The 72,089-nt window shown below is 46.0% G+C and overlaps 1 protein-coding gene across 1 annotated transcript; it reads left to right on the top strand.

Annotated features, from left to right (window-relative positions):
* Positions 1-24,372: 24,372 nt before the first annotated feature.
* Positions 24,373-64,377, top strand: LOC122930942 (diacylglycerol O-acyltransferase 2-like). The gene is made up of 8 exons (XM_044284690.1): positions 24,373-24,464; positions 49,559-49,687; positions 49,823-49,930; positions 57,552-57,622; positions 58,056-58,260; positions 59,569-59,743; positions 63,393-63,595; positions 63,884-64,377. Exons 1-8 carry the CDS (start codon positions 24,425-24,427, stop codon positions 64,036-64,038), a joined length of 1,086 nt encoding a protein of 361 aa, XP_044140625.1. The 5' UTR covers positions 24,373-24,424; the 3' UTR covers positions 64,039-64,377.
* Positions 64,378-72,089: the final 7,712 nt, after the last annotated feature.

Genomic DNA, 72,089 nt, shown 5'->3' with positions numbered 1-72,089 from the left:
TTTCTGAGGTACTGATATGCCGCATTTCGACATCAATGTGACCCTTATTGCTTATATTACTGCATCCACCTGTACGTCACCCTCTGCATGCATACCTAGGTCTTTTGGTATATCTAACTCCAGCTTGTCAATTAGACCTTGATAGATCTAAAATGTCTATGCACATTGAGTTTGTTTTCTCTTTAACGGCGTATTCATCCAGATACGTTCCATTGACTGATTTCAGCCTTGTAGGTGTTTCTCTTGTCTTATATACATAGGACTATTATATTTAGATATATGTAACATTATGTAAATACTGCTTTTTCACCACTATCATGATGACATATAATGTACTTTTGTATTTTTCTCTATGTTTATCATAGTCTGACGAAGGCCGGATTGTGGCCGAAACGTCATGTATATGATTTACTGCATTTCTGATTAAATGAAACTCATCACATCGCACAAACTGGAGTTTATATTCTTCTTGAACAACGGGGTGGGAACCCGACCTTCAGTAGCGTACCTACAATAGAATGCCACAAAGTTTTTTCTTCAATACAGTTCTCCCTGATCTTGTGGAGCACCTACCGAACAATGACAAGGGGTACTTTATCCTTCCAACCGAATGAAATCACAGAAATTTTATCCCAAGTCAACTTGTCCGGAGATTTCCTAAACACCGCCTTCCGAATTCAAGGCACATGATCTTGAAAGAGATTCTCGACGGTTACTAATTATGAGCTCCATTGTGTAACTCTGGCTGAATATCTGAAAGTGAAAAGCATCCCTCGTGGATTGCGGACCCGCATCAGACCTACCTTTTCAAGGATAACCAAGAATTTTGTGAGAAATTTGAGCAGGTACTCAATAAATACTTTTTTGACCTAATGACGCTGACATTATCATATCTACAAGATGCAATCAGAAAGTCCAAAACAGACATCAAGGCGATCGAGGAACAACTTAGAGCGATCATACCCCTGGAAGAATACGAACTACAAAATCTCGAACTTGATAGCATTACACCGTAATGAAGTGGAAACGGCAGAAGTTTCTTCATGATACAGAAGACTACAGACATAATAAAGTTTACCCCTGGCCAGACCCCACGAACGTCCGCTTCAACTATACCAATAGACGCTTGTCTTCAAGAAAATCTGCACATTCTAGTTCAAGCAACGATACCACTCTCAATACAGATCTGACGAACAACAACAACGAGGAAGAGGCCTCAAGCTAAACCGAGTGTCACCATCCGGGACTATCGCCTACGCAATAAAAGCCATTTTACACCTCCGAAGGACCAACCAGACATAGAAACCTTTATTTCATTGTTACAAAAGGATATGACGCAAGAGCTACGTGTAGGCAAATATAAATTCACACACAATTTTAACACCACAGAGAGGCAAGCTCTTTCAACTATCTTGAAAAGGAAAGATCTTGTCTTCAAACCGCCAGACAAGGGAGGTGCCATTGTGATCATGGACAAACAACAATACGATGACAAAATAAATAATCAACTCAATGATGAAATAGCCTATTTAAAATTACCTAGAGACCCAACAAAACTAATCTCTGAGAAGGTACAGACAATATTGCAACAATATCAGTCCCTTGGTGTGATAGATGACACAATGTCAACTTTTTTGACCAAATCCAATCCCATAACACCAGTCATATACATATTACCAAATGTCCACAAAAATCTCCACAACCCTCCCGGCTGACCAATAGTGGCTTCCACTGATTTAATTCTTTCTCCTCTATCCATCCTTTTAGAGAAAGTTCTAACTCCTTTCATCAAAGACACAAAATTCTTCCTATTGGACACCTCCGCTTTTCTGGCTCTACTCGATGGTTTGACCTCATTGTCCCCTGACACCGTACTTGTCACCTGGGATGTCAACAGTTTATAGACTTCCATCCAACATCAGAAAAGGTTAACGTCAGTCCACAGATTACTTACCTCACATAATCTTGATCCCAACCTGATAAACTTCTACATGGATCTATTAGAACTAGTCTGTCACGGATGTAGTAGGGGAGAACACCAAAAGACAATCAAGAAGGAAGAGAAAAGACACTAGGCCTCACCGCTAGGGAAGGAAAAGGGTCACCACCTATAAAACCCTGCTCCTGGCCCTAACTCCTATCCGTATGGGCCCCTCTCGATGGTAGAGATACCCATACACGGAACCTAGAAAACACTGGGTGACCCTCCGATGCCCTAAAGATATGACAGGGCAGAGACCACCTGTTCCTTCCCTGGTGAAGGAACTAGCGTCTCACTGAGGCCTAGTAAACAACCGGGGGGGGGATACAAAACATGACAAGTGGAACACTTAACTTCAGAGGATGAAGGAGGAACAGGACTTCCACATGAACCACACTCCAGCTCTTCCAAGACAAAATGAAGTGGGGGGGGGAGCGGACTCAGCAAGCCATGGTGTTGGTCGTCTTCACCAGAGCTCCTCACCGCTAACACAGCTATATCAGGGAAACTCTCAGGGATAGAGACAGAGCGTCAGGGACCGCTTTAAAGACAAAAAAGACTCAGGAGATCTACACAAGTTCCTTAATAGAAGATCTACAATGCGCCCTGATGGAGGCAAGATGGCGTGCGAGGCGCGCAATGACTCTGAGCGGGAAGGAGCCGATTCGGATGCTGATGCTTTTGTTTCAAGATTTAGTGGCAAGTACGCTGGCCCGTTAACCACATTGCTGAGGGACAAGAAGTTACCGGTTAGATGGCTGTTCCCTTTTGGCCTTAGCACCGCAATCGGAGGAAGACAGTGCACAGTGCGGCTGCCGGAGGACTTACCGCCTATATGGGAGGCCTTGGGATCAGAAGCCCTGGACATTCAATCATGGCTTCCCTGCAACCCGATAACAGATCTTCCAAGCCTGCCACAGACGGAGGATTGGCGTCTAGCGCAGAAGAAGAGATCCCGAAAAGAGGATTACCTAGCTTACTTCCCACAGAAGATCCTGAGGACTATCTGAACCGGGACTCTGGGTCCACCGCCATTAAGATCGCGGCGGCTTCCGCGTCTCCGTTTTGCAGGATTCAGGTTCTATGTTTCCTGCCAACCTACCCCTTCAGTGTCACCTCTGTATGTTTTATTATTCTGATCTCCTTGTCTTTTATGTTGTCGGTTATATCCTTACTCGCTTCTTCCTCACCTTTCCCCCCCCCCCTCCCCGCCCCACCTTTTTTCTTGCCTCATCTCCTTCTATCTTATCCTACTTTCTGCTTCGTTACCAAATTTCCATAATCCATATAATGCGCACCGCCCGGCCGCTTTCTGCTGGTCGCACACAGGGCCTAGTCTCACTGATTTAGTTTTTTTGTAAAAAATATGAGCTTGTCTCCTATTCACGCTCTTACTCTACATTGCTGTCCATATGTCTACTGTCTGTTTTCCTTGTATTGGGCTTAGTGTGTGGGGCCTGGTTTTTGGGTGTTTTCACACTAATTCCCCCCCTGCCGGGGTCCACGACCCCCTAGGTCCCCCTCTACAGTACTCACCTTTACTACCTTACCAGTTGTAATGTTAATATTTTGTGTTTATGGTTGCCCCGTGTCGCCCTCCATTTAGTCATATAGCCTATTTGCTCAGACTCATGCGTTGCTGACATGTCTGACTTGAAGATTTTGTCCTTCAATGTGAATGGTATGAACACCCCGCAAAAAAGAAGCCAAATTAATCATTTACTCCGAAAGGAATGTGCTGACTTAGTGCTTTTACAGGAGACCCATTTCAGACACCTGCACATCCCCAAAACCATTAGCAAACACTTCCCTGTGTGGCATCATGCATCCTATTCCTCAGCAGCTAGAGGGGTATCCATAGTATTAGGGCAAAACTTTCCATTTACTCTGGCATCTAAACTAGCTGACCCTGATGGCGCTACCTATTTTTGAAAGGGAGAGTAGCAAATGCTATGTTCACACTGGTGAACTTGTATGCTCCAAATAGTGGGCAGATCATCTGGCTGCTCCGCACTCTGGAGGCTCTAAAAACCTTTAAAGGAGGGATACCTCATTATGGGGGGAGACCTTAACCTCACGCTCGATCCTTCCAAAGACTCAACCTCTAAAGGTCGACCCCCTCTAGGAGGCAGTTGAGGAGACTACTTATCACCCTTAGGAACCTAGGGGTCTCGGATGTCTGGCAGTCTTCTCCATCCTGAGGAGAAAGATTCACCTTCCACTCACGGACGCATGATACATATCAGCGCTTGGATTATATTTTTTTCACTAAACACCTATTGTCCTCGGTTACTAAGGCCAGTATTGGGAACATAATCGTTTCTGATCACGCGCCAGTGAGTGTGAAGATGAGGTTCCACGCTTTACCCCCGAGGTCCTGGTCTGGAGGTTGAATGAGACGCTCCTAGAGGAGGAACCGCATAGACAGGCAGTTGAACAGTGCCTTAAAAACTACTTTCAGGAAAATGCTAGGGATCTCGCTAATGGGACATCGCTCTGGGAGGCACATAAGGTTGTGGTCAGGGGGGAGCTTATAAGCCTAGGTTCTAAAGCCAAGAGACATAGACAGAAACAGTTAGATTCCCTCCTTCAACAGATCTCCACACTTGAAACTCTTCATAAGAGGACGACATCAGATGAGGTCATGGAGTCGCTTAGGAGTTTGAGGCATAAGGTGACTGACCTTTTGAATGTCCGAGCTGCTAGAGCACTAAAGACCCTGCGTTTTAAACAATACCTACACGGGAATAGGGGCTCCAAACTAGTCTCTAATCTCATCAAGGGCCAAAGGAACAAGTCCTTTATTCAAGCCATCAAATCGCCTTGGGCCCCCGACTTGTGAACACCCAGCGATAGCTCAGGAGTTCTGCTCCTTTTATTCAACCTTATATAACCTTCCGGTACCCCTTACTAGACAGCAAATCGATGAGCGTACGTCAGAGTTTCTCAGTTCCATCTCCATACCGAAGCTATCTGCGGATGATATGCGCACGCTGGTACACCGTTCACAATAGAAGAGGTAGATCAGGGTTCTGACCTCTATTCCATCGGGTAAGAGTCCTGGGCCGGATGGATTCCCAATCTCCTATTATAAAAAATTAAAGGACATTCTAACCCCCCATTTTGTTGATGTCTGCAATCTCCTTCTCAAGGGTGGTTCTTTGACCCCACAAGCGCAGGAGGCACACATATCGATTATCCACAAAGAAGGGAAGGATAAGGAGGCCTGTGGAAGTTACAGACAAATTTCGCTGCTGAATACTGATCGGAAACGGTGGGCCAAATTGCTTAATAGCAGGATCTCGAGGTTGCTTCCTGGGCTGGTGGGTGAAGAGCAGGTAGGTTTTGTTGCAGGCAGAGAAGGCAGACATAACATTAGCAGAATGATACATGCGATCACCCACGCCATCAAAGCCAAGTCCCCCCTTGTGCTTTTAGGCACAGACGCTGAGAAGGCATTCGATAGGGTCAGTTGGGCTTACATGAGAAAAGTACTAAATGCCTTTGGTTTTCCTGAGGACTTTATAAGAGCAATTTACACTTTGTATTCAGCACCATCTGCGAGAGTACTGGTCAACGGCACCCTATCGGACACCTTCCAAATTAATAATGGTACCCGTCAGGGTTGCCCATTATCCCCCACCTTATTTGTCCTCATCCTAGAGACGCTCCTACTAAAGTTTTGCCAGTCTCCCATGATCAAAGGGGTGAAGTTGGGAAACTTCACCCATAAGATGGCCGCTTTTGCGGATGATTTATTGCTCCTGATGACAAACCCTGAAGAGGCACTACCGGAGGTTATGCAGGTATTTGAATCTTTTGGGATGATTTCAAATTTCAAAATAAATTTTGACAAGTCGGAGGCCCTGGGCAGTTCCCTGTCGGCTGCCCTACGTGTTAAGGCCCTCACGCTATTTAAATGGCCTACACAGGCAATAAAATATCTGGGTGTCTTGATTCCGGTGGGTCCCAAGCTACTTTTTAGTCTTAATTTCCCCCCGCTACTCTCCAAAGTCACCTCCATCCTCTCAAAATGCTGCTCGCCTTTCCTCAACTGGCTAGGCAGGAAAAATGTCCTTACCACCTACATTTTACCTTTAGTAATGTATACCTTAAGAGCCCTTCCCATTTTAATTCCAAGTACCTTCATAAATAAACTACAAATCATCATGAGCAATTATCTGTGGGATAAGGGTCGCCCTAGAGTGTCCTTTCGTCTTCTCTCCCGTAGGAAGAAACAAGTGGGTATTTCCCTCCCGGACCTATCGACCTATAGCCAGGCCATTAGTTTAGAATGGTGGCTTAGGCTGACCAGACAAGAGATTCACTGTATGCATGTAGACTTAGAATTGGCCCTACTAGGCAAAGACTCGTTTCACAGGCTGTGGACTCCTGGAAGGGCGGGAGAAGGGACTAAAATGGATAGCGAACTCACCAGAGGGATGCTTCATGTCTGCCACAAGTCAGGAGAACAGACCTCTAATCAGGCCAAGATTTCTCCTTTGGCTCCTATCTCAGTTATACCCATCCTCATGTTCCCACAAATTAAATCTCCATCAGACATTTGGCTCTCACTGTCCTGTCACAGATTAGGGGATTTAAAAGGGTTGCAGGTTTCAACCGGCTTTTGCACTGCCCTCTCGGGTGATTCAGAACCTGGGAAAGACTTAATTCAAAGGAATGATTTTGAGAACACTTGTAGGCAGTTCATGACCTCTAAGTTCATCCCATTATCTGACCCGACGTGGTTAGAGAATTTATTTTACTGCCAAGTCTACCCATAAATGCACTACCCTCATTTATAGGCAAATCCTTAGTGCGAGAGACTCAAATTCGCAGCCGTGGGTCGCTGAGTGGGAAAGAGAGCTTCACCTTGAGTTAGATGACACTACCAAAAATCCTCGCATGGTTTCTCTAAGTGCAAAAAAATACAAGAAAATTTTGTTAAGGTAGCATTAAGATGGTACAGGACCCCTGAGTACCTATATAAAATAAAGCTGCTCCCCACTGATCTCTGTTGGAGATGCAATTCCGCTACTGGTTCCATATCACACATTTGGTGGTTCTGCCCGGCCATTCGACCCTTCTGGGCGGATGTTGAATGCGCAATGAACAAGATCTGTGCCATGTCCCTGAGACTGACAGCTCCGCTGGTACTGCTCTGGTTGCCCATTTCAGATTTCCGCCCGGGGAAAAACTATTTGGCCACGCACTTGCTTATGGCGGCAAAGCTCTTGATTCCTGTAAAATGGAGATCGGTTGATCCACCCACGTTTGATATGTGGCGGGACAGGGTCCACCAGGTGTGTCAAATGGAGGAGTTGATAGGTTGAACGTATCACAGCAGAGACAGATTTTTGAAGCTCTGGCAACCTTGGTTAAACTTTAGATCAGGCCTTCTCGACCCTCAGCAATCAGGAACTAATTAGACATGTAAGAGGGTAGTCACTTCCTCCAACAACTTTGTAGACCCCTCCTTCCCCCTTTCACCCCCTCCCCCTCTTTAGCCGCTTCTAGCAGTTTCTTAGTCAAGGATTGCTCATACCATGTATTAGATGATATACATAGTCTTAACATCACTGATATTCCTGAGCGGATTGCTGATTGTATCTTGGGTCGACACAATGTTGGAGCCATTAGTTTTTTTTGTGTATGTAACTAATGTTCTTTACATTTGTTTTGTAAGATCATTCACCTAAGGGGCCTCTTAGCCCTAGATGAGTGATTGTCTCGTCCAAGCCTGTATTGTTAGGCTGTGCCTTCGATGATTTATGACCTGCTATAACTGTGATGTGACATACTTAACATTGCATTTTTTGTGCTAACTGATGATCTTTGTACGTCCAATAAAAAGCGATTTAAAGAATAGGGCGATGTAAAGGTCACATGATCCACACCTGAACAGGAGGTGTGGACATACCAGCAACACAGACAAAGTGAAACCAAAAGAGGCTGTCATATCACTAATGCATAGATAATCTTTCAGACCTTCTGGGACCTGTCACAGATGTGACATAGTTTTGACGAACCATTTCTTTCTCTTTCAGGATCACTTTTATTATCAGACAGGTGACCGCAAAAAGATCCAAAGTGGCGCCCCCTTACACAAATTGTTATATGGCAGATTTCGAAGATACATACATATATATATATATATATATATATATATATATATCCGCATGCAGATTTCCACAAGGCACTGATATGGAAAAGTTACATAGATGACATTTTTTGCGTATGGGGCGGCACGTTGGATTCTCTCTTGTTGTTCCACACGTTCCTGAACTCTGTATACCCTGAGCTACAATTCACAATGCACTACCACAATTCGTTTTCTTGACACCATGGTCACCAAACAATCCACGGTTCACTGACGACAGATTTATACCGTAAACCCACAGGAACAATTTGCTAAATTTTTCCAGTTTCCATTCCTCCAATACAAAGAAGTCACTTCCACACTTCCACCAATTTGAACGTGTACGCCGAATAGTCAAAACTGATCCTCTATGTCAAATTAGATTGATGGAAATCAAAGAACATTTCATTGAGCGGGAATACTCACCACGTCTCCTTCACAATTCAGACAAACCAAGAACATGTACATGTAAAGAGACCACCGAGACCACAAAGAGATTACCTTTTGTCCACACGTTTCACCCTAGTGTTAAAAAACAGTATAAGAAACCACTGGTCCATTGTCACGGATGAAGTTGCAGATAGCTGGAACTTATAAATAAACGACTGACTGGCTTGATCCCAAACTAAGGAGCATATAGGTGAGCCCTATAAAACCCTAAGAGCTCTCCCTGACTGCTATGCACATGCAAGGGTCTCAATGGTAGACGATTGCATGCCCACGTACCTAAGACTATGACACCTGAAAACCCTATAAAAGTGAGGGGACACGAACACCGGCTCCATGTACTTAATACGGACGGAGTCAGGGTCACCTAAAATCAAGCCAGCAAGGAAACACAATAAAGTAAAAGACTTATCTGAGCAAACAGCAGCAGCAGCCTCCAGCAGTGAACACTTCATCCAGGAAGTAGTATAAACCGCAAAGTGAGGCAGTATGGGAGGGAATATAAAGGAAGACGATTAGTCTAAATAAGTGACACCTGGCAGAAGGAAAGGGGATGACAAAGTGAAGCCAAAACAAAGAAAATCATACAAGAGGTAGAGAAGAATGTCTGCCAGACCTTCTCACAGAACTGGCGGTTACATCCATCCTCAAGAGGTCATACCCACAGGTTGAGGAATTTAACAATCCTATACTATACTGTACACATCGCCCTAGAAATTTGAGGGACCTATTGGTAAAAGCCGACTTAAGCCCATCTACATCCATACTGAGACAGACTTTCCTTCACAGACAAAAGCTAGGAACATTCCCTTGTGTTCACTGCCTACAGTGTTCCAATGTACTAAAAAGGAGCATACTTCCACCATCCTCTATCTGGTAAAAGCTTCCCAGTCCGAGGATACTTCACAAGTGACTCCTCCTATGTGGTATACCTTCTCCTGTGGGAAGGTGTACATAGGAGAGACAACCCAGAAGATTCGGGATAGAGTGTGTCAGCACAAATCCACTATAAGACGTAAGAACCTACTACTCCCGATACCGGCACATTTCGAATCCGTGGGACACAATCTTGCACAGCTAAAATATCAAGTTATTGAACATGTCAAACCACTTAGCAGAGGAGGTGACTGTCACGGATGAAGTTTGCAGATAGCTGGAACTTATAAATAAACGAGCGACTAGCTTGATCCCAAACTAAGGAGCTTATAGGTGAACCCTATAAAACCCTTAGAGCTCTCCCTGACTGCTATGCTCATGCAAGGGTCTCGATGGTAGACAATTGCATGCCCACGTACCTAAGTCTGTGTGACACCTGAAAACCCTATAATAGTGAGGGGACACGACCTGCGGCTCCCTGCTCTTAATACGGATGGAGTCAGGGTCACCTAGAATCAAGCCAGCAATGAAACACAATAAAGTAAAGGACTTATCTGAGAAAACAGCAGACGCAGTCTCAAGCAAAAAAAAACTTCATCCAGGAAATAGTATAAACCGGAAAGTGAGTCAGTATGGGAGGGAATATAAAGGAAGAGGATTAGTCTAAATAAGTGGCACCTGGCAGAAGGAAAGGAGATGAGAAAGTGAAACCAAAACAAAGAACATCATACAAGAGGTAGAGAAGAACGTCTGCCAGACCTCACAGAACTGGCGGTGACAGTGACAGAGCGAGATTACTCAAAACGAGGGCAGCTTACTGGATCCATACACTTGACAACCTTGAACCTAAAGGTCTCAACAGAGAATATGAGATTTAGGGCCTCTTGTGACTTAATCCATGGGAATTCAACAATGTTTTAATTTTTGCTAATATTTAATTTGAAAGAATGCATACATACTTTATGCTAAAAGGAACTTTAGTCTTTTACCAGATTTTGATTGAAAATATATATTACATTTGAGTCCTTAGATACAATTTACTGGTTCTAAACATAAGTTTTTTTTTTTTATTAAACTTTTTCTTTATTAATTTTCTCAAAAATCAACACAATATACAATTCAATACAAAAAGGAAAGGGGGACGTAGTACATATTCAAATTTATCTCAAAATGTATAATCTTGTTAATGTACATAATAATGAAATTCTGGCCGGCCACATTGACCTGTAAATCAATATCAGCCTATAAAAAGGGCCCAGGCTGACTACTCATCTCCCTCCTTCCATAAATAAATACAAACCGGATTCCCAAAAAGTTGGGACACAATACAAATTGTGAATAAAAACTGAATGCAATGATGTGGAGGTGCCAACTTCTAATATTTTATTCAGAATAGAACATAAATCACGGAACAAAAGTTTAAACTGAGAAAATGTACCATTTTAAGGGAAAAATATGTTAAAAACTGAATTTCATGGTGTCAACAAATCCCAAAAAAGTTGGCACAAGGACATTTTCACCACTGTGTGCCATTTTCCCCTTCTTCTTACAACACTCAACAGACGTCTGGGGACCGAGGAGACCAGTTTCTCAAGTTTAGAAATAGGAATGCTCTCCCATTCTTGTCTAATACAGGCCTCTAACTGTTCAGTCGTCTTGGGCCTTCTTTGTTGCACCTTCCTCTTTATGATGCGCCAAATGTTCTCTATAGGTGAAAGATCTGGACTGCAGACTGGCCATTTCAGTACCCGGATCCTTCTCCTACGCAGCCATGATGTTGTGATTGATGCAGAATGTGGTCTGGCATTATCTTGTTGAAAAAAGCGGGGTCTTCCCTGAAAGAGATGACGTCTGGATGGGAGCATATGTTGTTCTAGAACCTGAATATATTTTTCTGCATTGATGGTGCCTTTCCAGACATGCAAGCTGCCCATGCCACACGCACTCATGCAACCCCATACCATCAGAGATGCAGGCTTCTGAACTGAGCGTTGATAACAACTTGGGTTGTCCTTGTCCTCTTTGGTCCGGATGACACGGCATTTCAGATTTCCAAAAAGAACTTTGAATCGTGACTCGTCTGACCACAGAAGTCTTCTATTTTGCCACACTCCATTTTGAATGATCCATGGCCCAGTGAAAACGCCTGAGCTTGTGGATCTTGCTTAGAAATGGCTTCTTCTTTGCACTGTAGAGTTTCAGCTGGCAACGGCGGATGGCACGGTGGATTGTGCTCACTGACAATGGTTTCTGGAAGTATTCCTGAGCCCATTCTGGGATTTCCTTTACAGTAGCATTCCTGTTTGTGGTGCAGTGTCGCTTAAGGGCCCGGAGATCACAGGCATCCAGTATGGTTTTACGGCCTTGACCCTTACGCACAGAGATTGTTCCAGATTCTCTGAATCTTCGGATGATGTTATGCACAGTTGATGATGATAGATGCAAAGTCTTTGCAATTTTTCGCTGGGTAACACCTTTCTGATATTGCTCCACTATCTTTCTGCGCAACATTGTGGGAATTGGTGATCCTCTACCCATCTTGGCTTCTGAGAGACACTGCCGCTCTGAGAAGCTCTTTTTATACCCAATCATGTTGCCAATTGACCTAATTAGTGTTAACTGGTCTTCCAGCTCTTTGTTATGCTCAAATTTACTTTTTCCAGCCTCTTATTGCTACTTGTCCCAACTTTTTGGGGATTTGTTGACACCGTGAAAATTTGAATCAACGTATTTTTCCTTTAAAATGATACATTACTCGGATTAAACGTTTGATCTGTCATCTACGTTCTATTACAAATAAAATATTGACATTTGCCATCTCCACATCATTGCATTCAGTTTTTATTCACAATTTGTTTAGTGTCCCAACTTTTTTGAATCCGGTTTGTAATAAACCCTACCCATTCTGCCCCTTCCCACCTCCCCAGGCCAGGCCACGGCCGTCGCGAGTGCGGTGGGTGACTCCCAACTCCCCTCCAGTCTGATTCTTGCTATGACCGAAAGCACTGTACAACATAGAATGTACTTCCACCTGGAATTCCCTTGTCATAATTGGTCATCAGCTCCACTCCAGCCATTCTCCTTCAGCTACGTCCAGTGTTTCTCCCCTTTAGGTTTAATGTCCTCAAATTTTTTTACTCTGTACATTAGTCTTTCCCACTCAAATAGGGAAGGGGCCCTGTCCATCATCCACTTCCTAAGTATTAGTACCTTAGCTACCAAGAATCCCTTCAACCAGGAATTCTGTACACTTTAATTTGAATTCAACAATGTTAATCTAACAATGTCAATCACACAATGTAAATGAAGTAATGTACTAAACACTGTGTCCTCTCTGTGCTTCATACTCCGTTGATATTGATTTGTTAGTGTTGCACAATTGAGTGATCTAACTCGACATTTCCTGACTACCTCTCATCTTACTTTTTCCCTCTCACCCTCGATCTGATGGATCTCTGTACGATATGGTCCTCTATATGCCTATACTGACATATCTCTATTGTGCATTGTTGTAGCATGCCCTTTTTATTTTATTTATTTTTATGTATACACATATTCCATATGTCCTATCTATTGGATACAACTCTATTGTGTACTTCTGCAATACGCCATCTATATTTTATATATACACATATGCCATGTCTTATTCAATTGGTAACTTATATTCGCAGTAACATAGATATATTTTTTCTTCTTACAGATAGCCTAGTCTATATAGCCTGGTCCCGAATACAGTATCCTTTAGATCGCAGTTGGTATGTACAATATAGTTATAGTTCCCAATTAGGTCACATGGTTTAGCTATTAATACAATATAAACTTCATTGCTAGTGCTCGTTATTCATATTGGATCGCCAGCGTCAACTAACCTATTGTGCATGCACTAAGACATTAGAATGTCGGCATTAAGACCGGAATCTGCCCTGCTTGCTGCATCAATCCCAAAGTGAGGCTTGGCACGCATTAATATTAGGCGCAAGTCCATACAACTTCCGGCCTACCATTCTGAAAGTGAGGCTTGGCACGCACCTGTTGGCTCTGGGCATGCGCGGCGTCCGGAACACTTCTGGCCCGTGCTTGTTATCAAGACTCGACCAGAATCAGAGGAGGTGGGTTACAGAGGAGGAGATTATAGATTACATACATTATAGAAAACAAAAATTTTAATATATATATATATATACAGTACAGACCAAAAGTTTGGACACACCTTCTCATTTAAAGAGTTTTCTTTATTTTAATGACTATGAATATTGTAGATTCACACTGAAGGCATCAAAACTATGAATTAACACATGTGGAATTATATACATAACAAAAAAGTGTGAAACAACTGAAAATGTGTCATATTCTAGGTTCTTCAAAGTAGCCACCTTTTGCTTTGATTACTGCTTTGCACACTCTTGGCATTCTCTTGATGAGCTTCAAGAGGTAGTCACCTGAAATGGTCTTCCAACAGTCTTGAAGGAGTTCCCAGAGATGCTTAGCACTTGTTGGCCCTTTTGCCTTCACTCTGCGGTCCAGCTCACCCCAAACCATCTCGATTGGGTTCAGGTCCGGTGACTGTGGAGGCCAGGTCATCTGGTACAGCACCCCATCACTCTCCTTCATGGTCAAATAGCCCTTACACAGCCTGGAGGTATGTTTGGGGTCATTGTCCTGTTGAAAAATAAATGATGGTCCAATTAAACGCAAACCGGATGGAATAGCATGCCGCTGCAAGATGCTGTGGTAGCCATGCTGGTTCAGTATGCCTTCAAGTTTGAATAATCCCAACAGTGTCACCAGCAAAGCACCCCCACACCATCATACCTCCTCCTCCATGCTCCACGGTGGGAACCAGGCATGTAGAGTCCATCCGTTCACCTTTTCTGCGTTGCACAAAGACACGGTGGTTGGAACCAAAGATCTCAAATTTGGTCTCATCAGACCAAAGCACAGATTTCCACTGGTCTAATGTCCATTCCTTGTGTTCTTTAGCCCAAACAAGTCTCTTCTGCTTGTTGCCTGTCCTTAGCAGTGGTTTCCCAGCAGATATTCTACCATAAAGGCCTGATTCACACAGTCTCCTCTTAACAGTTGTTCTACAGATGTGTCTGCTGCTAGAACTCTGTGTGGCATTGACCTGGTCTCTAATCTGAGCTGCTGTTAACCTGCGATTTCTGAGGCTGGTGACTCGGATGAACTTATCCTCCGCAGCAGAGGTGACTCTTGGTCTTCCTTTCCTGGGGCGGTCCGCATGTGAGCCAGTTTCTTTGTAGCGCTTGATGGTTTTTGTGACTGCACTTGGGGACACTTTCAAAGTTTTCCCAATTTTTCGGACTGACTGACCTACATTTCTTAAAGTAATGATGGCCACTCGTTTTTCTTTACTTAGCTGCTTTTTTCTTGCCATAATACAAATTCTAACAGTCTATTCAGTAGGACTATCAGCTGTGTATCCACCTGACTTCTCCACAACGCAACTGATGGTCCCAACCCCATTTATAAGGCAAGAAATCCCACTTATTAAACCTGACAGGGCACACCTGTGAAGTGAAGACCATTTCAGGTGACTACCTCTTGAAGCTCATCAAGAGAATGCCAAGAGTGTGCAAAGCAGTAATCAAAGCAAAAGGTGGCTACTTTGAAGAACCTAGAATATGACATATTTTCAGTTGTTTCACACTTTTTTGTTATGTATATAATTCCACATGTGTTAATTCATAGTTTTGATGCCTTCAGTGTGAATCTACAATTTTCATAGTCATGAAAATAAAGAAAACTCTTTGAATGAGAAGGTGTGTCCAAACTTTTGGTCTGTACTGTATATATATATTTTTTATTTTTTTTTCCTCCTGGGGGAGCAACAGGCATTGGGGGTAAATAGGGTGGGCAATTGATATAAACTGATTTTATAAGGTTATAATGTAAATTATTAACTATTAATATTGCTATTGGATACAATGTAATTGTACTGATTTATAATGTAGAACTATTGATGATTAATACTGTGGATGATTGTAATAAAATTGTGGAATGCCAATAAAGAATAATAAATATATATATATATTCAACTTTTTTTTTCATCAGTAACATCCCTTCTTGCTTGTGGGCCACTGTTATGGTGGATCTGTGGAGGACAAACTGTTAGGGGGGACCTGTGGATGACATGGTTATGCAACAGCTCAAAATTATTTGAGCCCGTCTGCCACACGTCAAGGCGATCTCTAGTTAGACGGGTTCCTAACACTAAATTTTACCTGTTATGTGCCATGACGGCTATCATATAATTCAGAAAGTGCAGGTTCCACATGCATGCTGGATCCGCCTGAATCTCTGTCATTTTTGGTGCCAAAATGGCCTCCATTATATCCACGGAAAGCAGTTACCAGCATGCATGCCGGGCCCACTCCACACCACCCCTGGCGCCAAAGGGTCACCAAGGACTGCAATGAGAGTCCACACACTATCTTTCTCCTGGTGCCAGATGGCTTCAGTGAGTGAGGGGGAGCAGGCCAAGCTATATACTAACACTAATTAAAATCAGCCTATGGGGCAGACGAGCTGGTCAGCATCTCTAACTTATTAGTATGGCATTTGCAATTATGATGCAATTGTGTACTTTATTTGGTTTGCAGTGAGCTGTTGCATTGCACTTTTTGTCTAGCAGTCTTGTTCTCAGCCATAGCAACGTACCCCTGCGCTTTGGGATGTGCTGACTGACCACCTTTTTATTTGCACATTGTTATAGAGGACCTGTGGATGACACTGTTATGGGGGATCTGTGGAGAACAAACTGTTAGGGGGGATCTGTGGATGACATTGTTATAGAGGACGTGTTCATGACACTGTTATGGGGATCTGTGGATGACACACTGTTATGGAGGATCTGTGGATGACACACTGTTATGGAGGATCTGTGGATGACACACTGTAATGGGGGATCTGTGGACGACACTGTTAGGGTCCATTCACACATCTGTATGTGTTTGGCGGATCCGCAAAACACGTACACCGGCAATGTGCAATCCGCATTTTGCGGACCGCACTTTGCCGACACTCTCATAGAAAATTCCTTTTCTTGTCGCAATTGCGTACATTGCGAATATTTTTTTGCCGGAACGGAAGTGCGTATCCGGAAGTGCGTATCCGAAAGTGCGGATCCACAAATGCAGACAGCACATTCCGGCACTATTGAAAATGAATTGGTATACACCTGTTATTCAAAATTGCAGAACAGATGCGGACCCATTTTGCGGACGAGTGAGTGGACACTTATGGTGGATCTGTGGATGACACACTGTTATGGGGGATCTGTGGATGACACACTGTTATGGGGGATCTGTGGCGGACACTGTTATGGGGGATCTGTGGCGGACACTGTTATGGGGGATCTGTGGATGACACTGTTATGGTGGACCTGTGGATGACACACTGGTATGGGGGTTCTGTGGAAGACACACTGTTATGGAGGATCTGTGGATGACACTGTTATGGTGGGATCTGTGGATGAAATTTTGTTATGGTGGACCTGTGGATGACACACTGGTATGGGGGTTCTGTGGATGACACACTGTTATGGAGGATCTGTGGATGACACTGTTATGGTGGGATCTGTGGATGACACATTGTTATAAGGATCTGTGGAGGACACTGTTATGGGGGATCTGTGAATGACACGGTTATGTAGATCTGTGGATGACACTGTTATGGGGGACCTGTGGATGACACACTGTTATGGGGGATCTGTGGATGACACTGTTATGGGGATCTGTGGATGACACACTGTTATGGGGGATCTGTGGATGACACACTGTTATGGGGGATCTGTGGAGGACACTGTTAAGGGGATCTGTGGATGACACTGTTATGGGGGACCTGTGGATGACACACTGTTATGGGGGACCTGTGGATGACACACTGTTATGGGGGATCTGTGGATGACACACTGTTATGGGGGATCTGTGGATGACACACTGTTATGGGGGATCTGTGGATGACACACTGCTATGGGGGATCTGTCAAAGACACTGTTATGGGGGATCTGTGGATGACACTGTTATGGGGATCTGTGGATAACACTGTTATGGTGGACCTGTGGATGACACACTGGTATGGGGGTTCTGTGGATGACACACTGTTATGGGGGATCTGTGGATGACACTGTTATGGTGGGATCTGTGGATGAAACTTGTTATGGGAGATCTGTGAATGACAGATTGTTATGGGGGATCTGTGGATGACACTGTTATTGGAGATCTGTGAATAACACATTGTTATGGGGATCTGTGGATGGCACAGTGTTATGGGGGATCTGTGGATGGCACACTGTTATGGGGATCTGTGGAGGACACTGTTATGGGGATCTGTGGATGACACTGTTATGGGGGATCTGTGGATGACACACTGTTATGGGGGATCTGTAGATGATACACTGTTATGGGGATCTGTGGATGACACTGTTATGTGGGACCTGTGGATGACACACTGTTATGGGGATCTGTGGATGGCACACTGTTATGGGGGATCTGTCAAAGACACTATTATGGGGGATCTATAGCGGACACTGTTATGGGTGATCTGTGGATGACACTGTTATGGGGATCTGTGGATAACACTGTTATGGTGGACCTGTGGATGACACACTGGTATGGGGGTTCTGTGGATGACACACTGTTATGGGGTATCTGTGGATGACACACTGTTATGGAGGATCTGTGGAGGACACACTGTTATGGGGGACCTGTAGATAAAATTGTTATAGAGGACCTGTGGATGACACTGTTATGGGGGATCTGAGGATGACACACTGTTATGGGGGATCTGTAGATTACACACTGTTATGGAGGATCTGTGGATGAAACACTGGTATGGGGGATCTGTGGATGACACACTGTTATGGGGGATATGTGGAAGACACACTGTTGTGGGGGATATCTGGAAGACACACTGTTGTGGGGGATATGTGGATGACACACTGTTGTGGGGGATATGTGGATGACACACTGTTGTGAGGGATCTGTGGAGGACACACTGTTATGGGGGAACTGTGGATGACAATGTTATTGTGGGTTCTGTGGATGACACTTTGTTATGGGGGATCTGTGGATGACACACTGTTATGGGGTATCTGTGGATGACACACTGTTATGGAGGATCTGTGGAGGACACACTGTTATGGCGGACCTGTGGATAAAACTGTTATAGAGGACCTGTGGATGACACTGTTATGGGGGATCTGAGGATGACACATTGTTATGGGGGATCTGTAGATTACACACTGGTATGGAGGATCTGTGGATGACACACTGTTATGGGGGATATGTGGATGATGCATTGTTATGGGGGAATCTGTGGATAACACATTGTTATAGGGGATCTGTCGATGACACACTGTTATTGTGGATCTGTGGAGGACACTGCTATGGGGATCTGTGGATGACACTGTTATGGGGGACCTGTGGATGACACACTGTTATGGGGGATCTGTGGATGACACTTTGTTATGGGGGATCTGTGGATGACACATTATTATGGGGATCTATGGATGACACACGGTTATGGATAATCTGTGGAGGACACACTGTTATGGGGAACCTGTGGATGTAACTGTTATAGAGGACCTGTGGATTACACCGTTATGGGGGATCTGTAGAAGACACAATGTTATGGAGGATCTGTGGATGACACACTGGTATCGGGCATCGGTGGATGACACACTGTTATTAGGGATATTTGGATGACACACTGTTCTGAGGGATATGTGAATGACAAACTGTTGTGGGGGATCTGTGGATGACACTGTTATGGGGGTATCTGTGGATGACACACAGTTATGGGAAATCTGTGGAGGACACACTGTTATGGGGGATCTGTGGAGGACACTGTTATTGGGATCTGTGGATGACACACAGTTATGGGAAATCTGTGGAGGACACACTGTTATGGGGGACCTGTGGAGGACACACTGTTATGGAGGATCTGTGAAGGACACACTGTTAAGGGAGATCTGTGGATAATACTGTTATAGAGGACCTGTGGATGACACTGTTATGGGAGATCTTTGGATGACGCAATGTTATGGACGATCTGTGGATTACACACTGTTATGGAGGATCTGTGGATAACACACAGTTATGGGGGGATCTATAGATGACACTGTTATGAAGGATCTGTGGATGAAACTGTTATGGGGATCTGTGGAGGACACACTGTTATGGAGGATCTGTGAATGACACACTGTTATGGGATATCTGTGGATGACACAATGTTATGGGGGAACTGTGAATGACACACTGTTATAGAGGACCTGTGGATGACACTGTTATGGGAGATCTGTGGATGACACAATGTTATGGGGATCTGTGGATGACACATTGTTATGGAGGATCTGTGGATGACACACAGTTATTAGGGATCTGTGGATGACACACAGTTATTGGGGATCTATGGATGACACTGTTATAGAGGATCTGTAGATGAAACTGTTATGGAAGATCTGTGGATGACACACTGTTATGGGGGATTTGTGGATGACACACTGTTATGGGGGATTTGTGGACGACACACTGTTATGGGGGATCTGTGGATGACACTGTTATGGGGGATCTGTGGATGAAATGGTTATGTTAATCTGTGGAGGACACACTTATGGGGGATCTGTGGATGACACTGTTATGGGGATCTGTGGAGGCACATTGTTATGGGGGATCTGTGGATGACACACTAGTATGGGGGATCTGTGGATTATGCACTGGTATGGGGATCTGTAAATTGCACTGGTATGGGGATCTGTGGATGACACACTGTTATCGGAGAACTGTGGAGTACACTGTAGTGGGGATCTGTGGATGACACTGTAATGGAGATTTGTGGATGAAACTGTTATAGGGGACCTGTGATTGACACATTGTTATTAGGGATTTGTGGATGGCACACTGTTATGGAGATCTGTGGAGGACACACTGTTATGGGGGATCTGTGGATGACACTGTTATGGTGGAATCTGTGGATGACACTTTGTTATGGGGGATCTGTAGATAACACTTTGTTATGGGGATCTGTGGATTACACACTGTTATGGGGGATCTGTGGATGACACACAGTTAAGGGGAGTCTGTGGATGAGACTGTTATGTAGGTTCTGGGGATGAAACTGTTATGGTGGATCTGTGGAGGACACACTGTTATGGAGGATCTGTGGATGACACACTGTTATGGGATATCTGTGGATGACACACTGTTATGGGGGAAAGGTAAATGACACACTGTTAGAGAGGACCTGTGGATGACACTGTTATGGGAGATCTGTGGATGACACAATGTTATGGGGATCTGTGGATGACACATTGTTATGGAGGATCTGTGGATGACACACAGTTATGGAGGATCTCTGGATGACACTGTTATGGAGGATCTGTATTTGAAACTGTTATGGGGATCTGTGGATGACACACTATTATGCGGGATCTGTGGATGACACACTGTTATGGGGGATCTGTGGATGACACACTGTTATGGGGGATCTGTGGATGACACACTGTTATGGGGGATCTGTGGATGACACACTGTTATGGGGGATCTGTGGATGACACACTGTTATGGGGGATCTGTGGATGACACACTGTTATGGGTGGATCTGTGGATGACACATTGTTATGTGGGATCTGTGGAGGACACACTGTTCTGGAGGATCTGTGGATGACACACTATTATGGGGATCTGTGGAGGACACACTGTTATGGGGGATCTGTGAATGACACACTGTTATGTGGGAACTGTGGAGGACACACTGTTCTGGAGGAACTGTGGATGACACACTATTATGGGGATCTGTGGAGGACACACTGTTATGGGGGATCTGTGAATGACACACTGTTATGTGGGAACTGTGGAGGACACACTGTTCTGGAGGAACTGTGGATGACACACTATTATGGGGATCTGTGGAGGACACACTGTTATGGGGGATCTGTGAATGACACACTGTTATGGGGGATCTGTGGATGACACACTGTTATGGGGGATCTGTGGATTACACACTGTTATGGGGGATCTGTGGATGACACACTGTTATGGGGGATCTGTGGATGACACACAGTTATGGGGGATCTGTGGATGACAAACTGTTATGGGGGATCTGTGGATGACACACTGTTATGGGTGGATCTGTGGATGACACATTGTTATATGGGATCTGTGGAGGACACACTGTTCTGGAGGATCTGTGGATGACACACTATTATGGGGATCTGTGGAGGACACACTGTTATGGGGGATCTGTGAATGACACACTGTTATGGGGGATCTGTGGAATACACTGTTCTATGGGATCTGTGGATGACACTGTTATGGGGAATCTGTGGATGACACTGTTATGGGGAATCTGTGGATGACACTGTTATGAAGGATCTGTGGATGACACACTGTTATGGGGATCTGTGGATGACACACTGTTATGGGGATCTGTGGAATGACACACTGTTATGGGGGATCTGTAGATGACACATTCTTATGGGGGATATGTGGATGACACACTGTTATGGGGATCTGTGGATGACACTGGTATTGGGATCTGTGGATGACACTGTTATTGTGATCTGTGGATCACACTGTTATGGGGGATCTGTGGATGACACACTGTTATGGGGGATCTGTGGATGACACACTGTTATGGGGGATCTGTGGATGACACACTGTTATAGGGGATCTGTGGATGACACACTGTTATGGGGGATCTGTGGATTACACACAGTTATGGGGGATCTGTGGATGACAAACTGTTATGGGGGATCTTTGGATGACACACTGTTATGGGTGGATCTGTGGATGACACATTGTTATGTGGGATCTCTGGAGGACACACTGTTCTGGAGGATCTGTGGATGACACACTATTATGGGGATCTGTGGAGGACACACTGTTATGGGGGATCTGTGAATGACACACTGTTATGGGGGATCTGTGGATGACACATTCTTATGGGGGATATGTGGATGACACACTGTTATGGGGATCTGTGGATGACACTGTTATTGTGATCTGTGGATCACACTGTTATGGGGATCTGTGAAGGACACACTGTTATGGAGGATCTGTGGATGACATATTGTTATGGGGGATCTGAGGATGACACACAGTTATGGGGGATCTGTCATGGAGGATCTGTGGATGATGCACTGTTATGGGGAATCTGTGGAAGACACTGTTATGGAAGATCTGTGAATGACACACTGTTATAAAGGATCTGTGAATTACACACTGTTATGGGGGATCTGTGGATGACACACTGTTATGGGAGATCTGTGGAAGACACACTGTTATGGGGGATTTGTGGATGACACTCTTATGGGGGATCTGTGGAGGACACACTGTTATGGGGATCTCTGGATGACACACTGTTATGAGGATCTGTGGATGACACACTGTTATGGGGATCTGTGGATGACACACTGTTATGGGGGTTCTGTGGATGACACATTGTTATGGGGGATCTGTGAATGACACACTGTTATGGGGGATCTGTGTATGACAAACTGTTATGGGGATCTGTGGATGAAGCACTGTTATGGGGGATATATGGATGACACTGTTACGGTGGGATCTGTGGATGACACAATGTTATGTAAGATCTGTGGATGACACATTGTTATGGAGGCTCTGTGGATGACACACTGTTATGCGGGATCTGTGGATGAAACACTGTTATGGGAATCTGTGGATGACACACTGTTATGGGGGATCTGTGAATTACACACTGTTATGGGGGATCTGTGAATGACACACTGTTATGGGGGATCTGTGGATGACAAACTGTTATGGGGATCAGTGGATGAAGCACTGTTATGGGGGATATATGGATGACACTGTTACGGTGGGATCTGTGGATGACACAATGTTATGTAAGATCTGTGGATGACACACTGTTATGGGGATCTGTGGATGACACACTGTTATGGGGATCTGTGGATGACACACTGTTATGGGGGATCTGTGGATGACACACTGTTATGGGGGTTCTGTGGATGACACACTGTTATGGGGGATCTGTGAATGACACACTGTTATAGAGGATCTGTGGATGACACTGTTATGGGGGATCTGTAGATGACACATTCTTATGGGGGATATGTGGATGACACACTGTTATGGGGATCTGTGGATGACACACTGTTATGGGGATCTGTGAAGGACACACTGTTATGGAGGATCTGTGGATGACATATTGTTATGGGGGATCTGTGGATGACACACAGTTATGGGGGATCTGTCATGGAGGATCTGTGGATGATGCACTGTTATGGGGGATCTGTGGAAGACACTGTTATGGAAGATATGTGAATGACACACTGTTATAAAGGATCTGTGAATTACACACTGTTATGGTGGATCTGTGGATGACACACTGTTATGGGAGATCTGTGGATGACACTCTTATGGGGGATCTGTGGATGACACTCTTATGGGGGATCTGTGGAGGACACACTGTTATGGGGATCTCTGGATGACACACTGTTATGGGGATCTGTGGATGACACACTGTTATGGGGGTTCTGTGGATGACACATTGTTATGGGGGATCTGTGGATGACAAACTGTTATGGGGATCTGTGGATGAAGCACTGTTATGGGGGATATATGGATGACACTGTTACGGTGGGATCTGTGGATGACACACTGTTATGCGGGATCTGTGGATGAAACACTGTTATGGGAATCTGTGGATGACACACTGTTATGGGGGATCTGTGGATAAGACACTGTTATGAGGATCTGTGGACTACTGCATAGTCCCCATCACTGTGCCTGGTGCCAGCACTGATCACCCCCTCTGTGCATGTGAATCCAGCTGGCACCTTTGCAGCAGGTGAAATACCATCTGTCAATCCTCCCCCTGACGCTGTCACTTGATTGTGTCCGCCTCCCTCTTTATATATAAGGCTCAGCGATGAGCCGCCTGTACCATTCAGTGTGTGGGGGTGTGGTACTGCAGGCTGCAACATGAAGACACTCAACACTCCGAACTCCGGGCTGCGGCAGGGTGAGTGCGGGCACCTGGCACTGCCATGCTGATTGCGTCCTCTATTATCTGTCAGATTTTGATTCTATGGGGAACATTTACTATGATGTTTTTGCCTGTTTTGGGTTGAAATAATGCTGTTTAAAACTTTTTGTTAGGTGCATTTAATACTGAAAGTTTGCCTGTTTTGGAGGTTTTTGCACCTCATTCGAGAATTTTGAAGATTTAGACTAATTTTGCAATTGCCTAACTTTACTCCACTCCAGGGTGGCTTATTTTTGTCGGTTTTGAGTAGTGACAACTGATGATTTTTGCATAAAAATTTGTGGTTTCTGTTAGATGTGCGACTTTTCACGGGTCATTTGTTCCTTTTATCATTCACGTAGTAATTAGACCTGGCTAATTAGAATGTTATCACCTGACTAATACAAAGACGCCTCATTCATCTGCTGCTGTGCGACTTTTCATAAATAGTCGGCAGAATATCGACAGAGAATCCACTGCTCCCTTCTAATTGCGGTCTAAAAAACAGACGAGCTTGATAAGTGTGCCCCTATACGCTTATTTTCCATTAGTACTGAGCTGCTAATTAGTCATTGGGACATGTACTGCTGATCTGTAATGCTGAAACCTGCAGTCCTGTGTAAAAGTACTTATTAGGCCCATAACTGATTCAGCTCTGCTACATTTGTGTAGCCTGCAACCTCTGACTGTTCAGTTTGGATGAAACTACAACTCTCAACATGTCCTGACAGCAGCAATAAATGGTTATCAGTGCAGTTCCAATTTACTAATTTAGGTCGCTAGTCTGTATAATGGTCAGAGATGTAGCAGAGCTGGTTTTGTTCTGGGGGAACCGCATTGCTGGTCCAGCCTGATAATGCAGTAAAGATGACGTGGACTCCGGCAGTTCTGTGTAAAAATACATGCAAGTCATGGTTGAGGCCAGACACTATGGGCTCATGCACACGAACGTATTTTTATTCCGTGTTTTTTTTTTTTTTTTTTACAGGTCCATATATGGAACCATTCCTTTCAATGGGGCTTGAAAAACACGGAAATGTCCTTTCCGCAAAAAAATAAATAAATAGCACATGTCCTGTTCTTGTCCGTTTTTGGGACGAGGACGGGCATTGCTACAATGGATCTGCAAAAAAAAAAACGGGCGCCACACAAATGTCATCCTTTTTTCTTTTTGCGGATCTGTGTTTTGTGGACCGCAAAAAATACATACGGTCGTGTGCATGAGCCCTAACTCAGCTCTTCCCTTTGAATCTAGAGGGGGGAAAAAAACAGCATCTATACAAGCAGACAAACATTGCAAGCTTGTAAGCATTCACGTGTTTGTTTTCAAGTGTGTGATCATCAGAAAGCAACCTGCTATTTAAATCACTTTGTTTAGCATATTTTTAAATAATTTTTGATGTTATTTTTAAGTTTATATTTCAACTAAAACCATAAAATCATTAATTTTTTGCACTGGCCACTAAGCCTAATAATAGTCTCCACTTCTTGGTCTGTACAGATCACTTTACTGCAGTCATCTGCTTATCTGTCATTCTAATCCTGCCTGTAATGCTATCACCTCGGTGTATAGATAAGACAGGATCCACCATTCACAATAGGTGATATCACAGCGTATCTATCCTTCCTTGTACAATGACCTTCGTACAGGTCACAGAGGATGCCCAGAAAACTCCCCCATAGGAGTCACTGAGGTCCCCTCCAGACCAATGTGTGTATGGTCCATGGGGCTGCCGTAAAGCAATTCTAATGCTTTGTAAATGCTGTTAGAACACCACAAGCAAGATGGCCGCCCCCATAATCATGTTTTGAAAAATAGAATTTAAAAAAGTCTGTAATCAGGAAATAAAAAGCGATTAGAAAAAAAAGTAGATGTGTTTTATGCAGGGTATTGCGATAGTGAGGTCACGGTTAAATGGGCAAGCAAGGGTTACTAACAGTTCTGGAGGAAAACCCTGGGCAGGCGTACAGCAGTGATGGAGAGGCTGGCACAGGGGTCCTCTGGGGCACACTCTGTATTTGGGGACCAGGCCTGATGGTGGATGAGGTGCCCTGGATGTTGCAGGTGTTTAATGTGCATGGGGCAAGGTCCCTCAAGAAACGTGACGCCAGTGCCTGTAACGGTGGCACACCGATTTATAGTTGTAGTAATTGAGGAACACGGTGGTATGGTGAACCAAGCTTTGCTTTACTTGGAAACAGTTTATACAGTTCAGTTTCAGTTCCACATTGGAGCAGTAACAATCAGCAGGCTCTTTATAAATGGCAGACAAATCTTTGCAAGATACTCAGAGGGTAACAATCAACACTTCCCAGACCAGGCTGCACTATTCCTCAGTTATTCTGGCTGGCTGTAATCCAAGGCCCGTATGCCCTAATGCTGGCTTTTATCCTTGGTAGCAATCTTCCTCAGGTATATATCACTTGCCTTAGCTCAATGTCCCTTCTGCCCTTCAGCTTACTTGATTAGCTGGCACACTGGCTCTGCTCTGCTTGTGGGAACTGCAGGTTTCTCCCAGGAGGAAAACTCTTCTCTTGGGGTGACTCTTCTGAGCTAACATAGACTCAGGGACTTCAGGCTGGCTAAACTGCACTACTAGCCACCTGGACCGCACTGCACTCCTCTGTCTGGGCCTACCTATATATACTCAGGGCTCTCTAGCTCCCTCTAATGTCTAGGAGGCTGAACTACACCCTAACAGGCCTGATACCCAGATAACACAGGGAAATGAACATAAAACATCACATTAATGCAATAGACATATTAACCCTTGTGTAGTGCCCACCTTTACCTAGTGGGACACTACAATAGGAGCAGTATAATAGTAGTTATAGTCGTAGTTATAGTCTTGTACATAAGAAGCAGTAGACCCCTGCTCTACCAAGGAGACAGGTTAATAAATTTCAGTAATTTTTCTGTTACATTCTTGGGTTGACATTTTACAATTTTAGATGTGAATAAACCCCTGCTCTGTATAGGTGACAAGGAATACAGCCTCTTTTCATTCAATGCTTAAACTTTAACAAGTTGTCCCACATTTGCGCTTCAATAATTTGTCCCACATTTGCGCTTTACTAATTTGTCCCACATTTGCGCTTTACTAATTTGTACAACATTTGCGCTTCTGTAATTTGTCCCACATTTGCGCCTCAATAACTTTTCCCATATTTCCGCTTGATCAAAAAAATGTTTTATAAATTTATCTCCCTTAAATTTGGTCTCTCTTTCTCGCGGTCCCTCTCCGGCGTGGAACCCTGAATCGCCGATAACCGTGTTCAACAGCGATTGAACAAAACGGAATAATTATGCCTTGCTGATATTACAAAGACTGGACACTTTCCACAAAATTTATCTATTGGATAGGAGAAGTTATTTACATATAGCGCTACTTGTGTATTCAGAGCTGGATACACAGTATATTCACGAAGGACAATTAGCGGTATTCAACACTTATATGTGTTTTTTCAATTGGATATAGGATTGAATCATACTGTTTAATGCATTTTTAGTGGATTGGTTATAATTACCTGTCTTTTTAGAATTGACGAGTTATAGAGGACATACAATTACTTTGGCAAAGGTGGCCCATACAATATATTCTCCCCCCTCTCGATGTATTGGGGATAACCCATTGAGGATTTTTGGATTGGCGACCTCTATTCAAAGACCATCTATTTTTATATCATTTTATTGCTGTTTTGATTATTACAATTATAATATTTGTCATAATAAATTTGTCCTATATTTCCATATATGAGTGCCCATCCATATTTTTATAATAGACAATCAGTCTGCTTAAACTAATAAAACACAAAGAATTAAATGTTACCATGTTTCTATTGAACACACCATGTAAACATTCACAGTGCAGGTGGAAAAAGTATGTGAACCCTTGGATTTAATAACTGGTGGAACCTCCTTTGGCAGCAATAACTTCAACCAAACGTTTCCCGTAGTTGCAGATCAGACGTGCACAACGGTCAGGAGTAATTCTTGACCATTCCTCTTTACAGAACTGTTTCAGTTCAGCAATATTCTTGAGATGTCTGGTAGGAATCGCTTTCTTGAGGTCATGCCACAGCATCTCAATCTGGTTGAGGTCAGGACTCTGACTGGGCCACTCCAGAAGGCGTATTTTCTTCTGTTTAAGCCATTCTGTTGTTGATTTACTTCTATGCTTTGGGTCGTTGTCCTGTTGCAACACCCATCTTCTGTTGAGCTTCAGCTGGTGGACAGATGGCCTTAAGTTCTCCTGAAAAATGTCTTGATAAACTTGGGAATTAATTTTTCCTTCGATTATAGCAATCCGTGCAGGCCCTGACGCAGCAAAGCAGCCCTAAACCATGATACTGTCACCGCCAGTTCTGTGAGAAGGTCTGACAGACGTCCTTCTCTACCTCTTGCATGATGTTCTTTGTTTTGGTTTCACTTTCTCATCTCATTTCCTTCTCCCAGGTGTGACCTATTTAGACTAATCCTCTTTTCTTTATATTCCCTCCCATGCTGCCTCACTTTGCGGTTTATACTACTTCCTGGATGAAGTGTTCACTGCTGGAGGCTTCTGATGCTGCTTTTTCAGATAAGTCCTTCCATGTATTGTGTTTCCTTGCTGGCTTAATTCTAGGTGACCCTGACTCCCTCCGTATGAAGTGCAGGGAGCCGGTGGTCGTGTCCCCTAACTATTATAGGGTTTTCAGGTGTCACACAGTCTTAGGTACGTGGGTATACAATTGTCTACCTTTTGACACCCTTGTGTGTGCTTAGAAGTCAGGGTGAGCTCTTAGGGTTTTATAGGGGTCACCTATATGCTCCTTAGTTTGGGATCAAGCCAGTCGGACGTTTACTCATTACTTCCAGCTATCTGCAACATCATCTGTGACAGATGCCCCAACCACCATACTTTACAGTTGGGATGAGGTTTTGATGTTGGTGTGCTGTGCCTCTTTTTCTCCACACATAGTGTTGTCTTTCTTCCAAACAACTCAACTTTGGTTTCATCTGTCCACAGAATATGTTGCCAGTACTGCTGTGGAACATCCAGGTGCTCTTGTGCAAACTGTAAACAGGTAGCATTGTTTTTTTTGGACAGCAGTGGCTTCCTCTGTGGTATCCTCCCAAGAAATCCATTCTTGTTTAGTGTTTTACGTATCGTAGATTCGCTAACAGGGATGTTAGCATATGCCAGAGACTTTTGTAAGTCTTTAGCTGACACTCTAGGATTCTTCTTCACCTCATTGAACAGTCTGCGCTGTGCTCTTGCAGTCCTCTTTACAGGACGGCCACTCCTAGGGAGAGTAGCAGCAGTGCTGAACTTTCTCCATTTATAGACAATCTGTCTTACCGTGGACTGATGAACAGCAAGGCTTTTGGAGATACTTTTATAACCCTTTCCAGCTTTATGCAAGTCGACAATTCTTAATCGTAGGTCTTCTAAGACCTCTTTTGTGCGAGGCATCATTCACATCAGGCAATGCTTCTTGTGAAAAGCAAACCCAGAACTGGTGTGTGTTTTTTATAGGGCAGGACAGCTGTAACCAACACCTCCAATCTCATCTCACTGATTGGACTACAATTGGCTGACACCTCACTCCAATTAGCTCTTGGAGATGTCATTAGTCTAGGGGTTCACATACTTTTTCCACCTGCACTGTGAATGTTTACATGGTGTGTTCAATAAAAACATGGAAACATTTCATTCTTTGTGTGTTATTAGTTTAAGCAGACTGTGATTGTCTATTGTTGTGACTTAGATGAAGATCAGATCACATTTTATGACCAATTTGTGCAGAAATCCATATCATTCCAAAGGGTTCACATACTTTTTCTTGCAAGTGTGTGTATGTGTATATATCTATCTATCTATCTATATATATATATATATATATATATATATACAGTACAGACCAAAAGTTTGGACACACCTTCTCATTCAAAGAGTTTTCTTGATTTTCATGACTATGAAAATTGTAGATTCACACTGAAGGCATCAAAACTACGAATTAACACATGTGGAATTAAATACATAACAAAAAAGTGTGAAACAACTGAAAATATGTCATATTCTAGGTTCTTCAAAGTAGCCACCTTTTGCTTTGATTACTGCTTTGCACACTCTTGGCATTCTCTTGATGAGCTTCAAGAGGTAGTCACCTGAAATTGTTTTCACTTCATAGGTGTGCCCTGTCAGGTGTAATAAGTGGGATTTCTTGCCTTATAAATGGGGTTGGGACCATCAGTTGTGTTGTGGAGAAGTCAGGTGGATACACAGCTGATAGCCCTACTGAATAGACTGTTAGAATTTGTATTATGGCAAGAAAAAAGCAGGGGCCATCATTACTTTAATAAATGAAGGTCAGTCAGTCCGAAAAATTGGGAAAACGTTGAAAGTGTCCCCAAGTGCAGTCACACAAGCCATCAAGCGCTACAAAGAAACTCTGCTGCGGAGGATAAGTTCAAACGAGTCACCAGCCTCAGAAATCGCAGGTTAACAGCAGCTCAGATTAGAGACCAGGTCAATGTCACACAGAGTTCTAGCAGCAGACACATCTCTAGAACATATGTGGGGGGTTCAGCCCGCACAACCCAGTATGCAGGTGCTCATTGCTATGGCGAAATACAGATACAAATGCAAAAACACAAATGCAATCACACTCTGCAAACCAGCACTCTGCCCTGCCTTTATGCTGGATGTTGATTAAGGCATTGGTGTACATTTTGGCCAAAGCGTAATAAGCCACTCACCATGTCAAGGTCGCCTTCATGAGTGGTCCCTAACACTAGTTCCTACCTGTTGTGGGCCATGATAGCCACATAAAGTCCAGGGAGCGCAGGTACAGCATGCACGCCAAGCATTTGTGTTTTTGCGTTTTTATCTGTATTTCGCCATAGCAATGAGCACCTGCATACTGGGTTGTGCGGGCTGAACCCCCCACATTTTTTCTTTGTAGTATATATTGGAGGCGTGGCGATCTCCAAGCAGTCATGCACACCTGACCAGTTAGTTTGCCCTGGAGGCTGGTTTTAAAGTCAGTATAAAACTGAGTCTGCTTATATAGCACCTACCAGTAGCCATTTGGCTCTAGGAGAAGTATATAGTGGGCTCAGCATGCATGTTGGTACTTGCATCCTTGGATCCGATGAAAGCTGTAATGGCACCGGACAGGGTTAAAAGCAGAGTGTGCTTGGCGTGCATGCTGTACCTGCGCTGCTGGACTTTGTGTGGCTGTCATGGCCCATAACAGGTAGGAACTAGTGTTAGGGACCACTCATGAAGGCGACCTTGACGTGGTGAGTGGCTTATTACGTTTTGGCCAAAATGTACAACAATGCCTTATTCAACATCTCTAGAACAACTGTTAAGAGGAGACTGTGTGAATCAGGCCTTCATGGTAGAATATCTTCTAGGAAACCACTTGTTTGGGCTAAAGAACACAAGGAATGGACATTAGACCAGTGGAAATCTGTGCTTTGGTCTGATGAGTCCAAATTTCAGATCTTTGTTTCCAACCACCGTGTCTTTGTGCGACGCAGAAAAGGTGAACGGATGGACTCTACATGCCTGGTTCCCACCGTGAAGCATGGAGGAGCAGGTGTGATGGTGTGGGGGTGCTTTGCTGGTGACACTGTTGGGGATTTATTCAAAATTGAAGGCATACTGAACCAGCATGGCTACCACAGCATCTTGCAGCGGCATGCTATTCCATCCGGTTTGCATTTAGTTGGACCATCATTTATTTTTCAACAGGACAATGACCCCAAACACACCTCCAGGCTGTGTAAGGGCTCTTTGACCATGAAGGAGAGTGATGGGGTGCTGCGCCAGATGACCTGGCCTCCACAGTCACCGGACCTGAACCCAATCGAGATGGTTTGGGGTGAGCTGGACCGCAGAGTGAAGGCAAAAGGGCCAACAAGTGCTAAGCATCTCTGGGAACTCCTTCAAGAATCAAAATTCTTTTTATGTGCTCCTAACACCCCTGTACCATGCATTCATAGGCCCCCAATACCTGTTTTTGATGTCTGAGCTTTCCTTCCCCCCTGGAAGACATCACATTATCCAGGCATTACTTTCTCCCCTTCTTGTTTTGATGAATACATAACTTTATTGCTACACAAGCCTGGCTGCACTGCACAGTGATGAGTCACAGGCTGGCCACGCCCCCCACACTGCTCTGTCTGCAGCAGCTACGCCATCTATAACTACTGTGTCTTTCTCACAGGTTTAATCAGCAAGTGTATCCAATCACATCTGTATCTAATCCTATCCTGTATGTGTGCCCGATACACATCCTGTTGTGTGCGATACTGCCTGCTGAAGTGTGTATCTAATCCCATCTTCTATGATATAGCGTGCTAAACTGTGTATCTAATCCCATTTTGTATAACACAACCTGATGAGTGGTGTATCTAAGCCTATCTTGTATGATCCTGCCTGCTGAGCTGTGTATCTAAACCCTTATGCACACGATCGTATCCATTTTGTGATCCACATTTTTTGCAGTCCCACTGAGTTCCATGGATTTGGGGTCCTCATTTTGAGGACCAGAATAGGACATGTTCTCTCTTTACTGGAACTGACATACGGATGTAAAAACCCACTGACGTCCATGTGCTTTCCACATCCGTGTGTCAGTTCTGTGACAGATAGAACATATCCTATTCTGGTCCTCATAATGCAGATCTAAAACCCATAGAACTCAATGGGACTGCAAAAAAATGTGAATCTCACACGGACAGTAACCTTATTTAGTGGATCCGCAACTGCAGACCGCAAACAGATACAGTTGTGTGCACGAGCCCTATCAGTTATACTCAGCCCCTATACCAGTGACGTCCACAGTGCCCCCATACCAGTGACGTCCACAGCGCCCCCATACCAGTGACGTCCACAGCGCCCCCATACTAGTGACATCCACAGTGCCCCCATACCAGTGACGTCCACAGCGCCCCCATACCAGTGACGTCCACAGCGCCCCCATACCAGTGACGTCCACAGTGCCCCCATACTAGTGACATCCACAGTGCCCCCATACCAGTGACGTCCACAGCGCCCCCATACCAGTGACGTCCACAGTGCCCCCATACTAGTGACGTCCACAGCGCCCCCATACCAGTGACGTCCACAGCGCCCCCATACCAATGACGTCCACAGCGCCCCCTATACCAGTGACGTCCGCAGCGCCCCATACCAGTGACGTCCGCAGCGCCCCATACCAGTGACGTCCGCAGCGCCCCATACCAGTGACGTCCGCAGCGCCCTCATACCAGTGACGTCTGCAGTGCCCCCATACCAGTGACGTCCGCAGCGCCCCCATACCAGTGACGTCCACAGTCACGATTATAAGTTTCATCTATTGGACCCCGCTGTAGGACGAGTGGATCAGAGTTAGCGGGACACCGGCCGCTAACATAACCAGCCGCCTGACCCGTAATTTCCTTCCCTAACCGCTGGTGAGGCTCCCAGCACATGCGCGATGTCGGCCGGTGTCCAGCTGAGAACATCCATCCGATGACCGCGCCTGCGCACTGGCCCGTAATTTTTCCCTACCCTAACCGGCCGGTGTCCAGTTAACTCTGCTGTGTAATTTCCCTACCACGTCGTTGTGCTCCGATGCGGCATGGCACACCTACTCACGTCATGTCCGGTGCGGCCGGGAAGTGACGATGGTAGGGAAATGTAACGGAACACCGGTCTTAGGCTAGTATAACACCAGCAGATGAGGCAAACAATTGTCGGGAAGAAAGCCTTCCTTCCTGGCAATCGCCTTCTCGTCAGTGGAGGAGACCGAAGCATTTACATGCAGCGATCTCCTCCACAGTATGAGGAGGACCTAAAGTTAATTTTATTGCTCCTTTCTTTACACAATTGTGACAGCGCAATGTGCCGCCAGGAAACAATGGGGGGGTCATTTACTAAAAGATATATGCCAGTTTTCTGGCGTACATCTGTCGCAGATTGCACACCAAAGGTTATTCGCGTCACAATCTGCGACTTCTCCCCACTCATGCCAGGTCTAAACAAAGGGGCAGGCTGGCAGGCCTGTCTCATTTACCATCTTTTACGCCAGTTTAAAGGCATAGAAAATGGTCTAAATGTAAGTTAGACCAGTGCTGGATGCGTCGGTGTTCCACCGCCAGAGCAAGGGGTTATTAAAATTGCCGTCTAAAAAGGCGATCATAATAAATGGCCGGCAATTATTTTTTTTAACCTGCTTAACCACTTCAGCCCCGCTAGGTGAAACCCCCTTCATGACCAGAGCACTTTTTACACTTCGGCACTACACTCCTTTCACCGTTTATCGCTCGGTCATGCAACTTACCACCCAAATGAATTTTACCTCCTTTTCTTCTCACTAATGGAGCTTTCATTTGGTGGTATTTTATTGCTGCTGACATTTTTACTTTTTTTGTTATTAATCAAAATGTAACGATTTTTTTGCAAAAAAATGAAATTTTTCACTTTCAGCTGTAAAATTTTGCAAAAAAACGACATCCATATATAATTTTTTCGCCAAATTTATTGTTCTACATGTCTTTGATAAAAAAAAAATGTTTGGGCAAAAAAAAAAATGGTTTGGGTAAAAGTTATAGCATTTACAAACTATGGTACAAAAATGTGAATTTCCGCTTTTTGAAGCAGCTCTGACTTTCTGAGCACCTGTCATGATTCCTGAGGTTCTACAATGCCCAGACAGTAGAAAACCCCCACAAATGACCCCATTTCGGAAAGTAGACACCCTAAGGTATTCGCTGATGGGCATAGTGAGTTCATAGAACTTTTTATTTTTTGTCACAAGTTAGCGGAAAATGATGATGATTTTTATTTTTTTTATTTTTCTTACAAAGTCTCATATTCCACTAACTTGCGACAAAAAATAAAAAATTCTAGGAACTCGCCATGCCCCTCACGGAATACCTTGGGGTGTCTTCTTTCCAAAATGGGGTCACTTGTGGCGTAGTTATACTGCCCTGGCAATTTAGGGGCCCAAATGTGTGAGAAGAACTTTGCAATCAAAATGTGTAAAAAATGACCGGTGAAATCCAAAAGGTGCACTTTGGAATATGTGCCCCTTTGCCCACCTTGGCAGCAAAAAAGTGTGACACATCTGGTATCGCCGTACTCAGGAGAAGTTGGGGAATGTGTTTTGGGGTGTCATTTTACATATACCCATGCTGGATGAGAGAAATATCTTGGCAAAAGACAACTTTTCCCATTTTTTTATACAAAGTTGGCATTTGACCAAGATATTTTTCTCACCCAGCATGGGTATATGTAAAATGACACCCCAAAACACATTCCCCAACTTCTCCTGAGTACGGCGATACCAGATGTGTGACACTTTTTTGCTGCCAAGGTGGGCAAAGGGGCACATATTCCAAAGTGCAACTTTCGGATTTCACCGGTCATTTTTTACACATTTTGATTGCAAAGTTCTTCTCACACATTTGGGCCCCTAAATTGCCAGGGCAGTATAACTACGCCACAAGTGACCCCATTTTGGAAAGAAGACACCCCAAGGTATTCCGTGAGGGGCATGGCGAGTTCCTAGAATTTTTTTTTTTTTGTCGCAAGTTAGTGGAATATGAGACTTTGTAAGGAAAAAAGAAAAAAAAAGAAAAATCATCATTTTCCGCTAACTTGTGACAAAAAATAAAAAATTCTAGGAACTCGCCATGCCCCTCACGGAATACCTTGGGGTGTCTTCTTTCCAAAATGGGGTCACTTGTGGCGTAGTTATACTGCCCTGGCAATTTAGGGGCCCAAATGTGTAAGAAGTACCTTGCAATCAAAATCTGTAAAAAATGGCCTGTGAAATCCGAAAGGTGCACTTTGGAATGTGTGCCCCTTTGCCCACCTTGGCTGCAAAAAAGTGTCACACATCTGGTATCGCCGTACTCAGGAGAAGTTGGGGAATGTGTTTTGGGGTGCCATTTTACATATAACCATGCTGGGTGAGAGAAATATCTTGGCAAAAGACAACTTTTCCTATTTTTTTATACAAAGTTGGCATTTGACCAAGATATTTCTCTCACCCAGCATGGGTATATGTAAAATGACACCCCAAAACACATTCCCCAACTTCTCCTGAGTACGGCGATACCAGATGTGTGACACTTTTTTGCAGCCTAGATGCGCAAAGGGGCCCAAATTCCTTTTAGGAGGGCATTTTTAGACATTTGGATCCCAGACTTCTTCTCACACTTTCGGGCCCCTAAAAAGCCAGGGCAGTATAAATACCCCACATGTGACCCCACTTTGGAAAGAAGACACCCCAAGGTATTCAATGAGGGGCCTGGCGAGTTCCTAGAAATTTTTTATTTTTTGCATAAGTTAGCGGAAATTGATTTTTTTGGTTTTTTTTCTCACAAAGTCTCACTTTCCGCTAACTTAGGACAAAAATTTAAATCTTTCATGGACTCAATATGCCCCTCACGGAATACCTTGGGGTGTCTTCTTTCCGAAATGGGGTCACATGTGGGGTATTTATACTGCCCTGGCTTTTTATGGGCCCTAAAGCGTGAGAAGAAGTCTGGAATATAAATGTCTAAAAATGTTTACGCATTTGGATTCCGTGAGGGGTATGGCGAGTTCATGGGAGATTTTATTTTTTGACACAAGTTAGTAGAATATGAGACTTAGTAAGAAAAAACAAAAACAAAAAAAAAAAAGTTCCGCTAACTTGTGCCAAAAAAAATGTCTGAATGGAGCCTTACAGGGGGGGGTGATCAATGACAGGGGGGGTGATCAATGACAGGGGGGTAATCACCCATATAGACTCCCGGATCACCCCCCTGTCATTGATCACCCCCCTGGTAAGGCTCCATTCAGACGTCCGTATAATTTTTACGGATCCATGGATCGGATCCGCAGAACACATGCGGACGTCTGAATGGAGCCTTACAGGGGGGTTATCAATGACAGGGGGTGATCAGGGTGATCAGGGTGATCACCCCCCTGTCACTGATCACCCCCCCTGTAAGGCTCCATTCAGACATCCGCATGATTTTTTACGGATCCATGGATACATGGATCGGATCCACAAAAAACATGCGGACGTCTGAATGGAGCCTTACAGGGGGGTTATCAATGACAGGGGGTGATCAGGGTGATCACCCCCCTGTCACTGATCACCCCCCCTGTAAGGCTCCATTCAGACATCCGCATGATTTTTTACGGATCCATGGATACATGGATCGGATCCACAAAAAACATGCGGACGTCTGAATGGAGCCTTACAGGGGCGTTATCAATGACAGGGGGTGATCAGGGTGATCACCCCCCTGTCACTGATCACCCCCCCTGTAAGGCTCCATTCAGACGTCCGTATGATTTTTTACGGATCCATGGATACATGGATCGGATCCACAAAAAACATGCGGACGTCTGAATGGAGCCTTACAGGGGGGTTATCAATGACGGGGTGATCAGGGTGATCACCCCCCTGTCACTGATCACCCCCCCTATAAGGCTCCATTCAGACATCCGCATGATTTTTTACGGATCCATGGATACATGGATCGGATCCACAAAAAACATGCGGACGTCTGAATGGAGCCTTACAGGGGGGTGATCAATGACAGGGGGGTGATCAGGGAGTGTATATGGGTGATCACCCGCCTGTCATTGATCACCCCCTGTAAGGCTCCATTCAGACATCCGCATGTGTTTTGCGGATCCGATCCATGTATCCATGGATCCGTAAAAATCATGCGGACGTCTGAATGGAGCCTTACAGGGGGGTGATCAATGACAGGGGGTGATCAGGGAGTGTATATGGGTGATCACCCCCCTGTAAGGCTCCATTCAGACGTCCGCATGTGCTTTGCGGATCCGATCCATGTATCCATGGATCCGTAAAAATCATGCGGACGTCTTAATGGAGCCTTACAGGGGGGTGATCAATGACAGGGGGGTGATCAATGACAGGGGGTGATCAGGGAGTGTATATGGGTGATCACCCGCCTGTCATTGATCACCCCCCTGTAAGGCTCCATTTAGACGTCCGTATGCGTTTTGCGGATCCGATCCATGTATCCGTGGATCCGTAAAAATCATACGGACGTCTGAACGGAGCCTGACAGGGGGGTGATCAATGACAGGGGGGTGATCAATGACAGGGCGGTGATCAATGACAGGGGGGTGATCAGGGAGTTTATATGGGGTGATCATGGGTGATCAGGGGTTTATAAGGGGTTAATAAGTGACGGGGGGGGGGTGTAGTGTAGTGTGGTGTTTGGTGCGACTGTACTGACCTACCTGAGTCCTCTGGTGGTCGATCCTAACAAAAGGGACCACCAGAGGACCAGGTAGGAGGTATATTAGACGCTGTTATGAAAACAGCGTCTAATATACCTGTTAGGGGTTAAAAAATTCGGATCTCCAGCCTGCCAGCGAACGATCGCCGCTGGCATGCTGGAGATCCACTCGCTTACCTTCCGTTCCTGTGAGCGCGCGCGCCTGTGTGCGCGCGTTCACAGGAAATCTCGCGTATCGCGAGATGACGCGTATATGCGTGACTGTGCGCCAGCCTGCCACCTCCGGAACGCACATGTGCGTTAGGCGGTCCGGAGGTGGTTAAATTGCTATTGCCCGATGAACACGTGTTTACTCGTTCATCGGCGGCAGACAGATCAGCGCTAACAAGCATTACTTACTAGGTCTAATATCTGCTCTAGTTTCCCCACTGCACTGCCGTGAGATTTGTCTAATTTATGACGAGGCAGGCGCCCCATCATAAATTAGGTGCATCTGTGGCAGTCCTTGCTCCTGGTGTAAAAACTGGGCTGGCATAGTTTCTCATTAACATTTACACCCGAGTCTGTAAGCCGAGTACCGGGGTGGGCTCCCCAGGATACAGCGAAGTCACAGACAAGGAAAGCGACACTGACCCAGCTTACTATGCTAGAACAGAAACTTTACTTAGGCAAAAAGTAATAACACAGGCATAACCAAAATAATACAAATACGCCCACTGTACAGGCCTAGCCGATGGCAGACACAGCAGAGCCTGCAAGTCTTGCTGTGCTGCTACAGAGGACTGACCTAGCCGATGGCAGACACAGCAGAGCCTGCAACGTCAATACTGTGTCGCAGAACAGTCCCGAACAACCTGACAATAACACAACCCTAACTAGCTATCTAGTTTCAGGCCTAGGCTTAGTCTCTGTTTTTCAGGCGCCACTAGTGTAAAGCATGGAGTAAACGGGTGTACTGACCTTCATCCGTTCTGTGCCCTAGGATGCCGCTTACCTGGGATGGCCACCAAACTCTCAGCAACCGTGCGGCCTTGCTTGATGATGAGGCTTTCTGTCCACACACTGAAACTGGTCATCCTGGGACAACCTCTCTTTCAAAGAGCTGGATTCAGTAAGGGGACGACAGCTACTCTCCTTCCTTTGAGTGTCCATTCACTGCCGGACATCTGCAAGCCAGGATGGAATCGGATTCAGTCCCTCACAGCACAATCCTTCCACCATGTCAGATTAACACTTCCTGGTTCTCTCAGAAGCAGCCAGCATTAGTCATCACCTACTTTACATATGCAAATCCCAGAGTGTGCTGGTTGTAGCTGCAAAACAGTGGCCTCTAGTGCCCGGAATGCCAAATGACAGTTTAAGTACACTTTAAACATAAACCTTATACAGACAGAGCTTATTCACAATCTCACATACCACCCCACTAGAAGTTGTCGCCCTCGGAAACTCTCCCCATACAAACTCATCCTGGGCATAGCGCTGTGGAGGCACACCAGCATTGGGCCTCGCTGACCTTCTCAGATTGGGGGTTTCAGAAACACTGGGGACATCAGGCATATTTGACAAGAGAGGAGCTGTTGATTGCTCAGCATTGCATCTGGGTGGCAAACTTGCCACGACCGGAACCTCTGTGGACACTTGGGCAGGGACAACCCACCATTTCTCCTCTTCCTCATCTGAGGGACTTTCCTCCATACCCTGAGCGTGACCGGTTCATCAAAATTGCAACGTCTCAAAATATTGCGGTGTAAGTTCCGCGAGGGTCCCCCTGTCCCTACTGGCTCTACCTCATAGACCGGAATAGCGGGGTACTCTTCCCTTCACCGTGTATGGAACTGCCTCCCACCATCCATCCAACTTCCCTGACGGCCGTTTGGCTTTGACCATCACCTGATCACCAGGGACATATCCATCTTTCTGTGCTGGTCTTGGGTTAGGGTGTACCACCTGTCCCAGGCACTCCCCCACAACCTTGTAGACCGCTTTCAGCCGGCGGCGGTGCTCCTGTACCCTTGCGGTGGTACTTCTCGGTGGGGGCTCCATCGGGTTAGGCATGTGGAGATCTTCAATCTCCCGTCCGGCTCTTCCAAACATGAGCATATGTGGACAGAATCCGGTGGTACTGTGTACTCTGTTATAGGCCCACATCAACTCAGGTAGGTATGCGGGCCACTGGGCTTTCTGACTGTCTTCCAGAGTTCGCAGTATCTGAAGAAAAGTGCGATTGAAGCGTTTGCACGCCCCGTTTCCTTGTGGGTGATATGGAGTGGTTCGGGAGCGTTCAATCCCAGTTGGTACAGTTCATTAGAGTACCCTGAAAGCATGCTCCCTGGTCAGAATGTATCCTCCGTGGACATCCGAACACCTGTATAAAGTGTTTACAGACAGATTCGGCGGCCGACTCTGCGGTTTGGTCTCTGGTGGGCACAGCCACTGCATACTTGGTAAAGTGATCTGTCATGACTAGACAGTACGAGTGTCCCGAGGTAGAATATCCAATCTGTACATAATCGATCATCAGAAGTTCTAGGGGCGCTGAGGTGCAGATGGTCTGCACAGGAGCCCGCTGCTCAGTACTCTTACTCAACCCACAGGATCGACACTTAAGACATGCCGCGGCCACCATGTCGGCCAGATCTGGACAGTATACCAGCCGTTGGAGCCACTTAAATGTTTTTTCGCTCCCAAAATGAGCTCCCTTTTCATGAGCTTCCCTGGCGGCCTCCGGTCCCAACGACATGGGAATGACAATCTGTTGCTGGTACTGCAGCTCTGACTGTAAGTATATGATCCGGCACAGGAGGCCCTGGGTAATTGTCAGCTTGTCCTATTGCCTTAACAACTTCTGACCCTCTGGGGTCAGGAGGGCTCGTTCTTCTGGCTGAGGCCAGATCTTGCTCCGAACCCATTCTTTCACCTTCCACAAATCCCGGCAACTATCCTGGACTCTCTCCCAAACAGTCAACATTTTCCCCAGCACCAGCGTCATTCCAGACGCCACCCCACTTGAATGTGCCACATCCAGGAACAGAGGTAAGCGACCAAGGTCAGGAGTTTCAGTATCCTCTAACTCCTCATCGGCTCTCTGAGTCGACTGTCCTACTGGAACTCAAGAGAGTGCATTGGCTTTGCCGTTCTCCCTACCAGACCAGAACTTGATGCATTGGTACTTAGAGAGGCGGGCCAACCATATTTGCTTGAGTGCGCCGAGCTTGGCATTCTCCAGGTCTGCCAATGGGTTGTTGTCTGTCATCACGGTCACTTCTGCACCAGTCAGGTATTCTGCAAACCTTTCGGTCATGGCCCACACCAGTGTCAGTAGTTCCAGTTTAAAGGAGCTATAGTTATCAGGGTTGCGTTCTGACTCTCTTAGGGAGGGCTCCCATAGGCGATGACTCTCTCCCATCCATCCTGGACTTGGGACAATACGGCCCCCAGACCATGTAGGCTTCCATCAGTATACAGCAGGAATGGGGTATCAAACCGCGCGTAAGTTATGTCTGTGAAGGTTCTCATTTATCCAGGTCATGGTATATATATGTAAAGAATAAATCAAGGCAACTGGACGTACTGTAGATTTCTTGAAAACGTTTCACTCGTTCTTCCAACGAGCTTTCTCAATTCTGAGCGATTGAACAAAAATTCTGGGAATAAATATGTAACTGAATCCACATCTGGTAATTATACCCAGCATTGGGTCAAAGGTGTTGATTCCATTATCCTAATTGGAGTCAGTAGGTGGTCTGCCACATACAATGCGGTCTTGACATCTTTTTCTGGGAAGTCTTTATCACCTACTGATTAGCATAATGGAATCAACACCTTTGACCCAATGCTGGGTATAATTACCAGATGTGGATTTAGTTACATATTTATTCCCAGAATTTTTGTACAATCGCTCAGAATTGAGAAAGCTCGTTGGAAGAACGAGTGAAACGTTTTCAAGAAATCTACAGTACGTCCAGTTGCCTTGATTTATTCTTTACAGATATATACGCGCGTAAGTTAGGATCGGGGCATTGGTCAGCGCCTCTTTCACCGCTTCAAAGGCCTCTTGTTGCCGGGGCCCCCAGTTGACGGGGAGTTTCTTCGGGCCCCCAGCCGTGCCTGTTAGCAACTCATTTAACGGGCCCACCAGATGAGCGAATTTGGGTATAAACCTCCTGTAGTAGCCGGCCAGTCCCGCAAACGCCAGTACCTCCCGTAGCGCACTTGGCCGGGGCCACTTCTGAACGGCCTCCACCTTGCTGGGGGCCAGTTGTACCCCCTCCTGGGTGACTGTGTGGCGAAACCAACCTCGCCACTGGGTTTTGGAGAGGTCTGTTTACCAGCCTCTTGCCTCAGGATTATGGCCCTTTAAAGATACTTTTACTAACTTTTAAACCCCTGAACCTATTCAAGTGAATTTTGGATAGGTTTGTCCCCAAGTTATACTGGTTAAATTGATATAAGTTATATGTATGTACAATGTAAACTCACAAAGTTGTAACAATTTATAAGAAGTGTAACTTTTCAGCGTAGGAGATAGCTGAGTAGATACAGAAATTGACTCAATTATCTCCTTGACAGAGGGGAGGAATATGCTGGGTGTGTTTCTATTGTCCCATTGTGCCATTGTCCCATTGTGTGTTTAAATGGTGATTTCTGTCCTGTTGTCTCCACATGTGTATTGGCGATTTCCCTTTGTCCTGAGAGATAATTGGATTGTTCCTCGGGTGTCTCCAGGGCAGAGAGGAGGAAACCATGATGCATTGTGGGGATGTGTGGTGTCTGTATCCTGAATTGCTACATACCTGTCCTGTGTCCGATTGGTTGCTGTACTTACATTGTATGTGTTGTAATATATTGATTGGTTGTATTTCAAAACCCTGTGGGCAGTACTATGTTTGTGGATTGTGAATAAAAGAGGCTGTACGTGCAGGTACAGTCAGAGGCTGCTTTTATACCTTCATGAAGTTTTTGGCTCATGTTTGGGGAATGCGATAACTACACTCTTGGGGATTGCTATATCACAATACTCCCCTGAGTATAAGCTCTTGTAAAAGCTTGTTCCTGGTTCCTGTCTCTGCATTTAGGAGAGGTTCACCCACTGGAGCCTTGTCGTAGGTCCAGGGTGGGTAGGAGACGGTGAGACCTCCACCAAGCTTCGGCGGTTCGTGGGGTCTGCAGCGCTGACGGTGTCAAGTGGAGTGCTTGGAGTCCTCTGGAAGCACTAGGAGCATCTATCGACGGAGGTACCTGGTCAGGGTGCTAGGCGATCCGTTACAGACCACATGTCCTAAGTACTCTATCTGCTGTCGGAACAGCTGACATTTTTTCAGCTTGATCTTGAGCCCATGGTCTCGTAGCCGTCCCAAGACTTGTCGAAGCTTCTGGAGGTGATCTTCAAAGGAAGTCCGAACACTACTATGTCATCCAGGTATCTCAATACTGATTCGAAGTTGAGGTCCCCCAGACAGTGTTCCATCAATCGCTGGAATGTCCCCGGAGCATTGGAGAGGCCGAAGGGCATCAGGTTGAACTCGTAGAGTCCCATAGGTAGAATGAAGGCCGTCTTGGCTTTGTCCTTCTTGGCCACCGGCACCTGCCAGTACCCACTAGCCAGGTCAAGAGTTGAAAAGAACTTTGCTTGGCTTAGGGCTGATAATGACTCCTCAATCCGCGGAAGGGGGTAGGCATCCCGGACGGTCTGAGCATTCAACTTCCGTTAATCCACGCAGAACCGGAGACTCCCGTCTTTCTTCCGCACCAAGACTTCCGGAGCAGCCCACGGACTTTGACTCTCCTGGATCACCCGGTTCTCCAACATGCTGGCCACCATATCTTTCACCTCCTGATACATCTTAGGTGGGATCTGCCGGTAGCGTTCCCTGATCAGCGCAGCATCGCCGGTTTGGATTTCATGTTCGATGGCAGTAGCACACCCAAAGTCCTCATCATGTCTTGAGAAGGCCCCCTGAAATTCCCAGACGGTGTCTTGCAGCAGCTTTGTTCCCCCGGGGTCAGGATTCTGCAGTCCACTCCTATACGGGCCATGATCATCACTCGACCGTTCCACTCCGCTGTCGGGGTTTCCCTTGAATGGATCTCCACAGCATAGGTCCAGGCTGATCTCCTATCCGGCTGCAGCGTGAAGCCCCTTCGTCGAGCGATACTCCCTTCGGACACATAAACTTTGGCCGGCAGGGTATTTGCGGAAACTGTTAACTCGCAGTCCTCAACATAACAGCAGCATATAGGCACACATCCGTCCTTCACAATGGTGAGGGCCCAGGCTACCAGTGGGCGAATCTGCGTTTCTTCTTGATAAGCGGGTTTAATTAGGACCTCCAGTCCATTCAATCGTCGTCCAGCCCCCACTGGCAGCATCAATATTCGATCTTGTCGAGGTGGGATCTTCAGCGGGGTCCTCCGGAGCACCCTCACATCTCCAATGGCCCGACTAGACAGGTTACTCTTTTGCAGGCTACAGCTCCTCACCATCTGTTGTAAGACCTTCTAAGTAGGCCGGTGTGCGGTGGCCCGTTGCTAGTACTTCGGCCCTTCCTTGGCATAGAGTTGATGGTCAAAGTCTCTCAGTATATTCATGCCCAGGGTCACGTCCATTCCTTTCCGAGACGAATGGTCCACCAGCACGACCCCTTTCTTGCCAATGTCTTGCCCAAACAGTCGGACCGGCATCCAGACTATGCCTCGGACATCCATCTCTCTATTATCGGCAGCCGTCAGCCTGATGACGCGCCCGTCCTCGGGATCCATCATATGCCCGAAGTGCCTCTCGAAGAACTCCAGAGGCATTAGGGTACACTCTGACCCTGTATCAACTAGGCAGCAGACCTTTCAGCCTTCCAACTCGGCTTCTAATACAGGGCTGCTGGCATACAAGTCACGTTCTTCACGCAGAGGGCTTAACTTCTGGTGCACGGCCACAGGACGCCCAGCTACTGCAGCGGTCGGAAGTTTAACGTCGGCTCAGACGCTACCTGTTCTGGGCACTCTCTGGCCATATGGCCGTACTTTCGGCAAGCCCAACAGAGGGGCCCTCTTCTGAACAGCTCCCTCATTGGGGTTGTTCTGGGTGGAGTGGCACGAGGTGCGGGGACCGTTTCCGGACGCCGGGATGGTTCTGCCTCCATCTGGGACACTTCCAGCCGAAGCTCTTTCAATTCCACCCGGAGGGCCTGGACCACATTCTTCAAGGACTCCGATTCTTCAGACCCCGGCCGGTCCCTTGTAACATGCATGCTATTCACCACTCCTGCTGCCGCAGGTATGGGCTCTTCCTCTCTCTCTACGGCGGCTAAGTAGACACTGTAGAATGTTATATCAGCCATTTTTCAGGTCATCTCTTGTAATTTATCTTGTAAGAACTGATCTCGTAGGAGCCAGTCCACCTCCCGGAAGGCACCCATAGCCTCAGGGTCTCATCGTGGTATGTCATTCAGTGTCTCCTGTAGAGCATTGGAATAATGCATCAGGGTCTCGCCCTCTCGCTGGGGTCGGTTAAAGAAGTGACTCCGTAACTGTACCACTTTGGCCCGCCCCCCTTGGGCTCTCTCTAGCAGGGAGAATATCTTCTCTAGGGTATCTCTTTAGGAGTCAGGCCTTACCATCACTGTCCGCCTGACGTCACCCTCTAGGGCTCCCAATGCAACCTCAGCCCGCAGTTCGGGGGTCAGGTTACACATTTTAACCGCACTTCGCACCCTTTTAGTCCAGTCCTGCAATGTCATGTTGTTACCGTCATACTTTGGATACAGGGATGTATCCTACTGGGGTAGCCACATTTTTGGGGACAAGCTGGACTTGCACCTGTGCACCCTGGGCTGGGTCCTGATCCGGCACCACTGGCGCCGGGGGACGATCACCCGCCGCGTTTCCGTCCATAACAGTTGCTGTATCCTGACGGCTACGCCGAGTTGTAAGCCGAGTACCAGGGTGGGCTCCCCAGGATACAGCGAAGTCACAGACAAGGAAAGCGACACTGACACCAGCTTACTATGCAAGAACAGAAACTTTACTTAGGCAAAAAGTAATAACACAGGCATAACCAAAATAATACAAATACGCATAGAAAACGCTATATCCCGGACCCACAGTCAATGTCCCCGCCCACTGGACAGGCCTAGCCGATGGCGGACACAGCAGGGCCTGCAAGTCGTGCTGTGCCGCTACAGAGGACTGACCTAGGCGATGGCAGAAACAGCAGAGCCTGCAACGTCAATACTGCACCGCAGAACAACCTGACAATAACACAACCCTAACTAGCTATCTAGTTTCAGGCCTAGGCTTAGTCTCTGTTTTTCAGGCGCCACTAGTGTAAAGCATGGAGTAAATGGGTGTACTGACCTTCGTCCGTTTTGTGCCCTAGGATGCCGCTTACCCGGGATGGCCACCAAGCTCTCAGCAACCATGCTGATTGTGAGGCTTTCTGTCCACACACTGAAACTGGTCTTCCTGGGACAACCTCTCTTTCAAAGAGCTGGATTCAGTAAGGGGACGACAGCTACTCTCCTTCCTCTATTCACTGCCGTACATCTGCAAGCCAGGATGGAATCGGATTCAGTCCCTCACAGCACAATCCTTCCACCATGTCAGATTAACACTTCCTGGTTCTCTCAGAAGCAGCCAGCATTAGTCATCACCTACTTTACATATGCAAATCCCAGAGTGTGCTGGTTGTAGCTGTAAAACAGTGGCCTCTAGTGCCCGGAATGCCAAAAGACAGTTTAAGTACACTTTAAACATAAACCTTATACAGACAGAGCTTATTCACAATCTCACAATTCCAGGCATAAATGTTAGTTCATTTGCCAGGGCTCAAGTCTCGGCCCTGGCATGGCCCCTGACACGCCAACACTCCTCTGCCGTCCCGCCGAAGTGGTGCAGACAGTGTAATAATGGCCATGCAACTAAATATTGTCGATTTAAAAAAAGGGGACTTTGTGACTACACCTAAAATAGTCGCAAGTCCCTTAGTAAATGTGCCACAGTGTTTTTGTGTTTTCTAATTAACTGATAAAGAGAGATGTGTTTAGGCAGTAGAACGCATAGAAAGCTTAAAGGGGTATCCCAGTTTGAAAGTTAGTCTTTACTGCTAAAAGGGGTTATCACTGTTAGATCGGTGGAACCCTTACCAGCCTTGAGAATAGGGGTCCTGTTACCTTGTCCACATGGAATGTGCACGGTCACTCCATTCATTCTCTATGGGAAGACCTGATCCAATAGAGAATAAATGGAGCAGCAGGGAGCATGCTCGACCATTACTCCATTCAAACAATGAACATAGGAACTCTATTCTTGGGATAGGTTTTGGTCCCCGCGAATGGAGTCCTATCAATTGAGCAAGTATTCCCTTTCCTGGGCGGGTAAATGCCATATAAAAATGAGCATTATTTGCCGATTAGATCTAGCACCGCTGCTCCCCTTCTCGCCATCAGGGTTTCTTTACTTAGCTCCCTCTAGTGGTGGCTGTAGGCAGGCAGAATTTATAGTAAGCTCCCTCTAGTGGTGGCTATGGGCAGGCAGAATTTGTAGTAAGCTCCCTCTAGTGGAGGCTGTAGGCAGGCAGAAATTTTAGTAAGCTCCCTCTAGTGGAGGCTGTAGGCAGGTAGAAATTATAGTAATCTCCCTCTAATGGTGGCTGTAGGCAGGCAGAATTTGTAGTAAGCTCCCTCTAGTGGAGGCTGTAGGCAGGCAGAAATTATAGTAAGCTCCCTCTAGTGGAGGCTGTAGGCAGGCAGAATTTATAGTAAGCTCCCTCTAGTGGAGGCTGTAGGCAGGCAGAATTTTTTGTAAGCTCCCTCTAGTGGTGGCTGTAGGTAGGAAGAATTTGTAGTAAGCTCCCTCTAGTAGTGGCTGTAGGCAGGCAGAATTTTTTGTAAGCTCCCTCTAGTGGTGGCTGTAGTTAGGGAGAATTTGTAGTAAGCTCCCTCTAGTGGTGGCTGTAGGCAGGAACAATTTTTAGTAAGCTCCCTCTAGTGGTGGCTGTAGGCAGGCAGAATGTATAGTTGGCTCCCTCTAGTGGAGGCTGTAGGCATTTTGGACCTAATAATAACACTATGTTTGAAGCAGATGACGGAGGGTTGTGGAGCACAGTCCAGAGCTCTAGTTAGAAGGGTTTTCTTTACTGATGACCTATTCTCTGGAGAGGTTGATCAGTATTTTATCTGTGGGGGTCCAACACCTGGGACCCCCACCGATCAGCTTTTTGAGAAGGTACCAGTGCTCCTGTCAGCGCCGCTGCCTTCTCACAGCTCACCAAGAACAGCGCCGTATATTGTATAGTGGCCGTTCTTGGTATTGCCCCTCAGCCACATTCACTTTAATGGGGCTGAGCTGCTCCTAGGCTGCATTATACATGAACGTGTTGTCACTCGGCCTCGGACGAGCAGAGAGAAGGATGCGATGCGCACAGGAGCACTGCTGCCTTCTCGAACAGCTGATCAGGGGTCCCAGGTGTCAGAAGTAAAAAAATCTGGGAAAAGTCCTTTAAATGAGCCATGTGCCCAGTTAACTCTTTCTGGCACTGCCATCCCCTGCTGAAAGATGGGTAAAACATAGTAGGCATAGATAATATTGGGCCTGTACCCCAAATCCTTTCCACCTTGCATAGAGAGGACAGCGGTGCATTATAAGAAACTGGAAAATCTGCACACTGCAGACCGTCCCAGTGGAAGTTGTGGATGCAGCTCTGGGTGTGACTGGAGTATAAATTCAAATCATCAGACTTGGAGCTGTAACATGCAGTAGCATTGAAATCATGGATGGGTGACAGCTTGGTGGGGGGAGGGGGACACTTGTACAGAGTAATAAGGGTCTTGTGTCTCTACAGGGACTGGATCCAGCCTCCTCTCCACCGTGCAGGATCTGCCCTCCGTCCCCCGGCCATCCAGGTCTCGAGTTGAAAGAAATCTTCAAATCATCTTCTTGTTACATTGGGTCATGATCGTCTCTGTAGTAGGTAAGATGTTACGTGTTGTAACGTGCGTCACAGGTGACTCGATTTATGGCAGTGGCTGCAAAGGGGAGGCATGGGACAAAAATCTCCAGAATAGTCTGAGCACTGCCCCCTTATAACGTTATTTCTGTATAACAGGGGTGGCCTGCACCGCGATCCTCCTCTACCTCTTCTGCACGGACTGGTGGCTCATTGCTGCGTTATATCTGGCCTGGCTCGTGTTTGACTGGAAAACCCCCAGTAAAGGTGAGATTTATGTCTCGTTCCCAACAGCAGCAAAATGGTGCATAAAGATATTCACTGTCTGTACTTCTGAGAGATCGGGCTTCATAAAATAGATAATTGGCTGCTGGCAGCCACCACTAGGGGGAGATCAATGCAAATGGATTTATATAGCGACCATTGAACTCAATGGGAGCTTTATTAATCTGCAAGCAGTGAGCTCCCCCTAGTGGTGTGGTGGCTAGTGGTAGTCACTGTGACAGTATCACACAAGATGGGGAAGACGTTAATGGTGTTGTTCCATCTCGCCATTACTAAAGCAAGAAAGGACTGTGCCGACCACCTTTTAATTTCCAGGTTTCCTTTCACCAAGGGCCCAATCGTAGTATTGAATGCAGCCTCACTGATGAGTACAACTACAGATCCTGTTTTATACTCCAGAGCTGCACTCACTATTCTGCTGGTGGAGTCACTGTGTACATACATTACTTATCCTGTACTGATCCTGAATTACATCCTGTATTATACTCCAGAGCTGCACTCACTATTCTGCTGGAGTCACTGTGTACATACATTACCGTACTTATCCTGAGTTACATCCTGTATTATACTCCAGAGCTGCACTCACTATTCTGCTGGTGGAGTCACTGTGTACATACATTACTTATCCTGTACTGATCCTGAGTTACATCCTGTATTATACTCCAGAGCTGCACTCACTATTCTGCTGGAGTCACTGTGTACATACATTACATTACTTATCCTGTACTGATCCTGAGTTACATCCTGTATTATACTCCAGAGCTGCACTCACTATTCTGCTGGTGCAGTCACTGTGTACATACATTACATTACTTATCCTGTACTGATCCTGAGTTACATCCTGTATTATACTCCAGAGCTGCACTCACTATTCTGCTGGTGCAGTCACTGATTACATACATTACTTATCCTGTACTGATCCTGAGTTTTACATCAGACACGGAGGCTTCATATTGCTTTCTCTTCCTTTACTGATCACCATAGCAGCAAGGAGAAACAAAAAACAAATGCAAATGGTCACCATAGTAACCCATACGTCCCACCCCTACCGCCCCAATATAAGGCTGCGTCCAAGGTGGTACTTCCTCTTTCTTGCTGCTCACCAGATAAGTAACATGTTAATTTTTTATCTGCTAGCTGCTTCTATTCCCTAAGTGTTTTTATTCGTTTTAGAGTTTATTCCCTGGATTATTTTCTTCCCTGGGGCTTGTTTTGTTCCTCCCTTTAGGTGGGTTGGGTTTGGTGCAGCGATATATCTTTTGTCCTGCTTCCTTGCCCCTTAGGCTTTTCCCTGTCTGGGCAACCTCTGCCTGCCCCAGTATTACAGGGGCCTAATCGCGCGCAGCGTTTTCCCCTGGGACCCTCACCTTTGGGGCTCCGTTCGTTTCCTCTCTCCGCCCCCTTCTCCCCTCGGGAGTTTTACTTGGGGGTCCCGTTGTGCCGGGCAGTGTCGCTGGCCTTACCGCCATCTTTTGCCTCCCCGGTGCTGGGCCACGCCCCCCGTCTTGCGCGCGTCTGCTGCTCGGCGGCTTTTTTCTCCCCACTTTCGCGCTCTTTGGCTGGCTGGAGCGAGATCTCGCGAGATCCGGCGGCCATTTTGGTTCCCGTTCCCGCGAGATCTCGCTTCCTCCGGTCTCCTGCGTGCCTGCTGCCGGTTCTCCTGTGCTGCGCTCCGCTTCTCCCGCTCCTGGGGTGATTAACCCCTCGTTTATCTAGCGCTGCTCACTTTGTGCCTCTGGCTCTCCTCCCAGCCCTCCTCCTACAGGTACCCTGTTTCCTTTGGCTTGACCAGCATGGACCCCTCTGCCCAATCCCCCCCCCGCCCCCCTCCCTGGCAATGCTAGTCTCCCTGACTCAGACTCACAGGCGCAGCTCATCCAGCGCTCTGTGTCTGATGCGATCCTACAGGCTATGGGTTCCATGTCCACTGTCTTGTCACAGACCATCTCCCAGGCCCTGTCTGCACACCCCCTAGTTGGGGCCAGACTTGCTCCCCCTGAGACTGCACAGCACTCGTTTGCTGCTGAACCTCCTGTTGGACAGGAGACAATGACCGGTGTGTTGATGACCACCCCAGACGACGCGCTGAGGTCGCGTAAGAGAGCTTGTCCCCGCCAGGCTGATAAATCGCGGGTGTGGAAACACGCTAGAGCCCTAGCGGATGCCGTCTCTGACTCGGATCTGGGTTCGGGCCCGGAGGATCCGGCAGAGGCTACTGATTTTTCTGAGGAGGATGACTCCCCTCGGGGGTCCGGCCCTATTGCCACTCCCCCTGCTGTGCCTTTAACTAAGGATTCCTCCTCTGCCTCTGCTGACAATTTCCCTTTGGATTCCTCCGGGGCTCCCATGTTTGATCCTGAGGCCCTCCACCACCCCAGATCGGCGGAGTGGCTCCCCGATACCCAAATTAGCAGTTACCTGGAGCGTTGGGCCCGCCGTCCTCTGTCCAAGGAGGCGCGCAGTAAGCTGCGGGCTGAGTGCCCTCGGCCCATTATACCCCATAAAGTCTGCGACACTCCCGTCGTGGATCCAAAGATGACCCAATTTTTGTCTAAGTCGGGGTGGAATGCCAAGAAGGGCTTGGACTCGGCCCTTAGAGGCTGCCAGGACAAGCTCCTGGACATTTTCGGTCCACTGGCGAAAATTATGGAGTTGGCGGAGTCCGCCAGACGGGAGGGTTCCCACATTGACCCTGAGGAGCTCACGGGCTGGGCCCAGCGGGCGATTTGCATCGCCGGGGGAACCAATGCGTCCCTATCTGTGGAAAGGCGCAAGGCCATCCTGCTTAGGATAGACCCCAAGCTCATTAATCTCGCCCAGACGGAGACGGGCAAAGAGGCGGAAGGCCTGCTTTTTGGGGACTCCTTTATAAAGGACCTCAGCCGCTTCGTCGGCACTTTTTCCGCTCTGGACAAGGCGCAGGCTACTATGCGCAAGGTCTTCCAGGGCCGGGTCTCTCACAGGGCCGGCAGCAACAGGGGCCGTCTGTCCGGCCGCTCCAGCACCCGAGGCAGGGGTGTATCCAGAGGCTCCTTCTCCCAGCGAGCTGCGTTTCAAGACCAGCGGTCTTCCCAGACGTTCTTCCCATCCAGAGGGGGACAATGGCGCTCCCGTTCCTTCCGAGGAAACACGGCTCCCCGCAAGTCATCCGGTAAGTCAGACCCCGGACGGGGATTCTTCGGTACTTTATGTAGGGGGCAGGCTTCGGCATTTTTTACACGCTTGGGAACTAATTACATCAGACCCGTGGGTTCTGATGACGGTCAGAGGTTTCTCCATAGAGCTCATAGACACCCCTTGCTCAGTGCAACACACGCCGGCCTCTCTTCGGAGGGGATCGGACTCCGCTCGGGTGGACGAGGAGCTCTCTTCCCTTTTCCTCAAGGGGGCCATAGAGAGAGCTCACGGCCACTCAAGGGGGGTGATAAGCAACATTTTCTTGGTCCAGAAGAAAGGGGGTCAGATGCGTCCCGTCATCAATCTCCGGGCGCTAAACAGCATCGTGCGGTACCGACACTTCAAGATGGAGGGAATCCATCTGCTTCGGGACCTCCTCTCCCCCAGGGATTGGCTCGTGAAGCTGGATCTGAAGGACGCGTACCTGACGGTCTCGGTGGCCCCCCACTCCAGAGATCTCCTTCGCTTCCTCTGGAAAGACGAGGTCTGGAGATTCACATGCCTTCCATTCGGCTTGTCGTCGGCTCCGTGGTGTTTCACCAAGCTCCTGCGTCCGGTCATGGCCTGGTTGAGGAGTCGCGGTGTGCGCCTCATCATATATCTGGACGACATCCTCCTGATGCATCAATCCAGATCGACACTGCTGCAACACCTCCGATGGACGGCGGATCTCCTAGAGTCGCTCGGCTTCCTACTCAACTTGGAGAAGTCTTGGCTCACTCCTTCCCAGAGGTTGGACTTCCTAGGATTCACAGTGGACTCGATCTCGGAATCCCTCAGCCTGCCGGGGGACAAGTTACGGTCCATTCGCAAGGAACTGCGACGGGCGTTGACCACTGCCCACCTGTCCCTGCGTCACCTAGCCCGCATCATCGGCCTGCTAGCATCCTCCATACAGGCGGTCTTCCCGGCACCGTTGCATTACCGGGCCCTACAGCGCTTGAAGATTGCGCACCTCCGCTCGGGGGCCTCCTTTGCGGACATGGTAGAATTGGATTCGGAGGCCAAAGAAGAGATCCGTTGGTGGATCGCCAATCTGGAAGCTTGGAACGGCAGGGCGATTTTTGGCTTCCAGCCGGAATTCACCATCGAATCGGATGCGAGCCTTCAGGGCTGGGGAGCGCACTGCAACGGGGTCTCCACCGGGGGACCTTGGTCGCAGGTCGAGACGCACTTGCACATCAATGCCTTGGAGTTGCTGGCCGGCTCCTTGGCCGTCAAGAGTTTTACCAACGGTTTGGCCAATGCATGTATCCGTCTCCGGATGGACAATATTTCAGCGGTTCGCTACATCAACCGTTTGGGCGGAACCCAGTCTGCTACCCTAGCGGGATTGGCGAAGGATTTTTGGGCGTATTGTCTCTCCAGGGACGTCATGGTGCAGGCCGAGTACCTACCGGGACTTCACAACGTGCGGGCGGATTGGAGTTCCCGCCATCTTACGGACGGCAGCGACTGGCAGTTGGACCCGTCGATTTTCTCGGAAGTGTCATCCAGATGGGGACCCTTTTCCGTGGACTTGTTCGCCTCCCGGCTCAACGCTCACCTCCCTCGGTTCTACAGTTGGCGCCCGGATCCGGAGGCAATGGCGGCGGACGCGTTTCTGCAGGACTGGTCCTCCGACCTTCTCTATGCTTTTCCCCCATTCATGATGATTCCTCGGATGCTTCTCCAAGTGCGTCGCCATCGGGCGGAGTTGGTGGCGATAGTCCCGTTCTGGGACTCTCAGGTATGGTTCCCGTCTCTCCTGGAGCTTCTGGTGGACATTCCAGTCCTTCTGCCGAACCCGACCTCTCTCCTGCGCTGCCCTCAGGGGACTCCCCACCCTCTGCTCCTGGACGGATCCCTACGTTTGATGGCCTGCCGGCTCTCAGGACTCCAGGAGCGGTCGACGGAATTTCGGAGGCAGCTAGGCGCCTCTTGGACGACGCTTGGGCTCCCGGCACCCGAAAATCTTATCGGGCGGCCTGGCGAACTTGGGCTGGCTGGTGCCTGGAACGGGACCTGGCTCCCGTTTCAGCTCCTGTAGCTCAGTTGCTTCGATTCCTCACCTCTCTTTTTGAAGGGGGTAAGGCTTACAGAACGATCAACCTTTTTCGTTCGGCGATTTCTTCGTCACATCTAGGGTTTGACGGCGTTCCGGCAGGACAGCATCCTTCCGTTTCGCGCCTCCTCCGAGGCGCGCGCCTTTCTCGGCCTCCCCGCCCGAGGTTTTCTTCCACTTGGGATGTTTCCCTGGTGCTTACCTTTTTGTCCTCTTGGCCTACCAATACTGACCTTTCCTTACGTCAGCTTTCCGCGAAGTTGCTCACTCTCTTTTGCTTAATTTCTTGTAAAAGAGTTTCTGATGTGCGGGCTCTGGACCACGACGCCAGGTCCTTCACCCCGGAGGGCGTGTCTTTTAACATTTCGAGACGCACGAAGACGAACATCCGGGTCGTTTCGTACCCCAGCTTTCCGGCTTCCCCGGCCTTGTGTCCGGTAGCTTGTTTGAAAGAATACGAGGCCAGGACTCGTCCTTACAGGTCTCCGGCTGTGCCGCAGTTGTTTCTCTCCATCCGTCACCCGTTCGGCCCGGTGACTAGCCCCACTTTGGCCCGTTGGTTGAAATGGGTTATGGCTCTGGCCGGTGTGGACACTTCGGTGTTTACAGCTCATTCGGCGCGCGGGGCGGCGTCTACCTCCTTGGCGGTCTCGGGAGCTCGCCTGGAGGACATCCTGAGATTGGCGGACTGGTCGAGTGCCTCCACTTTCCGTGAGTATTATTTCCGTCCTCCTCCTCATTTGTTTGATCCCTTGGTTAACCAGCTTTGAACTAGCAATATGAAGCCTCCGTGTCTGATGTAAAACTAACTGATTTTCCTAGTCTACGACGTAAAGTCATAGTTTTATTAAGACACGGAGGCGAATATTGCCCTCCCTTCCCTCCCCTGGGCTCTGGTAGTGTAGGGGGTGTGTTTGGCCTGTTAGCTCTACTTAGTTGGTAGGGCTGTTTTGAACTGTTATACACTGAGAATGTTCAGTTGTTCGCCATTATGTGCTCATGCTTGTATGTATGCTTCCCACCGGCCTGGACCTCTGGTGTCCGCTGGATATGGGTTTGGCTGGGCCATGATCTCGCTTTATCGGAGTTTATTTCTCTTGTTCTTTCAGGTTGAGTCTTCCTGCCCTGGATTGTTCCTGTTCTGGATGATGTTTTCCTCCGGCTCCTGCTTCTTCCACGTTGGATTTGCTGAGAGTCTTGGATGATGGTTTCCAGTCCTTCCCCTGATGTGGATCCTGTCGCTGGAAAGTTCCTGCTTGGATTCTGTGGGTTTCGTTGGCGCGGATCGTTCTTTGAGTGTTCCGGAGTTGTTCGTTCATCGGTTATTATGGACTGGTTCGCAGAGAAAGAGGAAGTACCACCTTGGACGCAGCCTTATATTGGGGCGGTAGGGGTGGGACGTATGGGTTACTATGGTGACCATTTGCATTTGTTTTTTGTTTCTCCTTGCTGCTATGGTGATCAGTAAAGGAAGAGAAAGCAATATTCGCCTCCGTGTCTTAATAAAACTATGACTTTACGTCGTAGACTAGGAAAATCAGTTAGTTACATCCTGTATTATACTCCAGAGCTGCACTCACTATTCTGCTGGTGGAGTCACTGTGTACATACATTACATTACTTATCCTGTACTGATCCTGAGTTACATCCTGTATTATACTCCAGAGCTGCACTCACTATTCTGCTGGTGCAGTCACTGATTACATACATTACTTATCCTGTACTGATCCTGAGTTACATCCTGTATTATACTCCAGAGCTGCACTCACTATTCTGCTGGTGCAGTCACTGATTACATACATTACTTACCCTGTACTCATCCTATATTCCGCAGCACTTTACAGACATTAGCATCATTCTGTTCCCAATGGGGCTCACAGTCTAAGTTCCCTATCAGTATGTCTTTGGAGTGTGGGAGGAAAATGCCAACACGGGAGAACATACAATCTTCATGCAGATGTTGTTCTTGGTCGCATTCGAACCCAGGACCCCAGCGCTGCAAGGCAACATGCTGCCCAATATACTGTATAATACTCCAGAGCTGCATTCACTATTCTGAAAGTCAGCATTCCATATTTTCTAATATTCTGTGTTTTAACTGATCACCAGTTTTGACATCTCTGCTTGCCATCAGTGAAGGAAAGCTTTCATGGCCTCCACTGAGAGGCTGAAAATCATGTCCAACTGCCACAGGGGTTCATTTGTATCGTTGCCGTGTTGCAGTTGAACATAATTTAGTTCTCTGTGGACACGATGTATGTTTCCATTCACTGGCAACAAGTGGGGATCTTGAAAGTGTTGAGGACTTGCATTCCCCTATGGGTTTTTTTGTGCCATACACTCTTTAGGCTTACCCTGCAGCCGGTGTCCATCTTATTTCAGGTGGCAGACGATCCACGTGGTTTAGGAACTGGACTGCGTGGCGCTACTTCAGGGACTACTTTCCGATACGGGTGAGTTCCTGCATATACGCACAGATGCGACGCCATCGATTTTCCTGTGCCCATGGACTTTGTATGTTGTCACTGCAGCGTCGCTCTTAAGCCGAACCCTTCTGTCCTAAAGCTACTAGTTGTCCAGATGTAGCAGAGCCGAGATGGGCTGGGGTGGGTCATGTGAGGGTTATCCCATTGTCTTTGTCAGTATGACTCCTCAGTTGACTCTGGGAGCTCCCAGACTTTGACTGGGAAGAAATGTCCAGATGGAGTAGTCATGTTATCTAAGACCATTCCACCACTGTCCTTTGTCATGGCGCTGAATCTTGAGGTTGTTGGTTCTGGTGGCTTCATGTGCCCTTATTGTCGGTCAGTAGGCATTGGACCTGAGGTGCCGAGAACCTGCAGACTTGTCGATCTGACAACTAAGCTTTTTAAATGTGTCTTCCAGCTGGTCAAAACCCACAACCTTCTTCCCAGTCGCAACTACATCTTCGGCTACCACCCCCACGGTATCCTGGGTATCGGTGCCTTTTGCAACTTCGGTACCGAAGCCACCGGTGTCTCCAAGAAGTTCCCCGGTATTAAGCCATATCTGGTCACATTGGCTGGGTACTTCAGATTGCCAATTGTAAGAGAATACCTAATGTCTGCAGGTAAGTCCTTTGTTGAAGACCAATATCTTTAGGTGGGAATTATATTTTGTGTGACTGTCTACCATTGGAAACAATGGAGGATGTAAGGTATCTGGTGCCCCTCCATGGTCTGGCAGGTATTGGCAACTAGATAGGACATTGGTCCATTCATTAGATGCCTGTGTGGTTTAAATCCAGGAATTCTGGCTTAATTTGAGGAATTCTGAGATGATAGATGAAGGTCTTAACTTAGGTGACCCCTCTCAAACTTCCAGCGAGGAGGAAAGTTGCTTCTCTTCCTGAGGGACCTGACCAATTCAATAGTTTCATGACTATCCCATTGGTTTCAGTGTGCATGGTGTAATACCTCCTTTCCACCGGTTCAGTTAAAATACCTGTGGAATGGGACTTGCGCTTCCTTTCTGGTGACTGGTGGGGGGTGGTCCCAGTAGTCGACCCCTACTTTTCAGATCTATTACCTTAGCTTGTGGATAGGTGATTAATGTTGGTTGAGCGGTCTAGTATTGATTACAAAAACATGGCTGCTTTCTACTAGGAATGGCTTCACACTTGTCCACAGGCAGTGTGAGGTACTACACCTTGATGGAACTAAACTGCAGTACCAGACACAACCTATGGACAGGTGTGGCACTGCTTCTGGAAGAGAGCATCCATGTTTTTGTAATGCTTGTAGTCCTTCTTTCGTCAAGCTTTGTTTGATGGTTTCCTTGTTATCTATCTCTGGGAAAGCTGCGTGAAACCAATACAGGTCAAGTATTGCTACCGGGCTTTATTGGGGTCCTAAGTGGCATGTGACAAATCAGGCGAACTGGGCAACCCCGTTAAACGGCACTGCTCCTCAACATGGTTCCTGGGAACTGGATCCTTGTTTTGTAGGAATGGCACAACTTTTGTCGGTGGCAGTGTTTGGTATTGCAGCTCAACACTATCTACCCGAGTACTGCAATACCAGGCACAACCTAAGGACAAGCGTGGCGCTGTTTCTGGAAAAATAAAAGAAAACCATTCTTTTTTAACCTCGATAACCTCTCTTTGCATTTTAACAATGAGATTTGGAGCTTCAGTAGGGATTGGAGTCAACTTTTTGCACCTTGTTGAATAGAGTCCCTTCCAGGGGACCTCAGAGCTTCCTGTGTCCTCTGGTCGCCCACTGGTCTGATCATGAAAATAATGCGTTTAACGCATTAGCAGTTGGTATAATGGTACAGCGTCCGGTTGGCGTTATTTATTTCGCAGCACTACACGCCCCTGTGTATCCCTTAATATACTGTTTGCACCTAATGGATGAATATTGCTTTATTTTTACAGGACTCTACCCTGTGAGCCGTCAGTCCATAGACTACATCCTCTCCAAAAATGGAACCGGAAACGCCGTGGTGATAGTGATCGGTGGCACCGCAGAGTGCCTGGACTGCCAACCGGGGAAAAACTCTGTGACTCTAAAGCAGAGGAAAGGATTTGTGAAGATTGCACTACAGCATGGGTAAGAGAAGGAATAAGTGCAATTGCACTTGCCGGTAATTGGTTTTCCAGGAAGTCTCCTTGATGCCAGCCTTGAGATTGCCTCTGTCAGGGACAGGAAACACTAGTGATTTACTAAGAACCAACACCGTATGTTCTAGTCATACACTGTATATACTCCAAATAACCAAGAATTATATATTAAGTTCTAAACATCATTTTTTTTTTGTGGGAAGAGAAAATGGTGGGTGCCATCATGGAGACTTCCAGGAAAACCAATAACCTGTAAGTAGTCTCCGTGACGCACCCTGGAGATATACCAAAGAATACAAATATCTGAGTGGGACCACTGCCTGTAAGACTTACATCCAAAGGCTACTTCTTTGTTACTCATTACATCTACCGACCTAAATTTGGCTGAACCTCTCCTGCATCTGTCCGGTACAGGGACAGGAAAACACGGAGGAGCAGAGGAAAAATGTAACCTCTCCGAGTGTTTCCTGTCCCTGGCAGAGGTAGAGCTAATCTCAAGGGAGCCGCCATGTAGACGACTGTGGAAATAGTAGTTATATTCTTCTACATACAGTAGGAGCAGTATTATAGTAGTTATATTCTTGTACATAGGAGGCAGTATTATAGTAGTTATATTCTTGTACATAGGAGGCAGTATTATAGTAGTTATATTCTTGTACATAGGAGGCAGTATTATAGTAGTTATAGTCTTGTACATAGGAGCTGTATTATAGTAGTTAGTTATATTCTTGTACAAAGGAGCAGTATTATAGTAGTTATAGTCTTGTACTTAGGAGGCAGTATTATAGTAGTTATATTCTTGTACATAGGAGCAGTATTATAGTAGTTATATTCTTGTACATAGGAGGCAGTATTATAGTAGTTATATTCTTGTACATAGGAGCAGTATTATAGTAGTTAGTTATATTCTTGTACAAAGGAGCAGTATTATAGTAGTTATAGTCTTGTACTTAGGAGGCAGTATTATAGTAGTTATATTCTTGTACATAGGAGACAGTATTATAGTAGTTATATTCTTGTACATAGAAGGCAGTATTATAGTAGTTATATTCTTGTACATAAGAGGCAGTATTATAGTAGTTATATTCTTGTACATAAGAGGCAGCATTATAGTAGTTATATTCTTGTACATAGGAGCAGTATTATAGTAGTTATATTCTTGTACATAAGAGGCAGTATTATAGTAGTTATATTCTTGTACATAGGAGGCAGTATTATAGTAGTTATATTCTTGTACATAGGAGACAGTATTATAGTAGTTATATTCTTGTACATAGAAGGCAGTATTATAGTAGTTATATTCTTGTACATAGGAGGCAGTATTATAGTAGTTATATTCTTGTACATAGAAGGCAGTATTATAGTAGTTATATTCTTGTACATAGGAGGCAGTAATATAGTAGTTATATTCTTGTACATAGCAGGCAGTATTATAGTAGTTATATTCTTGTACATAGGAGCAGTATTATAGTAGTTATATTCTTGTACATAGGAGCAGTATTATAGTAGTTATATTCTTGTACATAGGAGGCAGTATTATAGTAGTTATATTCTTGTACATAGGAGGAGTATTGAGAAAAAGAGATTTTGTCCAGCTTGTGGTTGTGGTAATCCAAGGCTTCTTTATTGAAAATTCAGTATAAAATCCAGGTACAGAAAGCAGAGTCTACATGTTTTGGGCACAAGGCAATCTTAGCCCTTACTCATGACTGTTTCAGATACACTGTGAGTTACTTTTGTAACTCACAGTCACCACCTCGTTAAAAAACCAACACGAGGTGGTGACAGAAAGAGGAAACTCTTAAATAGAGAATCATACTGGATTTTCCGACTTGAAAGTCGCCAGCCTCAAGGTTTAAATAAGAGACTGGATCTAATTCTACAGTATTAACTAACGGCTTATTTCTCCTCCTTTCTTCCTCTATTTCCCATTTCCTTTATATGTATTATTTTATGGACCATATGAATTGTCTTTTTGGCATGTTTTTACCTATGTACACATTTGTAGAAGGGAGGGGTTGAATTTTCAGCTGAATCTTCAGCCTGATTATCTCAGGTGAGAGACCCTCCCCCTCCTCTCTACAAAAGTAACTCACAGTGTATCTGAAACAGTCATGAGTAAGGGCTAAGATTGCCTTGTGCCCAAAACATGTAGACTCTGCTTTCTGTACCTGGATTTTATACTGAATTTTCAATAAAGAAGCCTTGGATTACCACAACCACAAGCTGGACAAAATCTCTTTCTCTATACTTCCGTATTTCTCCTGATTCGGGTGAAGGAGCTGTTCCGTGCTATACCAGTGGAATCCCTGGCAGGTGAGAGCTGCTCAATACTTCTGTTTTCTCCAATAGGAGGAGTATTATAGTAGTTATATTCTTGTACATAGGAGCAGTATTATAGTAGTTATATTCTTGTATACAGGAGCAGTATTATAGCAGTTATATTTTTGTACATAGGAGCAGTATTATAGTAGTTATATTCTTGTACATAGGAGGCAGTATTATAGTAGTTATATTCTTGTACATAGGAGCAGTATTATAGTAGTTAGATTCTTGTACATAGGAGGCAGTATTATAGTAGTTATATTCTTGTACATAGGAGCAGTATTATAGTAGTTATATTCTTGTACATAGGAGCAGTATTATAGTAGTTAGATTCTTGTACATAGGAGGCAGTATTATAGTAGTTATATTCTTGTACATAGGGGCAGTATTATAGTAGTTATATTCTTGTACATAGGAGCAGTATTATAGTAGTTATATTCTTGTACATAGGAGCAGTATTATAGTAGTTATATTCTTGTACATAGGAGGCAGTATTATAGTAGTTATATTCTTGTACATAGGAGGCAGTATTATAGTAGTTATATTCTTGTACATAGGAGCAGTATTATAGTAGTTATATTCTTGTACATAGGAGCAGTATTATAGTAGTTAGATTCTTGTACATAGGAGGCAGTATTATAGTAGTTAGATTCTTGTACATAGGAGGCAGTATTATAGTAGATTCTTGTACATAGGAGCAGTATTATAGTAGTTATATTCTTGTACACAGGAGGCAGTATTATAGTAGGTATATTCTTGTACATAGGAGCAGTATTATAGTAGTTATATTCTTGTACATAGGAGCAGTATTATAGTAGTTATATTCTTGTACATAGGAGGCAGTATTATAGTAGTTATATTCTTGTACATAGGAGGCAGTATTATAGTAGTTTTATTCTTGTATATAGGAGCAGTATTATAGTAGTTAGATTCTTGTACATAGGAGGCAGTATTATAGTAGTTTTATTCTTGTACATAGGAAGCAGTATACTTTATTTTCTCCAAAAAACCTGTTGGAAAGCTTCTACAATTACTAAGTGTATAATAAGCTTATTATCCAGTGTCGCTGTCAGCGTATATAAGGTTCTACTACTGTCATTGGCGCAATTCTGATCTGGGTCAAAAGTAATCACACCAGAATCAATTCTTCAGACGGATTCCTTAGAATTGGACCTTAAACTAATTTCAAGAAATTTGCTGATCTCTAGTTATTACAATTGTGCCATTAACCATTCTACAACTAGAGGGCCAGATGGAGACCAGTCCTCGATGGCAGCCCCATAAATAACTATATTGTGTGTATTTTCATATAGGGCTAATCTGGTCCCAGTTTATTCCTTTGGAGAGAACAAGGCTTATAAGCAAATTTTGTTTGAAGAAGATTCTTGGAGCCTATGGCTACAGAGAAAAATCCAGAAACACGTTGGATTTGCTCCATGTTTGTTCTATGGTTGTGGGTTCTTCTCCACAGACAGCTGGGGCTTTGTGCCCTATCCCATTCCCATCACTACTGTGGGTGAGTCATACGTATCTATATGCAACATCTAATATATTGTGTTAAGCTGTCGGATATGGATGTCGCTGGCCTCCGTTTAGGACCGTTTGATTGCTTAGAGTGGATAAATATGGAAGCCTATTGATTTCAATGTAGCAAAGGGTCAACAATTCTACAGTGTAAGAATGGGCCATGCTACTTATTTACTTGCTGTGGTCTGGGACAACATTTGGGATGGTGTAAAGCTATCTACTGACCACCAACAAGGCTTGTTCCCCACTTATAGGCTTTTTTTTATTTCCCCTCCAGTTGGAGAACCCATCGCAGTCCCTAAAATGGAGCAGCCGACTCAGAAGGACGTGGACCTCTACCACAGCATGTACGTGACGTCTCTTCAGAAGCTCTTTGACAAATACAAGACCGAGTTTGGATTGTCAGAGTCTGATGTGTTGGAAATCATATGAAGCTGCTTCTGACTACGACCAAACCATGTTCTCTATTCATTTATTGCACTTTTTGTAGAAGTTGATGTAACTATATGATTATGTCGCTTCTAGAAGGTACTGGACACTTGAATTTGTAAAAAGATGAACTTTGAGGTCAGCCAATCAGCCGGTGTCCATGAAGCAGGCGACTGAATAACCCCTCCCCAATATATTAAACTCCTGATTATATGTTAAATGTAGGTCAAAAACACGTTGTGGACACAGCCTTAGTGACATTGCGTTGTGTTTTTCTTGGCTACATCATTGTGTACCAGAGTTTTAAAATGAATTCTAATAAAACTGAGTTTTAACACATTAGTTCTAGAAGCTTCCCCTTCCTGAGCATTGAATAAATTACGTTTTCAGGTGCAATGTATGGCAGCGTTGGGTGGGCCCTGTGCATGGCAGAGTTGGTGGGTGCCGTGCATGGCAGCGTCAGATGGGCCCTGTGGATGGCAGCGTCAGGTGGGCGCAGTGTATGGCAGTGTCAGGTGGGCGCAGTGTATGGCAGCGTTGGGTGGGCCCTGTGCATGGCAGCGTTGGTGGGTGCCGTGCATGGCAGCGTCAGATGGGCCCTGTGGATGGCAGCGTCAGGTGGGCGCAGTGTATGGCAGCGTCACGCGGGCACAGTGTTCTGGCAGCGTCAGGTGGGCGCAGTGTATGGCAGCGTCAGGTGGGCGCAGTGTATGGCAGCGTCAGGTGGGCGCAGTGTATGGCAGTGTCAGGTGGGCGCTGTGTATGGCAGCAGTGGTCTTATGTTTAGTGTATGATGTTGGATAAATGTGAAATTGTCTACAGTTATTTCTGCAGGGAGACTAGCAATGGTTCCCTGCAGTAATATCATCCTCATAACGTTATGTGGGCCTATGCATTATATGTATGAATTACCGCACAATTCGTACTCCTCCTCGGCTAAAAATTGTTAAGAGGAGTATTTATACTCTTCTGGAAAAAATTTAGTGCGACCTCTGCCTGGAGGTAGACAATAGCAAAGGGTATGTGGCATGGAGAAGGTAAAAACTGGAAGGAGGTGATTTAAAGAGTAATTGCCGTTTTTTAATTATTTTTTTTTGCTAATGTGTAGGGAAAGTGACGGGGAATATTTTTTATAATTTAGGAAAAAACTGGGGCTGAAATGTCCCTTAGCAGCGCGCTCTCATATTCCTGAGGGACATCCGTCTTCTATCAGCATGGGAGCTGCGGCCTCTGCCTGCCCTGCCCCCTCACAGCCTGGTGGGGGCCGGAGTCTTATGGGTTTAAAGTAAACATACATTACAGTCCCCACTATCTATATGCTCACTGACCAGCGTGGTAAGTGCTCACTACAGGGAGGCGGGGGAAGCTGCTATACAGAATATAAGGACAGGTAGGTCCCTATATACTGTATAAGAGCTTCCCTCTGCACGGCTGGTAGTGAGCGCTTACCGCTCACACAGGAATCGCTCCCGCCGGCTGGATCATTAGTCAGCACGCTGGGAGTGCAAGGGGAAAGCTCGCTGGGCAGTGAGCATATAGATAGTGTGTACTGTAAGCCTATATTTAATAAGGGGGGAAATGTATGTTTACTTTAAACCCATAAGACTCCTGCCCCCACCAGGCTGTGAGGAGGCAGGGCAGGCAGAGGCCGCAGCTCCTATGCTGATAGAAGACGATGTCCCTCAGGAGCGAGTGCAGCTAAGGGACATTTCAGCCCCAGTTTTTCATACCGCAAACAAAAGTTTTCCCTATATAAAGTATATCATAAAAATGTTTCCTGTTACTGTCCCTACACATTAGCAAAAAAATAAATAAACTTAACCGGCAGTTACACAATAAAATACCTGGCCCGCGCTGAGGCAAGATAGATTTTTAATGAACAGTTTAACCAAGACGAGACTAAATAGCGAAGTGGAGTTATTTAGTTATTTGACAACTGAAACTGTGTTTAGTCACCCTAACTTAAAGACTCCATTGCAATAACCTGATTTGAATAACCGGCCCCAAAAGCATTCTTAAAGGCTATTTTTGATTATTATTGTATTTTACTCATTTTTGGCTAAAAATCATATTTTCAATTGGCCTTTATCAAAAATATTGAGCCGTTCTGTCACAACAGAATAACTGTTTTTCTAGGTGTGTGACTGGTACTTTGTGCTCATCTAATAAACCTGATCTCTAAACTACTAAGAGGTCATAAACCCTTATTTAAGCCACATTTTTATCAGTAAGATAGGGATTGCACTATGAGTGTTTATAATGTCAGAGAGCAGAAATAAGGAGTCTGTCAGAGTAGTATAGTGGGACATGTCTCGTCAAACTCAAAGTGGCAGGTGCTCTGCCCCCTTTTCACACCATAACCCCTCCCAGAAACGCCCTAACCCCGCCCAGATCTCGCCCCACGCTGCCCCAAACCATGCCTAAATGCCTCCCATTTTGATATGATTTTCATATCATTTTATATGGTTTAATATAAATTTTATATCAAATGATAAGCTTATCAAATAATAAGCTTTTATTAACACTTTATATCCCATTTATAACACTTTGATACGGTTTTATACCACTTTTATGTCATTTTGTGATTTGATATCACTTTGATATCATTTTGATATGCCTTTTATATATTAGCATGCCCGGACATGTCCAAAAGACGTATACTACACGGCTGGGCGTCTTTTAATTATAATAGCAACGATAAAAAAATCATGGATGACAAAATTTTTATCATTTTAAAAAGTTTTATTAATTTTTCTTTATTTACAACACGTCAACTTACATTTTTAACAACCACTTAGGGGCCGACAAGTTTGCGTGTAATTACAACAGCGTATACATAATTGTTTCATGCACTTCGCTACAAAGGAGCACACAACACGATCATTATTTCTAAAATCACTCGTAAACATTTTTAATACACTTTCAAAAGGTATTCCTCTAGCTATACAATGTAAGATATAGATGCAGTAATGCCACAGACCGAACTAGCGACGTCCTGGATTTGTCTGTTTAGATACCTTATAGTCTTAGAATTTTTGTATAAAAATCTTATAAATTCAGCAAGAAATAGCTCACTCGACGGCGATAATCCATAACTATCAAAAAATATAGATACGTCGTCAGGCTGTAATATAATTAAAATCCAGTGTCGCCCCCGCTTATCCGTATTTACATTGTAGGCCGCCGGGCGGTCGATGATTTTATTTTTAGGTAATAAATCGCACGGGAATACACCTTTTAAATATGCGACGGGCATGAAAGTCGGTTTTAATAACACGTGTAATTTCATAATTATTCATTTTTATTGAGAAGCATATAAAACGTCCCTTCTATTATTTATTTCAATAATGTTTTCATGAACTGAATACACAATCATGTTAATAGTGTTTACAATTCAGCTCTGAGATTTCGGCTTTTTACTAGTGAGAAATGACCACCGGGTTCTTGATCCGGCGATAAATAAAAAGCGATCAATGTGTAGCCGTTCAAAAATTTGGACCGGTCCGCGGATAAAGCGTTGTCAGCCTTATGTTTTCCCGAAATATGCACGAGTGACATATATTCTCAAACCGCTGATTCGTCTTGGAAATTAGGTTGAAACGGTTTTGCGGGTATCTGTTGCCCCCGTCCAAATATAAGGAAGCATAATTCGCATTATAACGGTTGAAGCACAAGAATTTCTTTGGTAATGACCTGAAAATGACTCGTTGTCCACAAACGTTAGTATTACTGTTCTCGGTATGTTCCCCAGAAAAAGATTCTCGTCCTTAGATATGCAAACAAATTTTTGTACTTCTCTGAATAAGGGCTCTACGCCGCCATAAGAGCTGACAGCTTTCGGCGTGTAGTACTGTTTTCGCAATATCTCGGCAATACCCATCATTTTAGCAACGTTTTAAGCAGCGTCTATCAAACAATGCGACCCAACTGTTTAGGCAATTTTAACTAATCAAGATAGTGGATTTATTGTAAAAAGAAAAAAGCGGACTACATTTTATTTAAAAACAGTTCATGTAAAACTAATAAAAACATTACAAGACACAAACACATTTTATAAACATTCAAAGTAAAAAAAATTATGTAAAACAAATAAAAACATTATAATGCGTTACATACAAATACATTTTATATACATTCAAAAGCTTCTAAAAAGAAACATGTTTTACCGGGGTACATTTGCCGCGCCAACGTAATAATCTGTCATTTATCACGAGGGCTCTTAAAAAGGACCATGTATTTAGTGTTTAAATTTATGGTTCGGCTTTTCTTACCCTGACAAAAAAAAATTGGAACGAGATACATAATGCTCAAGTTTCTGTGGTGTAAGTATTTGGTGAATGCGTTTTGCATTTCAAGATTTTCACAAGCCGCCTCCATTAAATCAAGGACTGACAAATTTACCTTGTCCGGCGGGAATAGATCAGCGGCTGTAAAATTTTGCAGTATTCCCTCGACAAACCTCATATTTGTAAACAAATGGGTTAGTTCAGTGTGGAATTTCTGCCAACAAGCGTAAAACCAAATGACGTTATCAGGTTTGGGCGCCATTAACGTATCCGCTTGTATTAACAAACGTTTAACAAAAAACTCTTTCCGGAATTTAAGGGGCCTGCTAAAATACATGAAAAAGGATGTTGAAATTGAGCCGCCATGTTTAATAGCCGAAAGGTAGCGTTGTAAAGTCGTCAGTCAGACGTCTCTTTGTGTAGACACACTTTTGCGTTTTACGTAACCGTCTTGTCTCTACGGTCAAACGTTTTCTGTTTCTGAAAATTCTGTTTTGCTCGAAACCTATTGTTTTCTCCGTCTCTGGATCGGAGTTAGATGTTTTCTGATGCAGTGATGCCCATGTGTATCTTTATATATTTTATGTATTTTTTTATGAAATTTTTATTCTAAGGAAAGGGTGTAATTTTATTTTTTTGTAGCCCCTCTAGGAGTCTACGATGTACTTTGAGGATGCCGGTATTAACCTGTAAGCACACTTCCAGAGTTTTTCACCCTTTAGATACCATGATCACATTTGAACACTGCATTTAAAGGCTGTAATGTCCGCGATCGTTATCACTGGTCATGGACATCAGTCGCAGGCATCGGCTGTTAGAAATAGCATAGCTCTGTCGGATGTGGCTCTAAAGACCCCACCAGCGCCGTACATGTACAACGCTGGTAGCAAAGGGGTTGGTATTGGTGGAATATTGAGTACGTTTTCCTATGCTAAATAAAATAAAAGGATGCACTGGTATCAGAGTGGAGCAGCTGCCGCATGAGAGCCTCTCCATTCTGTTATTAATAGATCTGCCTGCAGTCACTGTCATGGAACCATGAACCAGACGTACAACAAGAGATAAGTGGAAATAAGAGGGCTTTATTGAAAATCAAGCAGTAAGCAAAAGTCCAAACGGATGGCTAAACCGAAGCAGGGTCTTGCGTAGACAAAGGTCAGGAACCAGAAGGGTAGTCAGACGAAGCCTGGATCAGGAACCAGCAGGGTAGTCAGACGAAGCCAGGATCAGGAACCAACGGGGTAGTCATACGAGGCCAGGATCAGGAACCAGAAGCAGCAGCAGTCTTAGAAGCATGTGAACACAGGAGGACCAAGCAAGGAACTGAAGCCACAGACCTCCTATATATATGAGCTAGGCATCCAGCTCCTCCCAGTGGGAAGGAGAAGCCGCAGGGTGGGAGGCTACAAGAAACCCAGAAACCAAGATGGCCGCCAGCACATGTCAAACGAAGGAGAACAGTGAGAAGGTAAGACCATGACAGTACCTCCCCCTCAAGGCCCCCTCCTCCGCGGAGTAAGGAACGGTTTCTGAGGGAAGCGTGCGTGGAAGGCTCGGAGCAAAGCAGGAGCATGGACATCTGCGGAGGGAACCCAGGAACGCTCCTCTGGACCATAACCACGCCAATGGACCAAAAACTGCAACCGACCGCGGACCAGGCGTGAGTCCAGGATATTGCTCACCTCATACTCCTCATGATGGCCCACTTGGACCGGACGGGGCCGAGGAACCGAGGAAGTGAAACGATTACACACCAATGGCTTCAACAGGGAGACATGAAACACGTTGGAGATCCGCATGCCAGGAGGAAGCGCAAGGGCATAGGCTACCGGGTTTACCCTGCGAAGCACTCGGAAGGGACCAACAAAGCGAGGCGCCAGCTTGGGAGTGGGCACTCGAAGGTTGAGGTTGCGGGTGGACAACCATACACGGTCTCCGACCTGGTAGGAAGGAGCAGGCGCTCGTCTGCGATCAGCCTGGAGTCTCTGGCGCTGCGCAGAGACCTCAAGGGACCTCTGGATCTGTACCCAAGAAGCACGTAGGACGGAAAGGTGATCCTCCACAGCCGGAATATCCTGGGGAGAGAATACCTCCGGTAACACGGCAGGTTGGAACCCATAATTGGCCATGAAGGGAGACGTCCCAGAGGAAGAGTTCACCGCCGTGTTCCTGGCAAACTCAGCCCAAGGCAGGAGGTCAACCCAATTGTCTTGGTGATCGGAGACATAGCAACGAAGGAATTGCTCCAAGGCCTGATTGGATCGTTCTGCGGCCCCATTGGACTGAGGGTGGTAGGCCGAGGAGAAAGAGAGATGAATCCCCAACTGGGAGCAAAAGGCGCGCCAGAACCTGGACACAAACTGACTCCCCCGATCCGACACAATCTCCTTGGGCAAACCGTGCAACCGGAAGACCTCCCTGGCGAAAATCGTGGCCAACTCTTGTGCAGAGGGTAACTTCTTGAGAGGAACACAGTGGCACATTTTGGAAAACCGATCCACAATCATGAGAATGACCGTATGGCCTCGGGATGCAGGGAGGTCCACAATGAAATCCATCCCCAGGTGTGACCATGGGCGCTCCCCGGTGGCTATGGGTTGCAAAAGGCCCAACGGAAGGTGCCGAGGGGACTTACTCTGGGCACAAACGGAGCATGCCGCTACATATGCGGCGATGTCGGAACGTAGAGAAGGCCACCAGAACAGACGTGAAACAGCCCAGGACAGCTGATTCTTTCCAGGATGCCCCGCGGCCTTGGAGTTATGGTAGGTTCGCAACAACCGAGTGTGCAACTCCTCAGGCACAAAACACCTGCCGTTGGGTCTCCCAGAGGGAGCACCAGATTGAGCCGCCAAAATTTGCTCACCCAGGGGAGAGGTCAGGCTGGTGCGAATGGCGGCCAGGATCTGATTCGGAGGTATGACCGAAGTCGGAATCGACTCCTCCCCGGACAGCTCGGAGTACTGCCGTGATAAGGCATCCGCTCTGATGTTCTTGGAACCGGGTAGGTAGGAGACCACGTAATTAAAACGTGACAAGAACAGAGCCCATCTGGCCTGACGTGGTGTCAATCTCTTGGCCTCAGAAAGGTAGGTCAGATTCTTGTGGTCCGTCAGGATGAGAACCGGAACCACCGAACCCTCGAGCAAGTGCCTCCATTCTTTAAGGGCCTGCACGATGGCCAATAACTCCCTGTCACCAATCTGATAGTTGCACTCCGCGGAAGACAGTTTCCGGGAGTAAAACCCACAAGGAAGCAGAGGACCCTCTGGTGTTCTACGCTGAGACAGAAGGGCGCCTACTCCCGTCTCAGACGCGTCCACCTCGAGGACAAAGGGCAACCCAGGGTTGGGATGCGACAGAATCGGAGCCGACACAAAGGCGGACTTTAGAGCCTCAAAAGCTCGGATGGCCTCGAGCGGCCAGACCTGGAAATTACTGCCCTTCCTGGTCAGATCCGTGAGAGGCTTGGCTAGCATGGAAAAGTCCCTGATGAACTTCCGATAATAATTGGCGAAGCCCAAAAAGCGCTGCAGGGCACGGAGACCACTGGGCTGGGGCCACTGTAAGACAGCCGAAACCTTCTCAGGATCCATGGAGAACCCCTCAGCGGAAATGATGTAACCTAAGAAGGTTACCTGGGATCGGTGAAATTCGCATTTCTCAAGCTTACCGAACAGCCTGTTCTCTCGTAACCGTTGCAACACTCGTCTGACATCCATAATGTGGGCCTCCATGGATTCAGAATATACCAAGATTTCATCCAAA

Source organism: Bufo gargarizans, chromosome 3, assembly GCF_014858855.1.
Source record: "Bufo gargarizans isolate SCDJY-AF-19 chromosome 3, ASM1485885v1, whole genome shotgun sequence".
Taxonomy (NCBI): domain Eukaryota; kingdom Metazoa; phylum Chordata; class Amphibia; order Anura; family Bufonidae; genus Bufo; species Bufo gargarizans.
This window is presented reverse-complemented; position numbering and strand designations above follow the sequence as displayed.

What these genes read in the sequence shown, in the direction of transcription:
- LOC122930942 (XM_044284690.1), top strand. Translation starts at nt 24,425, where the DNA reads ATGAAGACACTCAACACTCCGAACTCCGGGCTGCGGCAGG. An exon ending in AGAATACCTAATGTCTGCAG is followed by an intron (nt 58,261 to 59,568) that starts GTAAGTCCTTTG and finishes TTATTTTTACAG; the next exon opens with GACTCTACCCTGTGAGCCGT. An exon ending in AAGATTGCACTACAGCATGG is followed by an intron (nt 59,744 to 63,392) that starts GTAAGAGAAGGA and finishes ATTTTCATATAG; the next exon opens with GGCTAATCTGGTCCCAGTTT.